This window comes from Vanacampus margaritifer, chromosome 2, assembly GCF_051991255.1.
Source record: "Vanacampus margaritifer isolate UIUO_Vmar chromosome 2, RoL_Vmar_1.0, whole genome shotgun sequence".
Taxonomy (NCBI): Eukaryota; Metazoa; Chordata; class Actinopteri; order Syngnathiformes; family Syngnathidae; genus Vanacampus; species Vanacampus margaritifer.
In genome coordinates, this window is record NC_135433.1 from 53595120 (window position 1) to 53666910 (window position 71791).

A 71791-nucleotide genomic window follows, 5' to 3' on the forward strand; every position below is an offset into this window, starting at 1 on the left:
GTAATGCCATTTTCTGTGTGGGTTTGTTTGTTTGCTTTCCTCCAAGCTCAAGGAGGAGGTAATGTTTTCATTGATTTGTCGAATTAGCATTTAGTTTATGCACCACTTCCTGTATTTTTCTTTATATTCAGATAACACAAGAATAGTATTTTATGTCGGCTATCTATATTTTCTGTCTGTCCATCAGTCAGTCTGTCTGTCTAGCCATCTCATCCATGAATACATCTCTGCATTCTCCATTTTAGCACTGGGTTGCAGCAGTACCAATGAAAACGACGATGACCATTGTTTTTTGTAATTTTTATTGTTATTAATGAGGAATTCCATTGGCCACCAGACAGGCCTATTAAACAGGTACTTCCGCTACAAACTGTATCTCCTTCATTGACTTTCAATGTAAAATATCAATCCTGTATGACCTTTGGGTAATCATGGGTCATGATCTGGCTTACATTGAGTACTGTATGGGAACAAAATGAAAAACAAGCTGCTTGTGTTTCGTGTGTCAACAGAAACGGATGTTATGTCATTTCAAACATTCAGCCTAAATATTTTCTTAGTTTGAATAGTGTGATTGATTATGCTATAAAAACAATAATAACTGAATTTGTTACTGATACTGTTACTGGCCTGGGATAGTGCCTCGCACCACGTGGCCCGAAATTGAAAAATTTTCAATTTGGGTAGCAACGAGCTTTGATGACATCTCATCCAATCTCATCCAATAGGCAAGATGGTGGCAGAGTAATTTCGGATTGATAGTAGTAAGATATTTTGGAAGAGTTGTACATTGAAAAGACAATGGAGAAAGTGGAGGAAAAAGTTATCAATGCGGTGTCCCAGGGTCCTAACCTCATGTAACACGAGACAAATATAGTACAATACAAGACATGGTAACCCCCCCTTTTATTTTTTTTAGCTGCTGTTCATCTTCTCCTCCTTACAACAAGCAATGTCAGGGCTTTCCATTGTAACAATGACAAATCCATATTGACAAGATGTGGGATAAAGACACAAGGCTACTTCCTGTTCAGTTGCTTAGCAACCAGCACCAAATATGGGCAAGCTTCTTTCGTGTCACCATGGTCCCTGCGCCATCCTGTGGCGCACACTGAGAAAACCAAGTGCTTTTAACGCTGTATGTACAATTCATTATATATTTACTTGATTTTGTTTCTTGCCATTTGTTCTGGTCGAAAACAGTATGTTTTCATAAACACCATGGTGGTTTAGTGGTTAACTTATCTGCCTCGGAGTTCTAAGTTTTGGTGTTGAAGATCAGCTCTGGCCTCTCAACACAAGTTTGTACGGATTTTCTCCTATGTACTATGTATTGAAGACTCTAAAATGTGTTTGTATATGTTTCCTGGTAGAATGTAACACCCTCACACCCAAAGTCAGCTGGGATAAGCTCCAGCTCACCCACTACCCTGTACTGAGGACAAGCACCAGACCATTCCACAATGTAAACAATAGGCACCCGGGTACTTCTGGGTGGCAGAAAAGTGAGTGGTGACATCTGACCTGAACTGAAATGATGACAAAATGTTGTGTTTTAGATAGCATTGCCAGATATAGCCCAAAGTTTTTGTTGTTGATTGCCTCAGTTGCTGAATTGTGGGCCGGTAAAAAGGAAGAAAATAATTAAATAGCACCGAATCAGCGCCAAAAGACACCAGCCCACCAGGCACCTGCCCTGTGTGCCAGATGGTCATGCAGTATAGCCCGGGTGCTCTCCATTTCAGTGTCAACACTGAAAAACTGAATTCTTAAGTAAGATATAATTTCTTAAAATTAACCTAAATTTACTTATTTTGCTTTGACAAGTTACTTTTACTTAAAGTACAATTGCCAACAAGATCATTGTGCTTATTTTAAGATACTTAATACTTAATTGTCTCAAGCAGTCTTGGCATTGACTGTTAATAGCCAGTTTTCAGTACTGTGAGGCTTAAAACAAACATTTCCTACATTTTAAGATGACTAACCAACATCAAAGGCCCTGAATTGGGGTTTCATAAGTTTAATTTTCTTATTTTAAGACTTTGCATAATCTAGTAATAAGATGAATGGAAAAAATACAAGCCTGAAAACAATCAGACAAAAGTGCAATATAGCTCTTGATTGTTAGCATTTTTTTCTTGTGTAAAAATCCGTTTTGTTCTGTTTACTAAGCTCATTTTTCCTCTTTCCAATCAATTCACTACCAGCTCAATGGTTTAGTGTTAGAGTGTCTGACCTCAGACCGAGAGGTTGTGGGTGCAATTCCTGGCTGGGTCATACCAAAGACAATAAAATGGGACCTGTTACTACCTCCCTGCTTGACACTCAGGCCAACTGTAAGTAAATATGTATGTGTTTTAAGAAAAATATTTAATATTGCTTGTTTTTAGTCTCAAAATACTATTTTCAAGACTTCTGTGGTTGATATGGGCCTAGTATTATTTTCTTATTTTTCTAAATCTTACAGGTCAATTTAAATTCAATTTTCGTGTTCTGTTGACAGATACATTTGCTTATTTTAATTAATAATGTTCTTATTTTAATGTTCTTATTTTACTATATATTTTTTCCTTTTTGCAGGGAAAATAATGTATCTGTGCTATTAATCTGAGAAACAGAAACGTTAATTAATTAGCCAGTTCCTTAACTTCTGTTTGTCTGAATATTCACCACGTCCATTTTTGAACCAACTTACCACGGCCGTAATTTTGTCTCTCTTCCAAGTGAGAACATATTTTTGTCTGACACTTCACACATTCAAACTATGACAGAAGAGAAGAAGGCTGAAATCAGAATTCAAGCTATTTAGCTTGTTTTGTTAATCTCCCTGCCTTGGTCAAATGACAGAAAATGTTTGTTTCCCTGTTGTGGATGTATGTAAATGGATGGACATTTTTATGAAACACTTTACTGTGAAATAAAAAAAATAGTAGTCTCATCATTATGTTACTAGTAGTGTTTGATGATTATATGACATCAGGGAATATAAATAAATGTCAATTCCTTTAAGAGGGTTCCACTTCAGACGCATGCATAACCCCTGTCTGCCCCCATAGTGTCTGCACCCACAGGTTGTCATTGTGCAGTGCAGTCCCCTCGGCCACGGTCACAAGGTTTGCACGTTAGCGCTTACCTGTGTTTCACAGGAAGCGAGCGTGTGTCTGTATAACCTACTAGTCTATAGCCATCGCCAGAAGCTGCTGCTCGGGTTACATAAGAAGCAGGAGAGGAAGAGGCTCTGGGCACAGCTGCCCCATCCTATCTCTTTAAATGACACGGAGCTGTGCAGCTCTGCGCGTGTGCGTGCATGTGCATGCGTGCGTGTGTTTGGGGGAGAAATTACGCGAGCGCTGCCGTGTTGTGCCGGAGGACGATCGAAAACACAACGCAGACGCCCCTTCGCTCACCTTTTATCGCGTAGAAGAAGAGGCTGTTCATCGCTTCTCCACCTGAGTGTGAATAGTTCTCACTTTTGGACCCAGCTGCTCCTCCGTCGTGTCTATGGGCTCCGCCGGTGCATCGCTGGCCTCTCCATAGAGGAAATAGCGGGCAGGGCGGCCTCCCGATTCTAAATTGTTTCGCCCATTTGCCAGGAGAAACGTGATTAAGAGACAGCGTGCGGATCATGGATTAAAAGACGAGTGAATATCCATCTGAGAGGTAAGAGGAGAAGTGGCGGGCATAGTGTGCGTGGATGTACAGCGATAAGTGGCGTGTGTGTACGTGTGGCGTTGATGGGTGAAGCTGTGCTTGGTTATGGCAGCAGCAGCAGCAGCAGCATCCACGCTCCACACTGCGGTCCTTCCTCCGCTCCCACGAGGCGGAGGAGAGCACGCAGGGGTATCCGAGACAGGGACGTGTGGGGGGGCACGGTGATGGGTGGTCCAGCCTCTTTGTGTGCATCCAGCCTCTGGGAGACGAAGCTGATCAACCGCATCGAGCTGCAGATTATTAACTAACACAATGACGTCACCGTCTTTGAGTGACGTAACTGCTTTGGTTCTCATTTTGTGCAATGTGATTTTCAACCTTAGTTCACTATTTGTGTTTGGTGTGAGCGTCCACATTCAGTGGATGATTCTGTTGTCGTTCTCCAGTATCTGGGGGACAACAGGTTTGTTTTAGTTTACGGTTATTTATTTGACACTGTTTAGAACTATCCATCAGGTAGGAACTCATGCATATAGGCCATGCCCTTTTATTGGATTCTACTGGATGGTTTAAACTAGAATTGTGTGTCACAATTGTGTCACCGCCACAGATAACGGGTCATTCCAGAATTAGAGAACATTTTCTGTTTTCCTTCCATGAAATTTCAAATAATCTAGCACAAAATACACAAAACATGCACTTGTTGTGTAAATTATAATTGTCTTGAGTAGGGATATTCAATACCACTTTTTTTTCAGACTGATAGTGTACAGTAAGTACTCCACTCTTGAATAGTCACCGATACGATACCAAATGATACCATTAGTACATAAACCCCCCCCCCCCCAAAAAAAACAAAACAAAAAACAAAACAATGACATGTAATTTTAGAGAAAGGCCTATTTACTGTATCCCAATATAGCACATGTCAATGTAAATTTTCTATTCTTCTAATTTCTAATTTCTAGTTCCTGATCGTAAAACCCAAGAGGGCAGTCAATACTGGTATCGCCCACCATCGCAAGTACCGATACCGATAAATATGGCTGATATCGGCACAGATACCTGATATCGTTATTCGCCCGTCCTTAGTATTGAGACAATAAGTGGCTAGTAAAAATGATTCGCTTACTAAATATTGCTCTTGAGCACCACTACTTTCCCCCTGATGACCAACTTACAGGGGTGGGGAGCCTTTGGGCACCTCATGATTCAATCACGATTCAAGGGCTACGATTCGAGTATCAAACAATTATTGATGAATTTTTAATTTGTGTATATTGATGCACTTTTTCACAAAACAGTTTTTTGATTTGTCTTACTAAGCATTAATCACTTGCAATCCCACCTTAAATGGTATCAGCAACTCAACAGTAGCAAAATAAAAAAAAAGTCTGCCTTGAAATTACATTATGACTCATTTGCATTTTCAAACTGCAACAAAAAAACCGTGTCCCTATACTTGCTAAAATATTAACTTAACTGCAGACTAAAACTAAATGCTTTGCACAAAATCTCTTCAAATGGAAACCATAAATTCCTCATAAAAATGATTACAAGAGGCCATTGCTATGGGATGGCTTGGTGTGCCTGGGTTCCAACGTGGTTTGCAGCAGTGCTCGAAATCCTCATATTTCACGACGGCACGAGGGCCTTCGTATTTCACTTCGCCTTTTCTGATAAGGGTGGCAGCATTGGAATCGTTTCCTCGATTGTTCTGTGGCCATACCCGCAGTAACAACAGCCATCTCCCTGTCTCCTCCGTGGTATAATTGAGTTACATGACTTGTCATGTTTGTTGTGTTACAAAGAATTTTAGTTTAGTGCAACACATGTTACATATGATGGCATATAACGTGGCTTTTATCCAGTTCACTTCCGCTCTTGACATTGTAGAAGCCAAAACTGTTTCAACACATCTGCTTTTAAATTAGAAGCAGTTTTTAATCTTACGGCAGCGGTCATCCATGTTTGTTTTCGTCTGTGCGCTTCCCAAAGTGTCCCGGAGATGATGGGTACTGCACTTCTTAGTTCCATTATTTTCAACGTTCTGTACCCTAATAATCGAAATGTGGACGTTTGTGAATTGATTCAGATTCATCCATGTCTGAATCGCGATACATCTAAGAAATGGAAAGTGGGACATTTTTGGGAACGAATCATCCAAGTGGTGACCCCTCGTGGGATAAGCTGAAAGTAACAACAACAACAACAACAACAACAACATAAGCAACAACAATGTGGAAGGTTCCAAAGTTATGTTTTTCCCTCCCTGGCAGGGCCCTTTGGCTATAGAATAATCCATTGAAAATTTGGCGATAATCTGTATAACAAAAACAATAATAATGCATCGGATTAATATAGTGTTTTTCTAGACACTCAAAGACGCTTTACAATAGAATGGATACATTATTCATGCACTCACACATTCACACTGTGGTGGCGGTAAGATACTTAAGTTGCCACAGTTTCCCTGGGGCAGGCTGACGCAAGCATGGCTGCCAGTGTGCGTCTACGGCCCCTCCAACTACCACCAAACATTTGCACCTTCCATACAACAGTGTGAGTAGCACTGGAGGCAATGTGTGTGAAGTGCCTTGCCCATATGGACACAATGACACATGACTTGGGGAGAGCGGGGATAAAAAAAAATAAATATTTTTTTGTAATTCAATTGTAAAAAAAAAAAAAAATAATTTAAAAAACAATACTTGCAGTCTTGAAAATGTACCCCTGGCAAGAAAATAATAATATCTGGTCGTCCAAGTGAACAATTTTGTCAGTTTGATTATAACAGTTTACTGTAATATTAAGTAACATGAAGTAATATGTGGGGGCAACTATGCCCCATAGACACATCCATTGTGGTATATAAAGAACAACTCCAGTATTTGTATTTTTTTGCTCTGTTTGTCAACATACTTTGTATGTTAAGTCGTATGTGTGTTAACATGTGAGGGAAAAATAATAATAAACACAAAGTAGCAACCTGTCGAGGGATGCACTTTAATGGCATTATCAGCATTAGATCCACTTATCAAGTCTAAATCCTTCTAAATCCCCCATTAAACCCTGGATGACTAGTCAACAAGAGTAAGTAACTTTGCATTAAAGGCTGTCTGCAGTCAAAAGGTCTAATCAGCTTTTGTTGACATAAACAAAGTAGTGTTTAGCCACTACCTAATTAATGCCCATCTCTTGTGAAAGATGCCCAACTGAAATGCAAATTCCCTGTAGCCAACTCCACCAAACAGGCTGCTATATATTTTCCATGCAATTTATTTTACGTTTTTGCAAGCAGTCACTTCAAATTATTTTGCAGTTCTAGTTTTACCAACAGAACTCTATATTTGCTCCTTCCTGTGAATGATCAACAAGTGAAGATCCAATATGCACTGTTGTTCATACTGTAGTAGGATGAAGTAATATTAGGTATGTGGAATATAGGGTACTTGTAACTTTATTTTCAACCAATGGTTTCTACAAGCATGTGTTGCTTCATGTCCAGCATTCCCTAAGGCGTTCGTTCCTGCTGCAGGAAGGAAGTCATCTTTTTTAGGAGCAAAGCTGAACGTGAGGGTCTCGGAGACCGTCAAGGAGCTAAGATCCAACTCTTGAGAATTGGTTTAAGATGTCAAGACAGGGAGAGATTAAGTCTTTGGGCAATATTGCATACATTGTCAAGAATGGTATTCTGTATCAGACAAAGAAAGTTGAGGCGTTTGCGTTGTCTCGTCAGTTTAGACTGCGAGTAATGGAACTGTGTCACTCCATTCCCTGGGCGGGTCACATGGGTCTTCAGAGACCGATGCACCGAATTTGTAGTCATTTTGTGTGGCCTTGCATGTACACAGACATTTCCAAATTTTGCAGGTCATGTTAATGTCAACTGACAGCTGGGAAAAGGGTTGCTCAGGCCCAGTTGCAACCGTTGCCTATTATTGGTACCCCATTTGAAAGGATTGGTATGGACATAGTTGGTCCACTTGAGAAAAGTTCCAAAAGAAATAGTTTCATTTTGGTTATTTGCGATTATGCTACGAGATATCCAGAAGCTTCTATCATCTATAGCGATCAATTAAAGCAGAACAAATCGCAAATTGTCTATTGCAACTATTCTCCAGAGTGGGGGTTGCGGAAGAAATTCTGACAGGTTGTGGTACCAATTTTATGTCAAAATTGTTAAAGCAAGTCTATCAGCTGTTGGGGCTTAAGGGGATCAGGACCACACCTTATCACCCCCAAACGGATGGGCTGGTAGAACGCTATAATCAGACATTGAAGCATATGCTGCGCAAGTTTGTTTCCAGCACTGGCGCTGACTGAGACCAGTGGCTACCATATCTTCTGTTCGCTTACCGGGAGGTCCCACAGTCATCTACCAGCTTCTCCCCCTTCGAACTGCTGTATGGACGCCATGTGCTTGAACTGGGGGTCATTGAGGTGTCCAACAGCGAGTGGTGTAGTCCCATTGTACTGGCAACCAATAAGGATGGCTCTTTGCGATTCTGCATTGATTTCAGGTACCTGAATGCCATTTCCAACTTTGACCCCTATCCAATGCCAAGAGTAAACGACTTGTTGGCGAGAGTGGAACGAGCCTCCTATATCACCACCCTAGACCTCAATAAAGGTTACTGGCAGCTGGCATTGGACCCCGGAAGCAAAAGAAGCTCACGGCGTTCAGGACACCATTTGGTATGTACCAGTTTAAAGTGATGCCATTTGGTCAGGGGGGCACCAGCAACCTTCCAGTGCCTGATGGATCACATACTGTGGGACGTGTCCGACTTTGCTGCTGCCTACTTGGATGACGTGGTGGTGTATAGTAGCTCCTGGGAACATCTACACCACCTGGAGAAGGTGTTGCACAAGATTAGAGTGGCGGGCCTGACTATCAATCCCCGGAAGTGCTCGGTTGCCCAACACGAGGTGCAGTACCTGGGATTCACCATTGGATTTGGGAGGATCAAGCCACAGATTGGAAAGATGGAGGCCATTGGCTCGTTTGCAGTCCCCATCACAAAAAAGCAGGTGAGAGGATTTCTTGGACTTGTTGGTTGGCATAGCAAATTTGTGCCGAATTTTATGAAAGAACTGCCATTCTAAAGAGTTTGACTAAGAAAGCAGCACCGAATAAAGTGCACTGGACTGAGGAGTGCGGGCGGGCGTTCCAAGATCTGAAGGAGGCCATCTGTACAGGGCCGGTCCTTCACAGCCCTGACTTCAGTCAGCCCTTCATCATCCAGACTGATGCCTTGCAAAGTGGGCTGGGGACTGTCCTGCTCCAGGAGAAGGACGGGGAGAGGAGACCAGTCATTTTTCTCAGTCGGAGGACGATGGATCGGGAAACGAGGTACTCAACAGTGGAAAAAGAATGCTTGGCTGTGAAATGCGCTGTTGACTCTCTGATACTACCTGCCGGACGTCACTTTGTGCTAGAGACAGACCATCGCGCCCTTCAATGGCTGTATAGAATGAAGGACTCAAACAATTGCATCACCGGATGGTATCTCTTCCTGCAACCATATGACTTCATAGATCGGTACCATCATGGGAAGTCAAATGTGGTAGCGGCCTTTCTCTCTAGAAGCAAGGAGGATGGCTTCGCCTTGGAGAGGGAGGGGGAAGTGTAACGGACAGCGTGTTCGTCTAGTTTGGTGGTGTCAGGTCAAAAGAGTCCCAAGTCGACCAGACATTGCTAAAAGGGTGCGGCCTGGACCAAGTGGAAGAGTGTGTATGGGGTGGCCACATGGTTTTACTAAATTTAAGTATTTAGTTTATTGTCTAGATGGGTTAAGTTGGGGAACTAGTTATTCGTTTGTAAGTATTTCTTTAGTTTTGGGTTATATTTTCACATTGAAGGATTTTAAGTTAGTCTAATGATTTACACCTGTGGAGTTTATTGATTTGTTCCAATTATAGTGTCCCCATTTAAGAAACCTGTAACATCACTGTGGAAGAAACTGCTGCTGGAGAAGCCATGCTCCGAGCCTTTCTGCCAATTCACTTTTTTGCACAATGCATTTTTTGCATTTTTGCACATGTGGAGAATAAAACAAAAGAAAAGAAGTGCCACCTGGAGCCATCTGCCTCTGCTCATTTGTACTCACTATCCACCGTTCGTGCCTGTCCTGATCACACTAGGGTCAAGCCTCTTCTTTGGCATTGATGTCTGATACCGGAGTTAAATCCTTCCTAATATAATTTCAAGCTATCATGATATCTCTTTGTTGCCATTGATAAGTTCATTGGGTAAGTCACTGGCTTTGTTTGTCATAAATGATTAATTACATCATTAGACAGATTGATAAAACCTTGTAAGCCATGTTGATCTGCCTCTTGCAGTATGTGCTGCACTCTGCTTGCACACCATAATACACACTGCTTAAGAGCCATGCAATCTGCTCCACTCCTCTCCCATAATGTAACTGTGGCTCAATGTTGGCAATGACAGCTTGTTAGGAGGCCTAGGATAGGCATAGGATACCTGTTTCAAATAGTTCGGATTTAGGCTTTGCAGTAGTCCACAGTGGGAAGCATTTAAATAAGAAACAGGAAGATGATCATGATATAAACGTATTTGTGGTTGCAATGTAAACTATCCTCAGTGCCTCAGACTCAAACCAAATTCTGTTTTGTTAGCAATGGCTGAATAGGTTAGCTTGACAAGCAGTTTGTGTATCCTGTCATGGTCAGTCAGGAGAAGCCTTCAGTGCTGTTCTTTGCTTTTTAATTTTTATTATTATTTTTTATAGTGGAAATGTAATCTGACTCTGCGATGGGCTGGTGATCAGTCTGGCGAAACCCATTATTTACCTAAAGTCAGGCAAGTGCTATAGAAAATAATCAGATGGAAGCAGAATATAATTTAGTGCCGATAAAACTACTGGTGTGTTGGGGCCAACACTGTATACAAGCAGTTTCATTTGCCATAATGTGCCCTTAGATACCATGATCATCTTAAAGAACACTGATTGGTTGGCTCACTTTTCAAAAAACTGTTCAAACAAAGCAAGATTTCGGACATATCACATATCGCTATATAATGGCTAAAAGAAGAGGGCGTGTGGGAGATTTAGGATGTGAACTTTTGCCGATCATTTGATTCAGGTGTGTTAGAGGAGGGAGACAATTAAAACGGGCTGAATGGGTGCTCTCGAGGACCGGACTTGGACACCCCTTATCTAGAATCACTATCAGTGTTGTGGTACATTTGCCTGAAAACTGTGTTGTCAGCATGATGTCAGTTCCCACATAATGACAAGTTCAAACGCAAGCCTGAAAAAAAAATGCCTGTCTCTGTACGTGCACCGTGATTGACAGTCAGCCAGGCCGGATGTAGTCTTCAGGGTGTAGTTTTAGCCGTGTAGAGAATAGATAAATGGATGTACAGCTATAAGCATAGTTGTGTAAACAGCCCGAGTTGGCTGCAGTACAGAATGAGTTTGGAATATAAATAGACAGAACCCATTCCTGTTAACCGCTACAAACATAGTTTTGTCATTTTAGTAAATACTTTTTATCAACATTGCTCAAGGTTGATTCTCTTGCCTTAAAAAGTGGACTAAGGCTTTTACTATAGTTGCTGTCAAAAACATTAATTGCCATCATGAACGCATTGCCAGCGTCTGTTAGCATCTTGTTTTGTCATGATCGGTGTTTTTGCGTATTTGGTTTTGATTCAATTAAAATTTAGCATGTTCTCCCTATGCCCCTTTTGATGTTTTCTCGTTTTTTGTGTCCACCTGTTCTCGTCAGCCACCCCGGTCCCTTTTGTCTCCCAATCAGCTCCCTCAGCCACTCGTGTTTTGTCCAGTTGTTCGGCATTGTCTCGTACGTTTGTACTTGGTTCCCTGGTTCTGTCTTTTTTAGGTTCATTATGTTTGCTATCTTTGTCCTTTTTCTTGTCCAAGTCATGTCATGTTGTCTTGTCCTAATATTTGTTCATTACTTTCAAATTAGTTTTTTGACTTTCTTAATTTCGTCTTTTGATTCCCCATCCTAGTTGTAGTTTTGTTCTTTTATTTATTTATTTATTTTTACGCACTTCTGCAACCCATAACATCTAATACTGACAAGAGGGAAAGGAAATGAAAGAGAATGTGTTAACAACAACAAAAATAAGTTGTTTACTCGGGTCTCATTGAAACAATGCTGGGCAGGATAGCGTTTACCACATGTGAGGTTCCAGTCTCGGCTCTGGGCCTCCTGTGTGGAATTTCCATGTTCTTACTTCACTTTACTTTACTTCACGTACTGTACTTCGGCGTTCTTCCACACTTCAAAAACATGCATGTTAGGTTTACTGAAAACGCTAAATCAGTGGTTACCAACATGGTCGCCCATAAGGACCACATGAGATACCTGTGGTCGTGTTCTAAAAATAGTTAGTCAGTGGTATTAGCTTGTGAAAAGAGACATTATGATTCCCTAGGAATGTTGTACAAGTGATCATTTGAAAATGTAAAAACTTACAGATATGTATAGAATTTTTTTTTTTAAATAATTGTTTCCTAGCTTGCTAAATTATTGTTGATAATTATTGCAAATGTCATCACGTCACCAGCGAACCTCAAGAGGACAAGCTGCATAGAATGGATGGATGAAAGAATGCTGTTGTACTCTAGTGGTATGAAATATATAAAAACATATGAAATAAAATTAGAGCATACACTTACATTCCATCAAAAATACACATTGTCCTATGCACATACAATACATTGTATGTTGTGGAATGATACAAACTTGAAAATAATACAATTATATAAAGTTATTTTTTAGGATTCCCAAAATTATTTTTCAAAAATAATTATGAAACTGTTTTACTTTTAAACTCTTTTGCGAATGCAGTGCATCAAGGTTCCTTTACTGTTGACAGTATTTTTTATGTGATTATGCAAGGAGCGAGGCTGCTGTGAGAGTGACAGTATTGACTTTGTATAACTACACGAGTTTAGCACATATTCTTCAGCTCGGTTCATTACTGCGCATCACACATTTTTACACATTTAACATTATCACTTTACACGCATGAATGGCCCAACGAGCTCATTAGCACAGCAGGAATACAAATATATATCACATGCCAGAATGGCTGAGAATTAATTCATGTGTTTTCAATGTGCCAAGACAGGCTACTGAACAATCTTGAGGAGACTGACAATTGGAGATTTTAAATTGTTGATGCTTAAGGCAATTTCTGGAGTCCCAAACATTGAAGAGTCACCTTTTATGGTAATTAGATGCACATACTGGTCGTCTAAAACTGTGAGGCCAGACCAACAGGCACAATGTTCTTCTTCTATCCCCAGTTTACAAAATATGATCCAAGTTTCTGTTTTAGGAATCTCTGGCTCTGTATGAGGTGGAAAATAAAAAAATCCAAGACATTCATGTGAAGTGAGCTCATGATTTTTAAGATCCTGGCGCTCGATGAATAACACAGACAGAAATGTTGATCGTAGAGTTGCTGAATTTGTCTCTATGAATCATGGACGCAAGATGGAAAATGACTTATTCAAACAGCTCCACTTCACAGCCTGGGCTGACTTTTCCTCTTAACAGACTGAGGCCCTTTGCAGCAAACCAAGCACACATCACTGGCAGTGCCACTGAGCTGGAAAGGAGGAGTTGTTTAGGTAACTCCAGACTCGGTGGGATAAACACGGTGATAGTGCTCCTCTGCAGTTACAGTGTGTCGAGCCCAGTGAGAGTGATTCATCAGGAGAGACAAACCTGTTGCCTCCTTCAACATAGCGCGTCAATGTGTATGCAGCTTCTAGAACAGTGGCGGCCATTTTTTCCCCCCAGAGGCCTGCATACAGAAAAATGGAAGGATGCCAGGACCACTTTGACATTCTTAGGCTTAATTTACTAAGCATACTAAAACCAATCCATTAAGCGATTGTATGTTGTTTTGGTGTACACTGAATTCCAGCTATTTTGAAAAACTGCAAAGTCACAGCTTACTGTTAAAAGTGACAGTAAAAATAGTTTAGGACCTTTCAGAATTTTGGGGTGGCTCGCGGCTCTGTAATCCACAAGAATAAATCTGCCCCTTCACTGAATAGCAGCCAAATCACAATTTTTTTGTTTTTGATATTTAATTATCTTTAGCCACCGTGATTTGATGAAGATCACTTTTTCATTAACATTTCCCACAGTAATCAAATTATCTAAAGTTAAGTTAAATCAAAGGTCGGCTCGCCGTCATGCTTGTCACATTTCCGTGTTGAGGCTTTCAAGGTCCACTTTGCCTTCCGTCAACAATAAACGTCCGCGCAGAAACACAAAATATTAGTTTTCGGCAACTTCTGGGTGCCGCAAATATGTTTTTTTTGTTTTTAATTACTGCACATTTTGACATCAATTTTGACTTTAACGATGAAATCTGACTTATGCGGAAATTCGGGCTACGTCGCCAGCGTAGGAACGGAACTTGTTTGTAACTTGGGAATGGTTTCTTTACATAGCTAGAAGAGATGTCTATTTAAATGTATTATTAGTTGTGGTAATAGTTGTAGTAGTTGTCAGTTATGATGTGTGTCTAGGTGTAATTCAATGCCTTGGTGATGAAATGCTGATTTGTGCTATAGCTTTTTTAGACTTGTGGCATAACAAGTGGCCACCTACTTGTTCTGTCCCTAGTTGTCATGGTAACGGCAGCCTTACTCAGCATTGGCCCCACAGAATAGCGGGTGGAATGAACAGTGACTCTTTTACATTAGGCAGGACCACCCCCTGAAAAAAAGGCTAATTTTAGCATGGTAGAATACAAGGTATGTAAAATACACTATAATTAATCATCTTTGGAGTATTTGGTGAAAGCTTGTCACAGACACAAAACACTAAATAGTCCACAGCTTTGTTCGTAAGTGTAAATTTATTTTTATTTTTTTGTCTATATGTGCTCAGTAATTGACTGACTGACGGTCAGTCCAGTGTGTCCTGCCTCTCACCCAAAGTCAGCTTGGATAGCCTCCAGCTCCACCATGACCCTAATGAGTGCAGGCTGTATACACCCTAAAAACGGATTGGTGAAATTAACCCCCCCAAAAAAGGGTTACATTTGACCAATCAAGCTGGTAGTTATGTGTCCAACAGACCCTTTGGTTAAAACAACCCTTCTAGAATGGTAGGTGTTTTCAACCAATATATATTGGGGATTGGGCAAACCGATACAAATTGGTCATTCTGACCAAGATATTGTTTAATCTGTGTAAGAGGCTGACAAAAAGAGTACCACTGATTGCCACACGCATCTAAGTGGGGCGAAAGTCGTTCTTCGCATTTGGCCCATTACCTTGCAGTGAGCAGCCACGCTCGGAAATCATTTGGTGATGTAACCCCCCAATTCCAACCCATAATGCGGAGTGCCAAGTAGGAAGGCAAAATTTGTCCCGTTTTTATAATCTATGGAATGACCCGACCAGGGATTGAACTCCCAACCTCCCAGACTCAGAGCAGACACTCTACCACTAGTCCACTCTGCTGGTCATACCTATATTTATTAGGGGTGTTAGAAAAAATCGATTCGGCAATATATCGCAGTATTACAGCGCGCAATTCTCGAATCGATTCGATATGCGTCCGAATCGATTTTTAAACATCAATTTTTTATGGGAATATTCAACAATAACGTCTTCCTTAGGGTTAGGATTTACACATTAAGCATGGAAGAATGTTATATTAATGGAACATTAAGCCATAATATTTTATTTCAGTGCTGTTCAAACATGAAACAGACTGCAACCTGTTTGTTGAATGCAGTGGCTCAGTTACAACCCTGAATTTTCAGGTAAATAAATACATTTTCATACAAATCTTACAGTGTACATGTAGAAGTTTACTGATTAGTATTTTCTAAATTTGAGTAAAAAAAAAATTGCAATAATAAATTTATAGATTTGTATCGGGATTAATCGGTATCAAATCGAATCGTGATTTATGAATCGAATCGAATCGCCAGGTACTAGGCAATTAACCCCCCCCCCCCCTAACGTTAATATAGTCTAATATATTGTAATCTCGTATAACAATTAATAAATACATTTAGAAGACAATAAATTGATACAATAAATATATTTCCAAGTGATCTATCTAGATTTACTTCATATTGTCACCAATTTAATTGGTTGTTTGGCTAACCAATAAAATTGGCATGCCCGTAACCACCCGGAATGGTCAATTTCTGACCAATCTATTGGATAATCAAGCCAATATGAGCTTAACCTACTAGATTGTTTTTTAATTTTTTAACCAATCCATTTTTAGAGTGTATAAAATGTAGAAATGGCTGAATCAGGAAGGCTTCCGCAATTTGCAGCTGAGTAGTGCTCTGAAAAATGTCCACAATTGCTTTACGATGTGATTAGTTAACAAATGACATCTCAATTATTATGAACTTGTGACTTTTGGACCTGGGCCTTGTAGGTATAAGTGACCTAATCTACCATCACGTCATAAAATACAAAAATGCTATATAACTTCAGTATGTGTGACATTAAATATGAGACAGGCCGTTGGTGACTTGACCCAGACAAAGTACCATGTACAATAAGTCGTTTACTCCAATCCAAACCTTTATTATGCAACAGGTGGCCGATTCAACTCATTACATTACACAGTATCCGCTCACCATACAGACACCGGAGGGGTAGACTAATATACCTGCAATCAGCTCTGGGAAAAGGTTCAGTTGAAGAAACTACGATATTATCTCCCCAAATAAAAATTAAGCAAAGGGCCTTTGTTTAAAAACAAACCCAGCACTACTTACTTATTCATATTGACATGATCTGACATGGACTCGTTGCCAGCCAACCTCTAACTATACAATATACTGTAGGAGTTCACAATTAATATTTCTCAATATCAAAGGTTGAAATAAAATGCATTGTTCTCACCAGAGATGCTGATGCAGCAAACATCATTTCTTTGCTAGGCCTGTCTGTGTAAGCTAACTCTTCCATGTTTGCATTTTGTAGTGCTCTGAAAGTGCCCCAAAAAATCTATTTCGGGGTTGAAACAAACCAGCCAGCAACAGTGTTGGCTGACCTAGCCTCAAAAACTTCAGTTTTTCTTAAAAATGCACCTTGAAAAGTGCATTTTTACCCACGTCCGACATCATCCTACCCTGTAAATCAATCTTTGGTGCGCGTTTAAAGCTCAACCAATGAGAGGTATTAAACATAGCTGAACCAATCAAAGGACTGAAAAGTGCCCTAGCTTACTCGCAAGATTCGTGAAGGTGCAGAATGGTGAATCTGAAATCTGATTGGTTAAAAAAAAGAAGGGAGTGTTTATGTGTGTGCATGGTGAGCGCTAGCACTCTGGAAGGTGTTGGGCAACAAATATTTGCATGGCAACACGTCGAATCTGAAAAACACATAAAAATCAACCCACAAAAAACTGGAAGCTGCACAGCCATGACACACTCTATGAAATGAAAACAAAAGATAGTTGTCATTTCATGTAAGTTGTAAATGTTGGTCCATACTTCTAAATTTGATGGTGTTTGTGTCCCGATTAGTTGTTAAATTTGACATTACAAAACCTTCCATTATAATGTATGTGTATGTTGGTTTGTGTGTTACTGTTAAATAAGTAAATAAATGTTACATTGTACATTTTTTCTTATGTGTTTTCTTCATTTAGGTTTATAGATAAACTGTAATAGACAATGTGCCACATGAACCAGCTATTACAAAACAACTATTTTCTTGCTGTTTGCCTTGTATAATTGTTTTGGATCTTATTATAGTCGTGTGCCTAAAGAAGTATTGGGTGAGTACTGTGGCATTCATTAGGATAAGGGAGGCATCTTTTTACATCTCATTTCATAATGTGAAATTTGCGATAGCACGTCTTTGCTCTGAAATATGTCGGCCTTTTTTGAAACGCTTCACAGTGCTGGCTGTAGCCAGTCAAGCTGAAAGAATTGTATTATGTAATGGAGGAACCTGGTGATGCTGCAGATGAGGCAGAGCAAGGCTCCATCTGCTAAGGGTCCGGCAGAAAATTCTGCAAAGGTCCAACAGGGCTCGTGCTAATGAATGGATTGCATGAACAGATACATGTAAGTGTACACGGATGTAGCATGTGTTGATGTTGTTTTGGCAGAATAGGGCTGAATGATGCTGTTGTGTGTGAAGCCCTAAAGTCAGGGTGTTACATAACTGATCAGTTGGAGCCTGTGAGCCTCCTCCTGCTGCTGACACAGTGAGATCAGAGAGAACAGGCAAGATGAGGCCATGGTCCACGGATCATTTACACTCTCAGCCGTTCTCATGTGGACATGGGATCCAGATTATGTACAGAAACGTATTTAAATGGTGTGAAAATAGATTGAGCTATTCTCATCTACTGTAAATCGGTGAACAAATACAGTATGATGATGTAACATTAATACAGTTCTGTGCAAATCTATCTGTCTGTCTCCTAGGGATGTAACGATATCCAAATGTCACAATACCATATTATCACGATATGAACCTATAATAATTATCACAATATTGTGGTGTGTTGTTGGCAATAAAAAAAAAGAAGAAAAAACGAAGAAGCTCATAATACTATATCTATGTCAACCTTTGAGTTTTCTGCTATATCCATGCCACTATGCCAGTATGGTCGCTGCCCTCCACCATCTTGAATTACTTTGTAAACAATGCACAGCGTATGTCACTATTGGCTCAGCAGCATAAAGTAGGGCTATGCAGATTGATCCAAGTATCGATAGAAAAGATACCTACGTGAGTATCGGTTCGGGTCGATACCAGAGCGCTAGTATCGATATTTTACATTTATTTATTTATTTTAGTTTCTCATGGGGCCCTCGCGCTATCCCTTTGTAGCACATGCGCATGTGCCGGCCTGCCAATGACAGCGGTGGGCGGCACTGGCTGTAACAAATAATTCTTTTTGCAGTGAAAGACATAATGTGACAATGAGTCATGTTATGCTTTGTTTGAACTACTATCCATTGAGCTAGGTATTAGTGTAGCACAACATGTAAGTATCGTTTATGTAATGTGACTAGACTAGAGGAACTTGGGTGGCTGACATTTCTTTAAATACAGAAGAGTGACAGGGACTCAGAATATGAACATTATTACTACATTTCAATAACAGCCCAGGTATGTTTCAGTTGAGGATACTTTATTATGAAATGTTTAAGAACTAAACAAGAAAGTCTAATTTGCATGACAACAACAAAAAAGTTATTTAATAGGACAAATGATTTTAAAACCATAATATTTTATGAACCTAAAAGTACTTGGTATCGATATTCGCACCAGTACCAGTATCGATCGATACCAAAATCTCAAGTATCGCCCAGCTCTAGCAAAAAGAGTATCATAGTCTATGTAGTTAATAATGCTGTGCTGGCTGAAGCAGGTGAAAAAGTAAAAAAAATTGATAGAGATGTGCTTTAAATATCGTAGCATGACGACAATGATATTTTGGCAATTTTAATATCACGATATCACGTTATGACGATATTGCGGTTATTGTTACGTCCCTACTGTCTACTGGCTTGCCAGTCCATTCATCCATTGAAAAATGTGAGCTGTAAAGTAAAAAAAAGTGTAGTTGGTTACTTGGTTAGTATGCTTGTAATATATTTTGGAATATAGAAAGTCCTATCCGACTTTTGTCTGAATCATCCATCCATTTTCTTAAACGCTTGTCCTCACAAGGGGCGCTGGAGCCTATCCCAGCTGGCATCTGGCAGTAGGCGGGGTATACCCTAAACTGGTTGCCAGCCAATTGCAGGGCACACAGAGACAAACAACCAGCCAATCAAAATCACACCTATGGACAATCTGGAGTGTTCAATTAACCTGACATGCATGTCTTTGGAATGTGGGAGGAAACTGGAGTACCTGTAGAAAACCCACACAAGCACGGGAAGAACATGCAAACTCCAACCAGGAAGGCCGAAGCCTAGACTCGATCTCACGTCCTCTGCATTGGGAGGCAGACGTGCTAACCAGTCACCACCGTGCCGCCCTTTGTCTGAATCAGATCAGTCAAATATTTTAAACATATAAATGTTGTTTTTTTCTGCTATTTTCATTTTTTCAATATAATTTGGTTTGTTAATAGTGCTTGAGATTGAAACATAAGGAAAAAAATATCTGTCTTTAGTTTTGATGAATTATGCAATTTCTGATTCAAGCTCAGTTAAAAAACAGTTTTATTTGAGTGTGTTTTGGTCAATGACTTGGGTATGGTAAAAGAGTTGGGAGTTTCTCTGGTGATATCTCACGGTAGTCTGCTGCCATGCTTTTTTAGTTTTAAAAGAGTCATTGATGGTAGCTAAAAGTTTCTTGGTGTTGGTATTATGAAAGTAATAAACTCAAATGCTGTGGGGAAGTCGGAACATTTCACTTGGTTTCATAGCATACGGGGGTTTGGAAAATATATTCAGATGAAAGAATAAGTTCTGGTACAACAACCTTCCTTGATGCATACCGTTTATATACAGGAATTGTATTCAAGGGTCGTAAGAAGAATGTTGGGAATGAAACCGCCAGGGAGGAGGCAAAGAGGAAGACCAAAGAGGAGATTTGTGAATGTGGTGTGGGAACGCTTGTGGATAGATGGATTAGCAAAGAAAATGCAGAGGACAGTGAGAAATGGAGCAATTGAGTCATGACCACTGAATAAGGTGACGCCAAAGAGAAAAGAATAAGATTTAGTGTGTTCAACATAATACAGAGTAAAACATTGTAAATAATAGAATATCCATGTGGTTTCATCATTTCACAACACAAATTTTCCATTTTCCTTCCGTTTCAAGCTAGAAAAATGTTATTTTTACTGTGCGTTCATCAGATTTAATTTATAAAAACATTTTCTATTCAGTATATAATAAATCAATTAAATGCTAATATTGAAAGCAAGCTTTTTGTCACTGTTTGATACCAAGGGCAATGCAATTGTTGAGTGTTTTTGCAAGATGGCGTGGGTTTGATGAGGTCAAGCAAGATAGAAAATGGTTGGACGGTTATTTAGAAGAAAACATATGTTCAATGTCCGCATTCTAGATGACCAAAATCTTAGTTTTTAAGTGTTAAATATAAAAACTCAAATCAAATAGTTTCTGCAAACCTCAACATCAACTGAACAATAAACATTTTACTCACAAGAAACAAGTTTCTTCGGTTAATTACTCAGTAAAAATAGGCACATTAATTGTTTGGTTTTGTAGCTTGGGAGCAGGACTACATAAATGCTAAAGAGTAGTTTGGTTTCCACAAAACTTTGCAGGAGTGTGGTCAGGTGGAACAGTTGCAATTGTGGCGAATAGAGATGCAAGAAACTTGTTTTTACCATTACAGTCCACTTTCACTGGGGTCACAGTGTTTCCCATAGATTTGAAATCTACTTGGGTGGATGGACTCCGGCGGTGGGGATGGGAGGCAGGTTAGACGGGAGGTGGGTCTCAGTCCTTTTACTACGTCTCCTCTAGTCTCAGGATCCACAAGTGAGTGACGGCGAACTAACGTTACTTGTGGTTGTCCTGTTGCCACATGTTTTTTTTTCTTCTAAAATATATTTTTCATAAATTTTCTTGAAAACTTCTTGGGTGGTGGCCAATTTACTTGGGTGGCCCGCCCAAGTATTAAAATGGTGTGGGAAACACTGGGTCAGGTTGGTCCATAAGCCACAAGATCCTGAGATGTGTTGAAAAAACTTGCTATGTGAAACTGTTGGGGCCAACTTTGCAATGTACATTAGCACTACCTGTAAGAGTGGAGTGCAACAGTATCATTCATGATTTTTCAGACAGAATTTTTCTATTGATGACTGTTCATGCCCAGCGGCTGTCCCACAGCGGTTTAGGTTTACTTGGACCGAAGTGCATTTTGTCCGATTTTAATTTTGGATATGTGCTTTTTCCCCCCCTTCCCCCCAGGTTCCCAATGTTGAACATGTCCACCCCCAGTGAGCTGAAGTCTCCCTGCGTGACTCGCAACGGCATGGTGAAGCTTCCCCCCAGCCAAGCCAATGGTCTTGGTAGTGCCAGCATCACCAAGGGCACCCCTGCTGCCAAAAACCGCCTGTGCCAGTCCTCCTCAGTTCCCTCCATTCTGCCTCCGCCACCATCCTCCCTTCCCTACCACCACCACCACCACCTGGACAACACGGTCATGCCACATTCAGCAGCCTCCATCCTAGGTTGTGACCTCGAACCTGGGAAGCAGCTCGTAGGTCTGAAGTCGTCGCTACGCCAACTACCTCCACTCACACTACCCAAACCCATTCTACTGGAGCGCCAGCTTGTCCTGGATGAGAAGCTGCTAAACCGACTGCTCTGGTACTTCACCACAGCTGAAAAGTGTGTGCTGGCACAGGTATGCAAGACATGGCGAAAGGTGCTCTACCAGCCCAAGTTCTGGGAGGGTGTGACACCCATATTGCACGCCAAGGAGCTTTATACCCTGTTGCCCAATGGAGACAAGGAGTTTGTCAGTCTTCAGGCCTTCGCACTGCGTGGCTTCCAGTCTTTTTGCTTAGTGGGCGTGTCAGACCTGGACATTTGCGAGTTCATTGACAACTACCCGCTCTCCAAGAAGGGCGTACGCTCAGTGAGCCTCAAGAGGTCTACTATCACGGATGCCGGACTAGAGGTGAGTCACTCTCCCGAAAATCCTTGACAATTCCCCTAACTTTCATGCACAAATTATGATAACCTACATCGGGATTTTTTTCTCAACTGTTTTTATTACTCTTTAGGCATGAAAAAAATCGCAAATAAGTGCTTCATAAATGAAATTCAAAAGAAAACGTTTAAGCACATCAACAAACCAATTAGACCATACATTATTTTAAAAGATAATCTAAACTTTAATTTTGTTTAAAAAAAAACTGTAATAAAAACTTCCACAAGCTGTGGTCGGTGTATGGATGTCATGAGATGAACTGATAATAAATAGCTGTGGTGGTTTTGAGCTAAACTAACAAACTGGTAATCAGGAAAAGTTAGAGGTTAGAAGGAGATGTTCTAAATCTAAAGCTACAATATAACACAAACCTAAAAGAGGAACTGAGGCTACACTACCAACTCCTCAAATCATAAACCCACCCCAAGATAGGTTACAGGATCTGACAACAGACAACTAACGCTAGGTGTCCTTGAGCCAGTTGCTCAAACAAGCTTGTTTACATTGAGAGTCTTAAATGATAAGTCAGGCTTGGAGCTGCTTTTTTCTTTTTTACAAAAGGTACAAATCACTGCCTTCTTGTTAATAGCTTTGTTCTTTTTATAAATAAACTTGCGTTTAACCACTAGCACTACCAGAGTTTTAAGACAACTAGATCTCCCCGAGACGTCATTTTGAGCCCACTATAGTTATTACCCGCGGTTTTAAGTAGCAAATAAAATCTCTTTCTTGCTTTTCTGAGGCGGACGGATGGTGAACCTTTATTGATTTCGATTATCAGGCTTGTACTGCCAAAAACGTCATGACTTCATTATTGCGTTCTGAAGATAGAGAGAAACCCATGATTTTACCCGGGATAGCAACCATCGCATGCGGGGTAAGTGTTTGAAAATCATCGGTCTCCTGGAGGTCTTTGTGCGACCGTATCTCCCGAACCGTACGTCCTACCGGGGACATAAGGGCATAAGGGTAGCTTTCCAACTATGTCAGTGCCATCGCTCCACGACATTGCATTCCACCATGTTGATCTAGCTTGTAGCCTCCATGATGAATGGCAGTTGCGGCAGACCCCGTGAGTCCCAGCAAGGTGAAAGATGTACAATGAAAAGAACAGAACTGTCAAAATAACGGCTCTGGGAAATATAGGTCCAAATAAGTTTGCCTCACTCTCCTGGCTGTGCTGCACTCACGTCCATGTCCGCATTTGTAAATGCTCGTAGTGGCTAGTAGTGCTACGTTTTAGTGGCGTGCCTCTATTGCCTATGGGTACCTCCATGGGCCATATTGCGCATTGAATTGCCACTCGCAATCAATTGCGTTATTTTTTTAATGCACTAATTTGCGTGTAATTAATTAATGTAGATTAACGAGTTAAAGTGACAGTCTTGATAAAATTTTTGCACTATAGAAAATGTCTGTTTGATTTTTAACATTTTGTTAATATATTTTTAACATTATTCAAAACTACTACATGTACTGCAAAAACATTAACCTAAAGAAAAAAATACTTTTTATCAAGTACAGATAGTAATTATCTTTTTTCTGGCAACCATTCATCATCATTGCCGCTGTCATCATCTCCACCTGAGTCAGATGGTATATGGTCGACTTTCCTGTAGGTTTTGCTAGCATGTTCTGCACCTGACCACTACAAAACATAAGGACCTGGGGCCTCATGTACTAAGACTTGCGTGGCTTTGATACTAAAACACTCCGTAGGTCCATATCCAGAAAACGTCGCACGCATAAAAAAAATCCAGATGTACTAATTTGTGCGTACGTACATATCCAAGCACATTTCTTTCATACATCTCAATCAATGCGAAAATGTTAGAATAGCAGACTCCTCCCTCTCCACACCCGTACATAAATATGAAAATTTGTATAAACAGGGCTTGCGGGTGGGAATGATTACGATGCATGATAAGATAATCACATTATAAAGCTATGAGGGACAAATGAAAAAAAAACGAGGTGAGCTGGAGACCCTTGTAAACAAAGTAGAGGACCGAAAAACTATGACTTTTGGCAGGCTGTCTTGATCAGAAGTCAATTACAACCTCTGTGATGAAAGTGCCGTCAGAGTATCTCGGTCCGTCGCCGTTAGTGGCTGAATACTGAAGAGTCATCAATCGTGATCATGGAGGCTTTAAGTTAAAATACAATAATATAAGACAACCCTCCGCCGCCGCTGATACCGGATGAATGACATGTTTAAGGAGCATCGATCTGATTGTGATCGTGGGGATTTAAACTTAGAAGACGCGCACGACGCACACAACCCCCCCACGCCCCACAGTGGCAATATTTCGTGGCATGTCCGCCGCTTGTTTAAGGGGCATCATTTTGCCATTGATCAACTTGTGATCGAAAAACCTACCCCCCCTTTCCATGCCACCTAGGCACATGTGGTCCGCCGTACACCCCCATGCAGGACGACAATTACGTCTTCGGCGCATAGATGCAGCCATCCACCGCCCCCTCCAGTGGTGTAAAGTGAATATGATATCAAAATATATGACATATATTTTTACAGCGACCACCTGGTGAAAAGTCCACCTCTTGCAACTGCCCAGCATCACCTCTACGACTCGCCAACGGCTCCAAAGCAAGAAAAACAGCCAATGAGTTGCTTTGAAGCACCGCACGTTCCCACGCTCATTTCACTCTTGATAGATCTAAACGTGAGAGTGGAAAGGTGCATACGCCACCCTTCATACATGAGACTCCAGGATCCTTACTCTCGTATGAGGACAAAAAAAAACATAAAATATTCCTATATTAAAAATTAAATGATGATTTAAAGCAAAAAAATACTGTAGATGGAGTATTTTCAAAAGCAACAAAATTACAGCAACACTAAGTTGTAGTCACAATGCAGCTAATGATGTCCAAAGTCCACTTTAGTGGACTCATACAATACTTGGATATTTTAACAATTATATTACTCCTTAGTTGTTGCTTGATGTCCTAATATATATTTTTACTTGCAAGGGCAACCTGTAATAGAAGGAATAGACACTTATTCCTTCCTTGCACGTCACTTCTGAACGTCTGTCTGCCATCTTGTTGTCGGTCTTCTTATTTTTTGCCATCACAAACGTTAACCACTGGATGGCACTGTATGTCAAGACAACACTAGTGTCCACTGGAGTGGCTAATGGCCAACTGTGGCAAAAAGATTCATTTATATGGAGAAAACCTTTTAATAGCTGTCCACTGTAATAACCACTCTCCGAGAAAGGGTTAAAATGTTTAAATTAAGCCTATAAATGCCGCAATATCGAGGCATTATTTTTGTCTAAATCAAACTCTTCAACTCACTTCCACATTGTTACTTGACACTAAAATGTTAGAAGAAGGCACCAAAGTAATACTTTTATTGGTTTGTGCTGAACAAATACAGTAGGTACATTTCTCAGCAAATAAAAAATCTTTTTTTGTCTTTTTTTCTTTTTCATTACTTTGTGACTTTTTTGGACTTATCTTGTTTGCCTTTTTGTTGGCATTGTTGATGGCAGTCGTAGTAGAGAAGTGTTATTTCTTCTCATTATATTGATTGTATTGTGTTATCGTATATTCCATTGCTATGAACAGAAGCTGGCGAGTGTTTCTCAGATGGCTTTTCATACCTGCTAGGCAAGGATGCTATTCTGGGATGAGTGCAAGGTTGCCATGGTGAAAGCTGGAACTGTTGACTGTATGATCTACAGTATATGTTGACTTTCCTGTTGTGGGTGCTGAAATGTGCATTACCAATTGATTGCACCGAAAACAGAAGAACTACGCGGGTCATCGTCACAGTAAAACCAACTTAGAACATTTACAGCATCTTTGAAATGTTGATGCTACCGGCAGAACATAAGCAATCGTATGAGACAAACTCATTCATATTCCATACTACACTTACTTCACACACATAGTACACACACACACACACTCACACACACATGCATTAATACATATATGTTTCAGATACCAGCTTGAGTTGTGCGGTGCACGTTAGTAAAAACTCACATCCTGTGCTTTCAAACTGGCTGCTGACGACCCGGGCTCTTATCTCAGAGGTCAACGTTGTATGCGCCCAAGCTGCAGACATGGTGGCGGCGGATATGTATAAAAGGGTGATTCTTGATTGGACACGTGTTGTATAAACCTTCAAGTTTTTATTTCATGTTTTACAAGTGCCACCATCAGCAGCATGGACAACATCAAGACAATATGATAATTCCTCTCAAACGCGCCTCAGCATGCCACGCTGTTGATTGCAACTGTTATTCGATTTTTCAGTCTTGTACCCTATATCCGCGTTGGTATATTCATGAGCTTTTAACCACCGAATTCAGAATTAATTTGAATGGGTTACTATTGACTCCACCCCACAGGCTGTTGAATTGAATAAGGAAGCAGAATTGAATTAATTGCAGTTAGGAGAAATTCATTCTCATCGCCTATTAGTGAGAATGCGACTTTTAAATTACATTTTTCTTCCAAATGTAACTACGGAGACTAACATTAAGTATAAATTCAGTTAATGCTGGAAAGCTTAGCAATATATCTTAGTTAATGAAAGTAATTAATGAAATGAAATAATGTTTTTGTGTAGGGGCGGTGTGGCCATTTGGAAATTTGGGTGTTTATAGAATGGCCAGTACATTTCCGGGCCTGGTTGCATGCACCCCACAATATTCTACCTTAACAAAGACAATAATGTTTAGTTTTGATTGACAGTCAGAGAGGTATTAGTTGATTAAACCAGTTTATTATTGTGGCTTGATTAGCTCATCTTACAGATTAATGGTGCAAATTTTTAATAGCTACCCTCTTAATGTAGTGCAACCGTGTCACTCTCAGCAACAGGGCTGCAGGTAGCAGGGTTGCGAATCCAGACGAATGTTAGCTTTCTCTCAGAAGCAGAGGCTAGCTGTTGAGCCAGCCGAGGACAAACTTACTTATGTAAATAAGTAAAGGGGAAAAAAGTGTCTTATTCTGATCATGTACATAACAGGGTTGCATGAGGTAGAGTGAGACATTCAATCTAGGCTAATAACTTTGCTCTACCCATTGTTTTGGAAAAGTGTTTGATGATGTCAAGTTTTTCTTCTGCCGTGCTAATAAGGTAACAGGGTTACCAAAATATTTTAAATTTGATGGGTGGGACATGAAATGTCCTAAACCATTCGATCCCACTCAGTCAACAAAAATATCTTATCAGCTATATGAGTGAACGTGGCCAAATGTATCCTTTGTTTTGCAGGTGATGTTGGAGCAGATGCAGGGTCTGATGCATCTGGAACTGTCAGGGTGCAACGACTTCACAGAGGCCGGCCTGTGGTCCAGTCTAAACGCCCGCCTAACGTCACTCAGTGTCAGCGATTGCATCAACGTAGCGGATGATGCCATCGCTGCCATCTCACAGCTCCTGCCCAACCTATCGGAGCTGAGCCTGCAGGCCTACCATGTGACTGACACGGCCATGGCCTACTTCACAGCCAAACAGGTAGGATTGGAAACAAGACCAGCATCCATGGAACCAATTTCACAACTAAGTACAACAGCAGAGGAGAAGGCAGAGTAGTGTGCATTTCATCAGTCACCATTAACAATTTCGTGCTATAAAATATAGTTATCGTGTCCTAACACAACACTTGTACATTCCCGTGTTTACCTGTGCTGCAACGTCACAGAGAAGCTCCTATCAACATTCAAGATGTTCAACAACACTAATTTAGTCACACATTCAGGTACTTCCCAAAGTTGACACAACAATTCACCAGCTAATAGTCATCACGATTCAGTGAGCACTCAGTAAACAGCAATGGCTAACATACTGTACCACTAGCAAGCAGCATGTTCTTGGCAGCAATAGAATAAAACAGTAAGTGTGTTTGTGTGAAGGCACTTTAGACAGAAAGAGGGAGGAGAAATTCAAAGAAATATATGAGTGTCCGAAAGCAAAAGAAAAAGCGCCATATAAATCAGATTTTATTATAATTATTATTATTAGTATTAGTAGTAGTAGTAGTAGTAGTATAACTTTGGGTTATGTTCCTCAGTAATATTATTTAGTGCATTAAAAAACAAATTGTTGTCGTCTATTTACGTCAATGGTGTCCAAACTTTTTCATTTGAGGGCCACATACAGAATAATCGAAGGATGCCAGGGCCACTTTGACATTGAACACGCTAAAACGAATAAGTCGATCAACTATGTACAATAGTTATTTTAGCAGTTTTATTTTTTTTAACAAGACAAACAATTTGGGATTTTTCATGATTTTGGGTTGGCCCGCCCCAGCCCTGAGCCAATCTCCACATTCAGAATTAAAGGAAGAATAATTGGTAATAAAATGAATTTTTTAAAGCAGTGTTTACTTGTGGATCTTAGTTAATCATTAATGTGATATGTTCACAAATTAGACCTTGACACAGACAGCGGAGGAAAACATTTTTGTTTCTGAAACTGAAATATCTGACTTCATTAACTAAGCTACAAATAGAAATATTTCTGTTTTAGTTTTAAATAGTTTCTGTGCATATCTTGAAAAGCAGACTGTCAAAAGTTATTTTTTTGTATATGCTGAGGGCCGCTAGAAAATGGATGGCGGGTTGCAAATGGGCACGGGCCCATAGTTTGGACACCACTGATTTACATAATTAATTTGATATTTGATGATGACAAATTTAACAGAGAATGATGACCACATCTACTGTACTGCAACTATGACTATTTGTTCCAAGCACTATACAGTTATGTTAGTAATAACACAGTGTTGCCACTTACGCAGTCCAAGACAGTGGTGGGCCTGGTAGTTGTATTAAGAAGCATGGTTATCCACACACCAATAGTACAATTACAACGTTTTAAAATGTACAAAGTAGTTTTAGTTTTGGAGGCTCATCCCAACTGGACTTACAGGTTTAGCTACTTTTGTTGTTTTTATTGTAGCTTAGCTAGCTAGATTTCTCTGGAAGGTAGCTTCTGTGAAGTGAAGCCACTTTAAGAATGGCTTGTATCCAAGTGCCCAACACTGCCTACAGGTATAAACAGAAGTTGGACAATAGATAAAACAAAAATAAAGTAAACCTACTCAACCTTTGAAGACGCTTGACATGATTGTCAGTGGAAACGGGAAGTTGTGTTTCAAGCTTCTCTGCTCATTTTCATACTAGCCATTATACTTTCAGCTAACATGCTATTTACAGTGCATCTGCTTTGTTCAATTAATTTGTGTATTTCATGAATATTTAGTTAATTGTATTAGTCATAGTGCCCTTTCCTAAAGTAAGTAAGTAACTAACTAACTATCTTAGTAAGAAAATAAGTAAGTTATTTTTGCCTTTTGCACTTGATTAGTTGATTCTCCCTTCATCATCCCCCCCCCCCCCTATGCAGGGCTACACCACCCACACTCTGCGGCTTCACTCGTGCTGGGAGATAACCAATCACGGCGTGGTAAATATGGTGCACAGCCTTCCCAACCTGACGGCACTCAGCCTCTCCGGCTGCTCCAAAATTACTGATGACGGTGTGGAGCTGGTGGCGGAGAACCTGCGGAAGCTCCGCAGCTTGGACTTGTCATGGTGCCCCCGAATCACTGACATGGCCCTGGAGTACATTGCCTGTGACCTGCATAAATTGGAGGAACTCGTCCTTGATAGGTCAGTGTTTGTGTGTGTGTAATTTGTAATGAAAGTTACTTTAATGTGGCTATGTAAAGCCACATTTCCACCAAGTAAAGTTTAGTTCAATCTAACACTGTCTAATTTGCTGAGATTCAATGATAAACATAAACTGCAAATACACTTAATCCTCCCTCTGTGATAATCAGCATTTTTTTTAATAATACTTTTTTCGCTTCTTTCCATCCACACGGAAGTAGGTGGACATTTTACTGAACAAAGAACGGCAATCTTTGTCAGACTGACGGTGCTGGAAATGATTGCTTCAAAGAAACAACACAACGCTTTGCACATTGCATCAACTTCTGTATTTAACAAATATTAAATCAATTATATTGGTCATATATTTGGTCAAGTAAGTAGCTATGTAAATAACTAAACTACGTAACTACTAGTAACTCGCCAGAAAATTCCAACATAGAGCAACACCTAATTTGCTCATCATCATAAAAATGAGTAAAATTAAAATTTTACTTTTAAAAGAAATACTGTCCTATTCACTTGACGCTGCATTGAAAATGCACCTAATCCATTGTTAGCTTCCAAGAGAACCATTTTATGACATCATAGATTTTGGCTGTCTGAATTGGGAATGGGCACATTGTGCAGGAATATACTATTATATCATATATCCCCCCAAATTGTTGTCAGATTCCATACAACACAACTTTTGAAGGTTCCACGGTATTTTCTAAAATATAAAAACAATACAGTCCTCAGAAAGTGCTCCTAGACCATACTGTATTCAATGTATGCATTCTGAGCTCACATCATTCCAGTTTGACATCATCTTTGCAAGAATGGAAGCACAGCATGTTAGTCAGAAGTGATGAATAATCAGATTTTCTTTTGCTCCTGGTGGCCCAGTGTGGTTGGCATGTCTGCCTCGCAGTCACGAGATCTGTGTTTGAATCTCGTTTAGTTAATGAGGAGATATCTGATATGTATTCTCGACTGAAGCGCACCAGAAAAGATGCATTGTGAATGATTGGATCTAACCTGGCATGTGTAAAGACACTCTGAATAGAAGGCACAGCGTTTTATATTGCACATTAGTTATGCAAATAGCAGCCAAACAGCATTATAGTAGAAGTCGACCATTTTTAGACCCATTTATCGCAATTGTCATGGCAGCAATAGGCCTACACCCTCAGACAAGAGATTACTTATGTAATGACATTATTTTACTTCTTATACAGCATTTTAGTCACAATACACGGTAGAACTGAAATAGTATCAGCACATGAGTTTACATGGGTGACTAATGTACGTGGAAGCTATAATGCATTATGTCCAGCCCAATGGCCTTTTATAATTGAGTGACTAACTCATACTTCCAGTAGATATAGTGGACACACACACAAAAAGGACAATATAACGCCACAATAGTCCCTCCAGATTCTTGTCATCATAACACTCAGTGCTGTAGCCGGGAAGTGGTTTAGGGGCAAAATATCGCGGTGAGAGCAGAGCTTTGTAACGGTGGTGTCGGTATTCTGCTGAGTCGCGCTTAAAAACAGCCGACTCATCAAATGTACTTTCATATGTTTTCCTTACACATGCACTGAAATAAAACATTCATGGAACATCAGCTGTGTTATATCACAAATCCAGTTTGGAGCTTGATGTGACCAAATGGAAAGCAAAAGTGCGAGATGGTAAACATGCAACCATCCATCCCATTTCTATACAGCTTTGTCCTCATTAGGGTCACGGGTGAGCTGAAGCCGATCCAAGCTGACTTTGGGCGAGAGGCCTCGTACACGCTGGATTGCTTACCAGCCAATTGCAGGCCACATGGAGACAAACAGCTATTCACACTCACATTCACACCCGTGGATGATTTGGAGTCTTCGCACACAAAAATGTTGTGTTGTTTTCCTAACCCACTCGCTGGGTAGCTTGGATTTGGAGCAGATTGGGATGCTTTTGCCCAAGGTTGGGTTCATTATTTTGACCCACTAGTTGGGGTTTATTAGTGGACGTTATGAGATATTTTAATTACACCACCACGAAAACCACAAAGAAATTTGACAGATCAATGTCATGCTACACAATATTTATCAGAATGTAAAATATCAATTGATGTTATTTATATTCTTGGGCTTCAATACACATAAAAATCTATGTTGTTGACATGGCTAAGTTTATTGTGCTTGCTTATAGGTGTGTACGAATCACAGACACAGGCTTGGGCTATTTGTCCACAATGTCATCATTGCGGAGCCTCTATCTGCGCTGGTGTTGTCAGGTAACAAAATATACATAACATGTTTAGAAAAAAAAAGTGTTTAAATTATGTTGCTGGAGCAAACTGGTGGTTATTTTTCATTATTCCACGTGATTGTTTGTGTGTGACATGCTCAGGTGCAGGATTTTGGGCTACAGCATTTGTTTGGAATGAGGAGCCTCCGTCTACTCTCTCTAGCAGGTACTGTACAGGTGATTGCTTTGTGCTATGCTGAGATATATGGGAGAATGTGCAAATCGTGAATTAATTGATGGTTTTGATGCTAGATACAAATAAAAGTGGGGTCACAAGTTTTACAGCAGTCCCATATAATGTTTGAATTTATGACTGGTGTGCAATGATCCAGTTTGTGTTACACTTCACCACTAATAGAATGCACCCCTGCCAAATAATATACTGTAATACCATAGGTGCAAAGATACTGTATTTGTGCTGATGTTTATCTCACACCGCCATCTAGTGGTTACTCTTGAGAAATTGAAAACCCCCCAAAATTTCGCTGCACATTCATTTTTACTCACACGTTATTAATTTTTAATTATGTAAACGTAATAATTGCTTGCTAATTATTATATAAATGTTACCCAACCTGTACTCACTCATATCAGCTGTGTTTCCAAACCTTTATTGAGCTAAGGTGCATACAGTATTTTACATGGCACAACACCACCTAACAATAAATGTCACAAAAAGTGTATACACATAACAATTATGTACCTTATGCTATAGATTGAAAACGTACGTACCGGTACTTCCTTATAAATTGCTGGCATAGACAGATAATGATTTGTGAGAAAAAAAAAAAAACTTATGCTTAAAATTTGTTACAGTACGATGTACATCAGCCTGGAAAAGTGGCCTATAAGATTAAAAGTATTTATAGAATACAGAATACAATATTTATAACATCAATAATGTGATTTGTTTGTTTTCACGATAGAATCTTGTCTCCAATCCTGAGTTTTGATTTGACTTTTGAGGTCTGCACAATAAATCTTTTCAAAATTACGTTACAGTAGATCTCTTGTTTAAAAAAACAAATCAACTTAACTTTGCATTAAATTTAGTATAAGACTTATATAAACTGTCTCTTACATTTGTGTTTGATATTTCCCCACTGAAAACGTTTCACAGTTTTGCTGCTATGTGCAATGTGAATTTAAGAAATAAAAACTGTTGATGATATGAAAAAAAATAAATTGTTTATTATTTATATTGTTGTATTTTAATTTTTTAATCAAACCATTGCTTCAGGGATGCAAAAAAAATCTTCCTCAAGATTAGAAAGTTGCTCCTCAAATCAAGTCATTGCTTAGCAAAACTGCTCCAAAAAGAAGTTTTTCTGAGCCTTTATTTTTAACCACGCAATAATCAAAATAAGGTAAATATAATATTGCTCTGCAGCTTGAATGGTTTAATTTGTATTTGCGTTTATTTCAATGGGCAACATTACCCTGGTTTGCGAACATTTTGGGTAAGAACGGGCTTAAGGAACACATTAGATTTGTAACCTGAAGTTCCACTGCAGTGTATTAATTGTTTCCATCATATAAAAAATATTGCTGCTGACTATAGTGTGGACCTCGATTAGCAGTTGCCATAGACGGAAAGAGCCCCCGAAAAAAGTGATGCCACTAGATGGCGCCAAAGCATTGCTTTTTCCTACTGTAATTTTTATCCACCAAATAGGTGAATTGGCAAATGTTGAAGCCGGGATATATGTGAATGAACTAAGCATTTCATTTAAAATGGCAATCGGAGACATGCGTAAACAGATGATTCCCCCTCCTCTAGGTTGCCCTATGCTGACTACCACCGGCCTATCAGGCCTGATCCAGCTGCAGGATCTGGAGGAACTGGAGCTGACCAACTGCCCGGGAGCCACCGCCGAGCTCTTCAAATACTACTCGCAACACCTGCCGCGCTGCATGGTTATCGAATAAGACCGCTATCCCACCCACGGCAACCAACCGCAATACTTCCACCTTCTTCCTCGTTTTTCTTTCACACTCTCGTCAAATGCCGGCCAGGATGTAGAACACCATTCCTCATCCCCCCACCCCAAACCCCCGCCCGTCTTTCTCCAACACTCCATTGAGTAGGCTGACCAGCAGGAGGACTGAGAAAAGAGGGACGACGAGTGCCTCGCGACTGGATGGCGTTGCAGCGAAAGGCCTGGTATGACGTCTTGTCACATTTCTTTTTGGAAAGGCGCAGGAGGTTTCAGACAATAAACTTGGATGATTTCCCACAGCAGATTGGATCCACACTCAAAGGCGTGCGTGCGGATCCAGCTGCAACAAAGTGGTATTGAAAAACACAAATAGGGACTTTTGTGTTGCTGTTCTGGTGGAACTCACACTTGTGCTTAATCACTTTAAATGCACTCACACACATAGTGTACGTGGTCAGTGAAACGAGACCATAAATACTAACAAGTTTTTTTTCATCACTATGTAATATACGCGTCTCTTTTTCCTTAAAGCTTCAGTGTTCTCTTGTTCAGACACAAACCAGCCGGTGATGAAATCCGACAATTTCTCGGATGGAACTTCTCTTTCTCTTTTTCTCCCTCTTCGTGCGTGTGACGTGTGAACTCATGAACTCATAGGCTCCGCAATTCTTGGGGGATACCACCACTACCCCCCACCCCCCTCCGCCCCAACCCCCATGTCCGTATGTTATCAGAAGTCAAAAAACATGGCAAGACATTTGCAAAACAACTGTTTACATTGTTTGTCCTCTTTTGTTGGACTTGCACGCTTGACTAACTTTTTGTTTTACATTTACCCACTTCTCTTTTTCTGTTTTGTAAGGCGGTGAAATTCTAGCTCTAGATAAGACGCTGTTGTACACTATCGCTTTTGTGTCTTTAAAGATTAGTCGGAGAAGCAATGGAAGAGTGTGAAGACAGAGTTCTACTTTTTTTGCTGGAGAAGTGTTGCTGACGGTTAAGTGCTTTTGCCTTGAAAGGTTTCATGCTTGCAAGGCTGTACCCTGCCTTGAAATGTTCAAGTCTGATGACAAAGTGTCCATTTGAAGTATTCCTACAGTGAAGGGATGTTGAATTTTGGAACTTCACTTCAAATTGTGGTCGAAACACATGGATGGTTTAGTGTTTCTATTTGCAATTGTGTGTTTCTAGTGAACATGAATTGTGGACCCCATGGGGTCAAATTACTTTATGAAAAGTCGGGGGATTTCACTACAGTATTTATTAACTCCGCCTAGGAGTTTTTTTTGTTTGTCTTTTTTTGGCTGCTGTTCTGTTAGCTGGCTCATTCACAAATTAGCCGGCAAACATGCTTTTCAGGCACATCCATGAAAATATCAATTGATATATCACATTATAGTCCACGGAAACCTGTACTCTCCCAGTAGCACAGTAATGGTAATAACCATGCCATGTCCACGAAAGGTCAAGAACTCCTAAAATGTAGTAGACATGCTGGTAAACTATAGCTTATCTCAGAGTTAGAAACAAATTGACGGATGCCTTTTATGTTATCTTTTGGAGTGATGCATTGCTGAGTTCAGATAAACCAGACAAAGACCCAAATTGTCAAAATCTTGACTAGCATTTTATTTTACTTAACGGGACTGGAAATAACAGAAAGGCACAAGATTGTAATTTGTAGGAAGTCTACAGGATTCTGCAAACCTTTTGAGAAGAGCTTTTCAAGTGTGAGGTGCACTTCACAGGAGGTGCAGTAGCTTGTAGGGAAAAAAAGAAGAAATAATTTAAACATGCTACGATTTCATAAATGTGATTGACAGACGGGCAGATTTCGAGTCAAGGCGTGGTAGGCAGTCTTTACAGCTTGTTAGTTTGTTGTTGAAATGTTACGCGCAAACTGAAATGGATTGTTTTTAGTTCCTACGACGAGAGAAGAGACGACAGAAAACAGTCAGATCGGCTTCCAAAATATCAGCTAGGTTGATAATCAAAGGCTTTACATTCTTGACAATGTTGATTCAGTAATATGAAAATTTAAAAGCAGCACGTGAGGTCTTAAAACATTTACGGGATATTAGGAAGGCGTTTTGGTAATGGAACTTTTTTGTTCGAATGTTAAGAAAAGCAACGTGTCAAGAAAAAGGAAGATGGAAATACTGCTTCTGTTCCAAATACAATTTCTTTGTCTCTATGCTACTTCATGTCATTTTCAGTTCAATGATACCCATTCACCAAATAAAAATTCACTTTTTGCTGCCTCAAAGTGAAATCAGGGTATATGAATTATCATATTAACCTTATACAGTGGTGCCTTGAGATATGAGTTTAATTTGTTCATCATCTTTTTGAATGGAAAGGTCATTAATTGCTTTCAGCCTGACCCCCCCCCCCCCAAAAAAAAAAACGAAAATGCGAAAAAATTTATATTTTACTCGATTATATTTTACAATAATAGTGTAATATAGTATAGTATAGTAATAGTGATAATTTTTTCAGAGGATAACGAATATATTTATGTGAGAACTGTTTTATTGGCTCTGTACATGTTTTGCTGTACCATTTGTGTTTAAATATCTGTTGCGTAAAGTGTTAGCCACATCGATGCTATTCGTTAGCCCGTCTATGACATTTCCCATTATGTGCGGATTTATGTGCTTGCTTTTAATATGGTGTAATTCACTTTGCTTCGTGTCCAGTTTGACAGTAATCTTGAACTGGTAGTGGCATTAAACAGCTTGTAACCTCTTTTGAAGAATTTTACTGTATATCTGCCCCCCAAAAAAGCCAAACATTTTGGTTCCCAATTCAAAGCAAACAATCAGCTAAAAGACAGCGCATAGCTCGAAAAACTTGTTCATTGGATCACTCATATCTCAAGGCACCAAAAATGAGTGCAAGTGTTCAAAAATGTAAGCTGAATATTGGTGGAGGATTTTAAGTCAAATCTAAATGTTATAATTACAAAGAAAAGCCACGCTGAGCTAAAATGCAACAGGTTAGCAATACAGAACAAACATAAAAAGGCATCTGTTCATTTGTCTGGCTCATTTCAAAGAAAATATTTATTTTGATAGAATTGGTTTGATATTAATTGGGAGATTAAGTTGCTTGACAATGAGCCACACTGCCATTTTATCTTCTTTTTTTTCTGCCTCTAGTGTGTCGTCAGACGTGCTAACTGCCAACTGAAAGGTCTGGCTGAGTGACAGCCAGCGTTAGGTTGTGCCAAATAAATATGCAGCGCCACACGTTGCTGCTTTGCCTCGTACGTGGACTGTATCTGATGCATGTTTTTAGTTGCTCTGTATTTCATGAAGGCTGTCCTTCAAATGTTCATTGTACATATTTATTTATCTATTTATTTAAATTAATTTGGGTCTCACCTATATGGTTTTATTTATTGAGAGACATTGCTTCACATTTGCAACGATTGCTGTTTTAGATACCCCCCCCCCACCCCCACCCACCCACATCCCCCAACATTTCAACACCTAAAATCAATATTTGACCTAGTGCTAACATGATACATTCACTGTCATTGTCTTGAATGTGGCAGAAAAATATGAAGTCTGACATATAACTTTGTCGTGGCTAACAAATGTTTACACTATACTACTACTAAAATGTTTAAGGGCAGGATTTATGATTGGATCATGCAAAATGAAATCTATGGAAGCTGATTAATGACAATAACAACAACAAAAATCTTGACCAGAACTAGGCTGTGGTGTATGTTTATCATGCCATCATAACTATGACAGAATATGTATTAAAGGATTTTATTAACTATTATTTATTTGGTGTTTTGGTTTTGATTTAATGCTATTGTGTCCATCATCCTCAATACATACAAACAAAAAGTTCTGATCATCAGGTTGACAGCAGTCAATTTTCTATGTCTTGAAATTTTAAACAAGTGACAGCTGGGGCGAAAAGTATATAAATATAAATAAAATATAGAAAATAAATTCAGTGGTTTAATGGTTGTGGATATATATATATATATATATATATATATATATATATATATATATATATATATATATATATATATATATAGTATATAGTATATATATGTATATATATATATATATATATATAGTATATAGTATATAGTATATATATATATATATATATATATATATATATATATATATATATATATATATATATATATATATATAGCAATTGTTGTAAGTCGTTCATATAGTATCATTCCATAAGTATTTATTATTGGAGAAATAAAAATCCTGAGTTTCATTATTTCTAAATTTGATGACTGAACATAACATTGTCTGTAATGAGCTTCCATAGGTTCAGGTGCAAGTTTACATATCATAAATGGACATGTACAGTCAGGCATTTAAAATCTTAGTCCACGGTACATTAGCGAAGGAACATTTTCAAAGAGAAAATTGTACCTGTCACTTCTACTGCTGTCTACAGTCTTTGTATACATCTATCACCATTTTGTTACAACCCTTGTACAGCACAACTTTCAACTGTCAAATAAATATAGACCGTTTACTGATATGAAATTATGACGCAGTGTGTGTACTTTCCACTTACGTTGCCTTTGTTGTTGTGTGTGTTTTGTTGTTGTCTCTTAGCAATGATAGACAAGCATCTTAAGCAGCTTGCCTTGAAATGGGATGGGAGAGAAAGGAAGGAAAGAAAATATTTTAGTTATTTAATTCCCTACAACAGATCAGGTATGGTAATACTGTGATGACCCACTAGTAGCATTTTAGAATGAATTTCTTTCTTCAAAGTTTAGTCTGGCTACCATTAATAATTCCAATGGGTTTAAACGGCAAAGAAAGAAACTAATAATTTGCACAAATCCACTACTTCCTGAACTCAGCACCACTCCTTCATTTCCTGTCTTTCATGATTGGACAAACTGATTAATCCAGGTGTGCCTGACCTCACTAACCAGACACACCTGGATTAATCAGTTGGGGTTGGTGAAAGACTCTGGTTGGTAACCCGGTGGGTAGTAGGTAATGTCTGGTCGGTGCTGGATTTCACGTTCCTTTATTTTCTTTGATCCTTCCTCGGGTCTCCTGACAACCTCACAACTCTAGCTGGATTCTGAAGTATTCGGTTTAGGTGAACGGTCTGGGATTTTTAACAGGTTTTAGGTGAACTAATGAGTACACACTCACATGCACGCACACATGCACACGCACGCGCACACACACACACACGCACATGCACATGCACATGCACATACTCACCCACATACAAAACAAAAATTGGATTAATCAGTTTGTCCAATCATGAAAGACAGGAAATGAAGGAGTGGTATCGAGTTCAGGAAGTAGTGGATTTGTGCAATGAGCCCAATGAGTTACTCAAGTGGCTACACATTTTTACTTTTATTTTCAGATGGAAACTGCCTTTCTGTTAAATATGAAGGAAGCATATCTTAATGTCTCTTGATAGGTTTTTATCCAAATGAAACTCCTCAACTCACTTTCACATAGTTTCTTCGCACCAAGATACCACATGATGGTCTCAAATGACTACTTTTGATTAAATGAAGCTCTTCAACTCACTTTCACATAGTTTCTCAGCATCCAAATGCCGCAACACAAAGTTACCTAGGAACGTGTGCATATATAAGGAAAACGTGTCTGAACAACCAGGTTTATTCAGTCTGAGCAGCGCTATTACAGATATTGAAGCCCAAATGTGAGGTGCTGTACACCCCCAGAAAAAAAGTTCACAATTGAAACCCTGATTGGGTGTGGTAGGAAATCGTTTTTCAAATGTTGCCTGTCCGAAGTCTAGACAGTACTGTACACCTTTGTAAGCAAATCTGTAACCTTAGATAATTTGTCCATAAAGGGGTGGGCAATTTCAGTCCTCGAGGGCTGCAGGTTTGAGAGGTTTCCCTCCTCCAACACAGCTGATTCTAATGAACAGAATCATTATCAGGCTTATGAGCTGATCATATGCATCAGGTGTGGTGGAGAAGGGAAACATGCCCTTGAGGGTACTGCCCCAGTGGCAAGCCATTGAACCGTTAAACGTACAAATTTAGCACATTTTTTTCTGACAGTGTATGAACTTGAACAATGTCTAAAATGCCATTGTACACAAAGGATATATCGGTCTCTCCGTCCACTTTCTACACCAGTCACCAACCTTTTTGAAATTGAGAATTACTTGTTGAGTAGTGATGAATGCAAAGGCCTACCAGTTACATACACACTTCTGAAAGACCAAATTTGCTTCAATTATTTGGAGGTAAATTATCTCCTCATCCTCTTGATGCCTGCTAGCTTGTCTCCACAAACGCTATAGTGCGACAACGCACTATAATAAGAATGTTGTGTTTTTAAATAAGAAGAAATTAATAGCGTTTTTTCACCAACGTAATTGTCATTTAAAAAAAACTGTTAAAATAAAAAGAAAAATAAAGAAAACACACAGCAACAGTAAGAAAATTAGATTTCATGTCACTGGTGAGCTATTTTTAGACCAGGTTGGTGGGCTACTCATGTGGTTCTTGCACCCTACCTGACTTGTTCAGTGTCTGTCTTGTTGAGGGTTACGGGCAAACATTAGTCTAGATTTCATACAGAGGCTGGTGGAAGATGACCATCTTATACCTCTTTGAAAGTGAGAATTTTGTGAAAAATTTTAAGATTAAACTTTGGTCGCCTCTTTGATAAAAGATTTAGAGATAATCCTAAATCCTTGAGGTCAAAGTTAAATCAATTCATACATGACTAATATTTACAGAAAGTAATCCAAAGTTTACAACTGTTACTCATCTACATGCACTGGTAAAAAAGGAAGATAGTGTGAGTGAGGAAATGCCCACACACATGAAACACATTCACAACAACATTATAGAATGGCAAACATAACATGTCATCTTCTGTTACAAAAGAAGACGCCTAGGCGGGTTCTGGAAAAAAACTTTTTTTTTCTTTGTTATCTTTGGGGGTCTTCTGGAGGATCCTGCATTCCAGAGATGGGGGATGGTCATCTGTGCAGTTGAAACGGTCTCTGAAGGATGGCAAGACTAAAATGGAGTTATTTTGTCCTTAATGAGTTTGCAAAAATTAGCAACCAGACAATGTTCACTACAACTTTGTGTCAATGGGAGCCATAAATCCCTAATAAATTCATTTTTCATCTGTTGAAAGTAATATTGCTAGGTTTTGTTGAATTCATATTTGAATAAATGTCTTCCAGAATACACCAGAACCCGTCATAATGCTAGCCCTTTATTTATATAGTAAGTATCCCCCTTTCCAGAAACCTAGCAACGGACATGTTGATGCAAATAAAATATGATGATGGACACTTTCTGCAAGCACTCACTGGCCTGCTTTCTCAAGTTTAAGTTTTAAAAGATATGTAGCATTGACATGGATTGAAAGTCAATGAAAGTGAACATATGTGTTCTATAAATGATTGTGTTTACATTTTTAGTTTAAGCTTTATTACTGTATTCTTCCACAGAAATAAAAGTGTTTGAACAGCAGTGACACAAATATACACGTTTCATTCTCACACACAATTTACAACCCTCTGAAGTGGAATAGAACATTGGAGCCTCTTTATTGGCTCACACCATCTTTATGAGTTCATAAAAATGTGGCTTTCTAAAATGTCCTAATTCAAGGGAAACTTCCATTTAGTGTTAAGAATACAACGCTCATGTGACCACAGCAGTACAGAGGTGTGATCAATAGGGGGCATCAGAGGACAGTTTTAATATGGCCAAACGATATGTTTAAATAGTCACGTGTGTATATGCCCTCTGGTACTGCTTTAACTGTCACTATTATGATGCACTCGTGTCATAACTGGCTAAATGTTTACACTGGGTTACTTAAGGAGTTTTCTGGTTTATGCACCTGTGGCACACAAACAGTGTTGATGCTCCAAACATAATTTTGTTGTTTGATAATAAATCTTGAATCCGAATTTCAATATATATATTGGTACTAATTTCCTCATTTGTCAGATATGTTCACCAGCTCATCAAAGCTAGCATTTAGCTGCTAGCGTGCATGTGTGTGTGCATGCGCGTGTTCGTGAGTGAGACAAGTTAAGTCAAATGAAGTTTCTTGACCAGAACCGTTTAGTGAGCAGGCGTCCCAAACCATATGGCTTTTCCTTTTCAAAAAGAGGACTGCCAGGATTGAAACTCTCACCAAGAGACACTCGCTTGTCTGCACACAGTGATCGTGACAGCTCAGTGAGCCTCATAGCGTGAGAAGGTTGAGGAAGTGGCTGGTGTGAGAACCCTGCCACCGCAGCCCTGTGGCAATGCTTACACTCCAGTCTGCGGTGTCGGCCTCCTTCGCCTCTCATTTACGACCTGCTGTCAACTTCCACTGCACTTTCGTCACACTGGGGCACCTGTTTTAAGCACTATTCAGAAATGATGCATCCCGATCACAAATCAGGCAAAGAAATCTGGATTATTAGTTCAATTTATTAGATGAAGGATGTCAAATTTGCTTTAATTGGAGGCCACATTACAGTTAAGGTTGCCCTAACGATGACACCATATACAGTAAAGAGTTCACGGTTATACATACCTCAGTCTTTGGTACAATAAAGGAACAAAATGGAAGAATCCCCGATTATCTATTGAAAACATTTCACATTTAAAAATGAAAACAACAGCTGTTCAGGAAAGTGCAACATCAATACCTCGTATTTTCAGGTAAAAAACACTGCAGACAAGTACAACAGTACTGGAGCAAAATAAAAAATAAATTGTGCTATAAAACCCCAATGGTGTCATTTGTTATTGCTTTGCCTAGATAGGAAGAGCGTGAGAAATGCATTGAAATGCTGCTGGAAGCACCACACTGGTATACATATGCACAAGACAGAAGCTGAGCTGCTCTGTGTTTGTTTACGAATTAGGCATGTGGCTTAAGCGTGAAAATATAAATGCATTTGTTGCCGTCATTCATGCTCAATAGTTGTTTCATGTTCCTCCATGTCGCTACGGTCCCTGTTTTTTACGCCATATAAGACCACAAGAAGGATAACAATCAAGATCTCAACTGCAGTTGATTTCATTTCTCTGTACTTTCGGGTTTGCAATGTGTAATAACCCATTTTGACAAAATGAGAAGAAAATACAGACATATCTTTTTAAATGTGGAGATTAGAAGTAGAACGTTGACAGAACAATACAACAAAACATTAACCTTGTTCTGAGGTTCCCACCACTGATTATTATTGCTGTCTATTATTGTAGTTGCAGTTTTGAGGATGTAGGCTGGCACTGCATCAAAATTATATGTTTTTTGGGGGGGGTTGTCTAATATTTGGACTCAAGATTCAGTCTGATGCAGCCCAGTCCTGTTTCACCTTAAATTTAAAACTGACTTTTTTTGCTGAGCAGCTGGGTGTTTGTTTGTTTGTTTGTTTGTTTGTTTGTTTGTTTTTTTAAAGCAGGCAACACAAGTCTGAGAACAAGTCAAGCAACATGCTAGTGGGCTGTGGAATGATGTGCTACTTTGCTCACCACTTTCAACAGCTTGTTGTTTGTTAAGCTGCCATTAGGATTTGGCATCTGAAAAATATGGAAAATTAAGTATCAATGAACCATTTTTTTAATTGTATTTTTTAATGGAATGAGTGACTGTGTGCCTGTTACCATCCTATGTCCAATTGAGCAGAATAATGCTACAAAGAGGAGATAGGACATTGTACTATAATGAACTTATAGTAAATTACCCATAGCTGACATTGTGTACACTAGTTGAGAGTGAACCAACATCCATTTAATACACTCAACCAGCATTCCTACATTAAATTGGTTAAATTACTTTCTTGCTTATTTATGCACAAGTGCATTTACAATAAGATAGATCCCCCTGTTATTTGTCAAAGTTTATTTGCCTTTTCATCTGATTTTCATCTGTATCCTACCAGGAATGGTCGTAATTTTCATTTGGCCTTATGTTGAACGTCTTGCTACCAGAACAATATTGCATTTAGTCTTCTCAATTCAATTTATTTTGTCCTCTTGCCTTTAAAGATTGTATTGTCCATCTAGAAATATTTTAATTTGATATTATCTTTTGAGGGTGGAGTGGAATTTTGTACAAGTCATTTCGGCTTCATTCCCTCCTTACACAAATTGTGCTAAATAACCAAACCAAACTAAAAAGGCACAAGTCTTCTTTAAACTGCTTTCTATTTTGATACACTCGCAATTTAGCCAAATGTAACTGCAGTTCTTGTGAGAGTGGCACTTGATTTGCATGTGCAGCTGTCAACACACAAATCATTTAAGATGCAATGCCACAGTGGCTTTAATATCAATTACACATGAAAGTCTGTCTGCATTTTTTTTAAAACCCCAAAATCCATTAAAAGTGGCCTCTGAAGACCGAAAGGGAGGCTATAGGCCAACAAGATATTCGCATAGATGTGAGATACACTCCTCCTGGAAAGGTTATTGTGAGTCATGTGTGAGCAGCGGAACTGCAAAACAAGAACAAGTTAAAGTGTGAGGATGGCAGCAACATGTGTGCAGTGTGTGTGTGTGTGTGTGCGTGTGTGTGTGTGTGTGCGTGTCTGTGGTCCAAAGCGAGTGAAGCGTGACTGCAAAGCGGCTGTTTAAACACACATTTTAAAGTCTTGCAAGGTGCGTACATCTCTATGGCACACGTAATTAACACAGAAACAGTGAGATTAATGAAAGACGCTAGTTCTTTAATCTGTTCATATACAGGCATGGAGGCCGTGTTCCACGACACACACACCGTGCCCAGCAAGTGAACGTAATCCGGGCCGACAGTTAGCCTTCACGCTTGAACACACCTCGCCTCTCAAAATGGATGCAGAAGGAGCGTTTTACATGCACACATGTCCGCACACACCAAATAAATGGACTCTCTGTCTAGTGCAGCTGAGAGGGCCGAATTTGAAGCAGGGAATTAAGAGGTGGGTGCGTAGTTGCATGCGGATTAGGAGGACAGATGGACAAACAGACGCACAAGCAGAGTAAGACGGACAAAACCAAAAGGTGGTGCAGAGAAAATGTCTGTCTTAGGCCCCGTCTACACAAAAGCTTCAATGTATCCTCACAAGTTTCTTACCGTTCAGGCCGTTCGTCCACAAGATGGCTCGGTTTCGGAGCGTGAAACCGATCACTTTTGAAAGCGGGCTCCAGAGTGGAAAGATTTGAAAACGCACCCCGTACGTGTCCGTCTGGATACCATATGCAGGATATTCCTCCAGCGATGACGTAATGGTCGCAGCTCGATAACGACGCATTGTCGCAGATTGATGACGTATGCGCCAATTCTTGCGTTATTGCGCGCGAACCGTCAGTCTGTCAACAACAATGGCGGATAGCCGTGTCGTAGTCGTTTTGCGCAAAATATTTTGCTTCTTTATTCCCACGTTTACGAAATGGTGTTGTACTTGAATCGTCCGCCATTGTCACTTCTCCTGTGTTCGTCTTTTTCATGTTGTTTTGATACACGCAAAGCCATGTTTGTTCTGTAGATTGCAATAAAGTTAGGGGGGGAAAAGTGAGGAACGAAGCCGGCTTTGCTTCCGTCTTGGGGCCTTAGTTGAGTTAGTCCATGGTATGAAGTGTGAAGTGTGGTGTAGTCTGCTGAACATGCCCTCAGCAACTGGTGGTCACATGCCAGCAATGTGATGCATACCATTACGACATTCTGAGAGAAGGACTGGGCTTTAGCTTCTAATGATACTATTTTAAAGCAGGCGGCACAGTAGCCTCTTTGCTGGCAGAGGTTATGCTTTTAAGTTACGCCCGGTGGAATGACAATTCAGTGACACGAAGTTGATCTGAAGTTACGTCTACTTTGGCCACAACTAAATACTGGCGCAGCTGGTGTAACGGGGGTGTTTAATAGCACAGACCACCCTTTTTGCCCGCATCTGTTAAATTACTAACACCCGGTCTAACAAGCCTCCGCATTGATTTGCACTATGTGCCTTGCCAGATTTGTGCCGTTAATAAAAATAGAGGACAAAATGTTGTTGGTTTGAATTTTTACTTTTTAGAATGTATAATCACAACTTTGCCAGCAAGCTGAATTCTTGCGGTATTTGTGAGTTCACAAACTGCGGAGAATACATCTTATACCGCTCCCGCTGATACATTTGCAACTGACCTTTTTTAGGTCGGACCAATCAGGCGTTGTTTAGGGCGGGACGAAACCAAGAAGCACCAATGGCGGGGGGAAACAAACAAACCTAACAGACGAATGGACGCTGCAATTAATTCTGTTCTTGCAGAATCATTCAGCATTTCCTTGTTGAATGTTGAACAGCAGTTTTGTGCATTCTTATCTGGTAAAGATGTTTGTGCTCCTCCCAAGACGAGACTGAAAAAGACATTTTCATCTGTTGCCTTGATTGGTCAAAACATACGTGCAAAGATGCCGCATCGTCCAATCAGCTCGAAGTATTGTACAGCACGTCCCTCTTTTCCCAAACGGATCTGCCGAGTGAAGTTCCAGATGGATAATGTGAAAAACTCCCTTGAGTGAATCACAATTATCAATCTGGCTTGCGAGGTTAATATAATCAATGAAAAATCAAAAAGCAGTAAATGCATTTACTTGTTGAGTAGAAATGTTGCTAATTCCGTGACACTTCTGAATCAGCCTCTGAAGTAAAAAAAGAAAAGAAAAGTTCATCCTTGTTTTTCTTTGCATCTATACAATTGCATCTTTTTGTATGTTTTTTCCTAGTCATTTGTCCAGTTGTTGGCAAAAATGGGCTTTTTTTCCCCGGAGGTGACCAATCCACAATAGTTTCAGCAAAGGTCCTGAAGCTCAAGGCAACCTCTCAGCCACAGAGGCATGCCTGCAATTGACATGGTCAGTCATGCCCTCCGTCTATATCAGAGGTGGGCAATCTCGGTCCTCGAGGGCCGGAGTCCTGCAGGTTTTAGAGGTTTCTCACTTCCAACACAAGCTGATTCCAATCAGCAGGATCGTTATCAGGCTTATGCAGAGCTTGCTGATGAGCTGATCATATATCAGCTGTGTTGAAGAAGGGCAACATGCAAAACCTGCAGGACTCCGGCCCTCGATGCCCACCTCTGGTCTATATCATTGGTGCCCAAGTCCGGTCCTCGAAAGCCCCTAAGCAGCCTGTTTTCCATGTCTCCCTCCTTCAACGCAGCTGAATCTAATGATCAGCTCATCAGCAAGCTTTGCGGAAGCCTGATAACGGTCTTGATCATGAATCAGGTGTGTTGATGGAGAAAAACACGGAAAACAGGCTGGATAGCGGCTCTTGAGGACCGAACTTAGGCACCACTGGTCTATATGATTGGTTGCTTTTTTTTTTTTCTTTTCCTGGGTATGGTGGGTTCCTAAAACTCAAATTAAAGATACAAGGTGGAGCTAGAGATAGCTGATTTTTTTTTTCTCAGATCATACAACTGACAGAACATAATGATAGTTTTAACAAATATGTCAAATACTGACTTTTTGGGGGGGAAATTGCAAACTCTCAAAGTAACACAACATACACTAAGTGAACATATAAAACACAAATTATTACGTGTTGTACACAGAGGATGGTGCGAGATTAACTGCACCATTTTTCCCCATATCTGAATGTTTACAACCTACAGCAAAATGTTTCAAATCTTCCCCTTGCTTTATTGTTGTTATTTTTGAACACGGAGTACGGCATGACAAAATAAGATGCAGCCGAGCGGGGGAGATCAGATAAGACAGAGGCAGAAATGATTTAGAGTGCAGTTGAGTTATGATCAGCGGCGCTGAGGTGTGATGTAGTGTTCAGGGGAAATGGAAGAATCGGGGTGCCTTCTTAGCAAAGATTGAGTGCCGTTTAATGCAGGAGTGAGTGGAGAAATTATGGCATGGCTGCTACATGGCTGACTATATATGTGATGCATAGCTTATAAGGTTGCTCTCCCTGCTGAATGACAAGTATCACATTAATGCGAGCTGAATACTAACGGCCACTGGCAGCAAAGAGCTGAGCTGGCTAATGACTGTATGTCACTGTAATGGTGTGTCTCTATCTAGCTGCTCTGCCTCTGCGGGACACTTAACTCTTCATCGTTCCAGCTCTTCTTCCTCCTGCCACTGTGTGACCCTCCTACTGAAGCTCTTTTCTCCAATAGTGCTCTTCTCTTCGGCTTTTAATGTAACCTTGGAACTATGTCATATGTTGACAGATTGTGTCACTTTTAAAGCCAAAAAAGATGCTGATTATCTCGATTACAAGAGATGGATGCAAGTCGCTCAACTGATTAAGGTGCTTAACATTTAAGGCAATGATCCTTGACTGGGATTTGCAATGGGCTGTGGCTGAATAGAACAAATAGAAGTTCATATGCTTTGGCGCATTGGTCGATAAATCTCTTCCTTCCAAGACTACAGAATTTTAGTTTTTTCAATTTGAGACAAGACAGCATCGGCTCTATTGGTCAAGCCTGGGAGTTACAGAGTAAACAATAGTCAAATGTTTTGTTAACAAAAATGATAGTGTCACAACATTATGGTTGATTACAGTACAATTGATAGAAGGTCAACATTTTAATACACAATTTGAATCCCAATTTTACACCACAATATCCATCCAATTTATTTTCTATGGCGCTTGTCATCATTAAGGCCTAGATGCACCAATCCGACGTTGCACGTAGAAAAATGACGTAAATACACACTGCATCGACCCCGGCTATTACGTACCTTCAGCGCATGCGCGGGAAGTAATTCCCCTCCATACCATCGGCGGTGGCAGTCATTATTCCTAAAGGCAACTGAAAACCTCTTTACTTTTTCTCTCACAAAGTCCTCCCATGTGGATGAAACCCTCCGGCTTTTTGCACAGTATTGTATATAAGAGTAAATCCTACCTGCTATATCCAGTGCCGTCGCCATGTCATGCCATAGTTTGGCTTTTTAACCTTTGTCGGCAAACATTTTAACGGTAATTTCATACAATGTCGGTCTCTGTTAAACCAAAGAGACAAAGCCATCTTCATCCCCTGCTCGTTCCCGAACGTATGGATATACTCTGTTGTGGCGTATCCTGGACCCTGTCGACTCCTGGCAGCTACCGATCGTCGGTTCACCCAAAAAGCTTCGGCTGTGCTGCCCTCCGCGTTCTGGATGCGGTGCCGACCTCCAGCTTCTGAAGGAGCCGAACGGAAGGGCCATGCACCCCCTGCTCCTCCCACATAGATCGCGCTGTTAAATGTGCGGTCATTGACAAACAAAGTATTTATTTTGAGGGAGTTTTTCCTTTCCAATAACTTGGATTTCGTCTGCCTAACAGAGACCTGGACTGCCGCTAGTGAGTCCACCGCTATGATTGAATTACTACCGTCTGGCTGTGCTTACTTGGACTTGGAAAATTTCAGATATTTGCACTCATATACAAGCAGTCCATTCCTCCGCCGCTCCTGCTTTTCCATCCTGCGTCTGCATCGAGCATGCAGAGCCCACGTAATCAAACAAGCATACACGAGAACCAACTCTTAGCTAATGGAGGAAGAGAGAATTTCGGCAGTGTGGGAGTATTTTTCATTGAAAACGGAAAAAGATATTACAGTGGAGTGCAACATTTGTCAAGCACAAGAAATGAGAAAGTTTAATACTATCACAAACAACATGAGGATTTTGAGAAGAGCACCGAGGCGAATAAACAACTCTCCGGCTCCAATCAACGCTGTCCGATTCTCACAGCGTGAGAAACTCCCACGGGACAGTAAAAAGGCTTCAAGTATCACTGAAAACATCGCTGAGTTTAGTGTTTATTGATTGATTGATCAATTGTTAATTGAGCACCTCGAGCCTCACTACGTTATGCCGAGCCGCCACTACTTCGTAGCTTCACCACAGACATCTGGAGCTCAGACCATCATCCGCTGTCCTGAAAGGGATAGTTCGGCTTTTTGGACATGAATCTGTATAGCGTCATCACCTACAGTGGTTTGCAATCAGCAATGACTTACCGCTGACAGCGTCCTGTGCCCTGAGATCTGGTCTGGTCTTGGTCGAGACGAAAATAGTCTGGCAAGTTGGCTGGGGTCACGGGAATAAAGCGATTTCTTCAAAAAAAAAAAAATAATGTGTGGTCAAAAGAGTGATAAATTTGCATCACAAAACTCTAGAAAAAAGTCAGCAACTCCAAAAAACAGAGCTATCAATTTAATTTATTTTGTATTTATTTTAATTAAAATGCAGTACATACTTATATTTGCAGTTGAATTTAAGTAACCCAAATTTTGGAATCAATGGGTCATATTTTCTCATACCTACTGGTACTGATTATTCCTTATTTAAATAGTATCACTTGATCAAGTTTCTTCTAACGTTTCATACTAAAACAAACAAACTAACGTATCATTCCTGCTGATATGGTATCGGACTGATATCGGTATTGGACAGCACTCGATGCTAAACTATCGGTATCGGATCGGAAGTGGAAAAAGTAGTATTGGGACACCTCTATTTAATATTCATGTGTGCTGTCCTGAAAAACCATAAAGTTGAGTACTGTTTATACGCGTTCGTCCCTTCCTCTATTTCGTCCCTTCCTCTTATTGCCTTGTGCGCTGATTCGCTAACTAACAGCCAATCACAGTGATCAAATGCCCTGAGGCTGATTCAACATGTCGAATTTGCTGGAAAAAGCCCCCAAGCCGTTGCTATGCAAAACTGTATTCTGGGTGGATCCTGCTCTAAAATTGTGAACTATTGTGGAAAGTTTTATGCTTGTATCACTTTGTGAGTAATTATTGTGTAATTTAGCACCGATTACTTAAAGTAATGTAGTAGTCTAGGTCCTATTCAGGTACCATGTTTGTCCCGCACGTTTGTCCTAAAAAATTACCAGGCCTAGTACTCATGTTGTAGTATTGGGCAATGTAAGACCCAGTGTAAGTGCGACTAAACCACTTCAGCCATCTAGTGTTTTAAAAAAAATAGATATATACATAATTAATCGAGGGCCCACTCATAGTGTTACCGTGGGACGCCCACAATTTGTCCTTCCTCAGTTTTGAGTAAATTATATTTTTCCCCCAAAATCAACACAAATAATGCCATGAACATGGTTGTGTTCAAATATGCACATCGTCATCCAAAGGTTTTGTTTTAAGTTACTACGGATTTCCCAGTGATGTTGAATGATGACTACGTGTATTGCTTGCTCTAATCTTTTCCTGGACACCGCAGTGAAAAAAAACAATACATTTAAAGGGGGAATAATCTTATTAAAAAGGTAACTAAAAAATTTAACTCAAGGAGGCTCTAGGAGACTAAGAAGCAACATCGGCTTGAGACAAAGTTGGCTTTCTCAAGACTTTTCCTGTGCTGCTGTTCTTGTGTGAACTGCACTGCAATGGAATGCAGAACAAAGTCGACCTGGCAATTTCCTTGCTTCTTAGGTAGTAGCCTGTGTAAACACCCTAGACTTTTCCTGCCCTATTGTGTATTTTGCTAAAAGTATTTTATATGCCTTCATTTGCCTGACTTCCGTGTCGGCAACGTGAGTGTGTTTTGGGATTTACTTAGAACCATTCCACGGCGTATTCTGCCTTTCGTCTAAAGTCAGCTGGGATAGGCTCCAGCCCCCCATGACTTTGGACAGGCAAAGTGGTGTAGAAAATGGATGGATGGATGGATGAGGCTGACATCACATATCAAATGGTCTCGATTGAAGATTCCAAGTGGCTGTGTGAAAGTGCACACCTCTGCAGCAATATCCACTTTTGCTGCCTTCTATATAAAAGGCTCAGGCAAGCGTTTCGACTGTGATGCACCAATTTTCAGGGATGTCTGTGTGATTGAAACAATTTCTCTTTTTAGAGACCACATATGTGTCCCCTATAGATTCTAGTTTGAGTTTAGTCGATGTCATCCTTAACAATGTTGATCACAGTAAAAAAAATGTTTATAACTGCCTAAGCCACAGGTGTCAAATTCAAGGCCCAGGTCTCCACACCATTCTGTGTCCCAAATAAACATTAGATAGGGACAAGAAATCCAATTTGAATTGCACTTCTTCCTTTTTCTTTTTTTCCTTTTTTTCTGGAGAGCTCAGTATTGTTCATTCGGTAATTTTACCGATTTGACATGTCATCATCATTGCTCTCCTTTTTTTTTCTTTTTTTTTTATATATATATATATATTTTTTTGTATTTTTATTTTTATTTTTTATTTTTGTATGTGGGTGAAAATGTGTATGTGCGTGCGTGCGTGCGTGCGTGCATTCATTAGTTCACCTAAAACCTATAAAAAAAAAAAAATCCCATACCGTTTCCCTAAACCGAACACTTCCAGCCAGAGTCGTGAGGCCGTCAGGAAACCCGAGAAAGGACCAAAGAAAAGAAAGGAAAGTGAAATCCAGCACCGACCAGACACCACCCAACAGGCCACCAACCAGAGTCCTTCACAAAATTTCAACAAATCAGGGAGACCTCAAGAGACCAAAGGAGAGACTGAGGAAAGGAAGGAAGGGCAGACGAAGCGGAGTGAGATCCACAGACACCAGCCTCCACCGATTCAATGACCTGAGGAAGATTGTATCTGAGTTTCGATAGATGCTGGTGTGGTGGATCTGGCGTGCATGAAAATCTCCACCAAAGATGGGAGCCGTCGAACCCCGCCAGGACAGAGCAAGCGCAACACCTCAGGGCCCCCCAGGCCGCGGCAGCGCCAAAGGACGACCCCCGGGCCCCGCAGGGGCCACCGGCCGGAGAGCAAACCCAGGAGCAGGAGCGCCCCCCACCCCAACGCGGCCCGCGCCCCCAACCCAACGCAGCAGGACGGGGCACTGCAGGCCCGCCAGGAACCCCACCGGCCCACAGCCCCCGCTCCCCCCACCCCCGCCCCCCATCCACCCCAACCCAGCCCCAGCCGCCCCCAAACCCCCAGCACCCTCCCACCCCCAGCACCCCCCACCCAGCCACCCCCACCAACCCCCAAACAAGTCGCCCGACCCCACCCCCACCAACCGGCAGCCCCCCAGCCCCAGATCCCGGGGATCCCCCGCACCCAGGCACCGGCGCCGAAGAGTGGCCGGGCACCGGAGCGGAGAGGGCATCCGAGCCCACCCCATCCCCCACCGAGTGGAGGGACGGAACACCGGGGGAAGAAGGGGAAATGGGGGCACCATTAAAGTGTATTGTGCAAAACTAGTGCAGTGAGTTAAGAGTAGCCACCACCGGGCGGGGACGGGAGGCGCACCCGCCCACCAAACCCCCGGGGACCCCGGTGGGCATGTGGGACCAGCCCGGTGGGGCGATAGGGCTCGCCCCCCGCATACTGGGCCCGCCCGAGGTGCCAGGAGGTCCACCGGAGCGGGGCGGGCACAACACCAATGGCCCCCGGATGGAGCCCCCGGCCCAGGGGAGGGGGAGGAAGGCGTTCAGGAGAGGGGGAAGGGACCGGGGAAGGAGACGACAAGAAGGGCAGGAGGCAGCGGCAGGGCCGCAGAGAGAGGGGGAGAGGAGGAGGAAGGGTGACGAGGGAGAAGGGACAGGGAGGCGGAGGACGGGCAGGAAGAGGCAAGGAGGGAGAGACAGCAAGGGGGAGGGGAGAGGGGACCACGGGGATTTCCCGGCGGCCCACAAGCCCCAAACCGCGTTGCCGGCCCCAGAGTGACGGACCACGCCGGGGCGGCACCGCCCCGGACACCAGGGAGAGCCCCGCAACGCAGCACCCCCCAAGAGACCCAGGGAACGGCCAAGACGCAGCCGCCATCCAGCAGCCAACAGAGGGGCAGACCCGCCCACGCCCAGCCAGGGGGGGACAGCACCTATAGAATTAACCCCCTGGCATGCAGTGAATCCGAATATTAACCCTTAGTGCCCATTGGAGGTGAATCTGCTCGATCCTTTTGGCAGCAACTGGTTTTCTGACTATAAAAACACAACCATTAGTTACAAATTGCCAAATACAGAAACATCAATGTAAGTTATCACGATGTGGTGGCTCTCGCTAACAGGCAAAATTAAGTAACCAGAATTAGGTTAAAATATTCTATATACGTAGACCATGTTTGTATAAATTTTGATATTTGTTTTTTATTTGAGGCAGACATTTTTTCCATTAAAATGTGATTTATGAGGAGGTTAGACCATTGGTCGATATTCAGAGTTTGTTTATTTTTCCAGTTAACAAGAATTGTTTTTTTAGCGATAGTAAGGGCTACAAGTGTAGATTGAAATTGTTCATGTGGTAAGTCAGTTGTTGTTAGGTCACCTAGCAAACACAAGTTTGGAGATAAAGGTATCCTACAGTCCAAAATAGCGGAAAGTTTTTCTAAGACTTTAGTCCAGAAATACATAACCGGAGTACATAACCACAAAGCATGAACATAAGTGTCTGTAGTGTTTTGTCTGAGAGTCCCATTTTCTTCATCATATATTGAGTAATGTATGTTCTGTGAATAATTTTATATTGGATAAGTTGTAAATTTGTGTGTTTTGTCATTTAAAATGCGTTTTCACAAACTTGAATCCAAAAGTCAGATTCCGGTGCTATAGACAAGTCTGTCTCCCATTTCGAGATGGGTAAAGACATTTTATCAGTATATGAAAGTAACTTATATATTTTTGAAAGTTTTTTTGTTGTTGTCGGAGAAAGCTTGTTAATATCTTTAGCTAAAACAGGCGGTTGGAGCGTACCCTGAAGTGTTGGAATTTGTTTCTTTATCATATTTTTAACTTGTAGATAATGTAAAAAATTTCCGTTTTTTATTTTGTACAACAAAGTAAAATATCATCGGCATATAGATTAATTTTATGTTCTGTTACCCCAGAGTGAATTCCTTGAATCCTTCTTTCCTGGCGTATGGCTAATGCAAGTGGCTCAATAAATATTGCAAATAATAAAGGGGACAGTGGGCATCCCTCTCTTGTGCCTCTCTGTAAAGTAAAGCTCTGAGATATAATCCCATTAGTAGTAACTGTAGCTTTAGGAGAATCATATAATACTGATACCCAGTGGATAAATGATTTCCCAAAGCCAAATTTATTTAAAACAGCAAAGAGGAAGGACCAGTTAACTTTGTCGAAAGCTTTTTCTGTATCCAATGATATAATAACTGCCTTTTTATCATGCCGCTGTGACATGCTAATAAGGTTAAAGAGTCTCCTAATATTATTAGTAGAGTGACGATCTTTAATAAAGCCTGTTTGGTCGCTATGAATAATTGTCGAGATTACTGTTTCTAGTCTAGATGTGAAAGCCTTAGTGATAATTTTAATATCAGTGTTAATTAGTGAAATCGGACGGTAACTTGATGGAAGGGTGGGGTCTTCTTCTGGCTTTAATAAAAGTTTAATTGCTGCTGTATTCATGTGTGGGCGTATGTAACCCTTAGTTTTAATTTCTGTTACTACTCTTAAGAATAGTGGAGCAAGCATTAACCAGAAGTGCTTAAAAAATATAGCCGGATAACCATCCGGGCCAGGTGCTTTGCCATTAGGCATACTATCTAGAGCACTGTAAAACTCGTTTATAGTAAGTGGCGCATCTAACATGTCTTTATATTCAGTAGTTAACTGAGGTATATTTAAGCTACTGAGGAATGCCTCAATATGCTCAGGGTTAGGCTTGTTAGTTTCTAAGTATAGGTTACGATAATAGTTATAAAAAATGTGATTAATTTCTTCTGGTGATTGTGTGCATTCACCAGTTGTCCCTTTAATAGCCGTTATAAGAGACTTTTCCCGATTGCATTGAAGTTGGTTTGCAAGAAATTTACCTGATTTGTTATTATATTCAAAGTTGTTATATCTCAATTGTTGTATTATAAATTCTGTCTTTTTAGTTAGCATATCGTCTAACTGTATTTTTGTATTTTGACGAGTAAGTAAATATAACAGTGAAAAAACAGGTAGGGAGGTAAAAGTAAAGGAAGTTAACGGGGGATTAAACATAAAAATACACCAATAACTGGTAACCTAAGCGAGATTTTTTGTTTAAATAAACTTTAGATATAGTTATGTATTTAATAATATATTTATAATATCGCCTAAACATAATGAGTATTCATATTTAAGGTTTTATAACCACATATACAGTATATGTATACATCTAATAATCAAACAAAGTTTAGTTCCACCAATGCCATTTAGAACAGTCAGGGAGTGGAGTTGGGGTTCCGGAATAGTTGGCCATCGATGTATAGTTTATCGACGACCATCGGAGTCCGTTTACCCTCCTGCCTATTTTGTTTCATTATAGGAAACAGTACCTTTCGCCGCTCATTAATCTCTCTCGGGAATTGGTCGTTCATTCCAAATGAGGTCCCTTTAAGCTCCCGTCCTTTACTTTTAACAAATTCTTTCTGTTTAAAATGCTCAAACTTGGCGATAATAGGACGGGGTCTGTTGCCCCTAGGGGCTCCAAGCCGATGTACCCGGTGAAAAGAGATGTTATTTACCGACTCCTGAGGAATTTTTAACGACGTCGTCATAATTTTTTTTATCTCAACCTCTGGATTGTCAGAGGTATTCTCGGATATTCCTGAGAATATTAAATTCACCCGCATGCTACGGGATTGAATATCCAGAACAGTTTCTTTTAGCGTTTTATTTTCCTTTTTAACGGTTTCTAACTCGGCTGAAACAGTCACGAGTGTAGAGTGTAACTCGGCATTGTCTCGTTGGAGATCACTTACTTGTTGGCTGAAGAATTCCATACTTACCTTTAATTCTTTGACGTCCTCGCTGATTAGGGAGAGGACCTCTAATTTTTTATTTATGGACTCCAGCATACTGACCGAAACCGCCGTAGTGGCTAGGTTCTCCGTGTCCGTCGCTGAATCATTTTTCCTCTTTTTCGAAGGTTTTCTCGACAGTTTCTCGACGGAAGGATTCTCCATCGCGCAGCTGTAAAAATATGCGTCGTTGAAGCGTTCGAGGTCCTCCACGTTGGGTGGTATTCCAAATCTGTCGGATGAAAAAGAGAAGAAAAAAAAGAAAGGCAAGATATATGTTGGTTAAGTTCGAATTAGTTTAGTATAATAGAGCTAATTCTATCTTAGCAGCAGGGCGCCGCTATGTTGGGGTTTCCCGGTCTCGCTGTAGGTCTCGCGATAGTCACAGCATCTCGCGCATGCGTTCAAGCTTCAGAATCCCCTAAAGTCCTTCTAAGGGTCTGCATGAAGCCTGATAACAATCCTCAGCTGTGCTGGCTAAGGGAGAGATGGAAAATAGGCTGGATAGGGGTACTCGAGGACCAGGGTTGAGAACCAGTAGCTTAAAGCAATGGTAGGTATTACAAAAAACAGCCGGCAGGTGGCATCAGAGTAGAGAGATCAGCCAGGGCCATGTAACAACAAGCTCTTTTTGACAGTTTTTGAATGGAGGAATGTGAATATTGATGATACTTAGCTATATTCTAATGCCAAGTGCTGCAAAACGGAAACAGATGCAAATATACTTTTTTTCCTTAAGAAAGAAGAGACTCTTATCTTTCTTTTAGTAGGTTCCACGTTTTTATAGCAAATAGAACACAATATTCTGTAGGCCTTGCAAAATCAGTCAAAATCCAGTAAAAGAGCCGGGAGCGAAGGGGGTTGCTTCAGTGACAAGGGCTGGTAGTCAATGAGTGTTTAAGTACATAACAGTGATTTTTGGTGTACTTTATGTGATTTCCCCGTTACAGCCGACCCCCTGATGAAAGCCATAGCTGAGATGCGGCCCACGTTGAAAACAAGTTTGACATCCTTGTCGAGGCCTGGGTGTCTATTGTACATTTACTATAGTTGCAATCATTTCTCGGCCTTTAAGATGCACTCATATTGAATACTTTGGTGTCATTCTGAAGCACTTGCTGCACTCGACCATGCCTAAGCATGTTTACGTACACATTTAGTTTACATTATTATTTACTGCGGCTTTACTAACTTTGAAGCTTATTTTAAGTCATTCTGGGGTATTTTTTTCCAATCATAAGTCATAATTATAATTGTTATTTGTTATCCATCATGATACATGAATAAAAGAGCTTGAGAGAGCTCAATAGTCTCCTTATGCCAAAAGTGCTAAGGCCAGAGAAAGCTTAAATTTAAGGTCTCACGCCTGCTTCAGCATGGCGCAGATTTTGTGAGTGCACCTTTAGATGCCATCAACCTTTTTTAGTCAGAACATTTCCTTTGTTTATATTGCGATCACGTTTAAATCTAACCACAATAGAGATGGACTTTTCAGGTGGACTGGATTTGGTTTATCTTCTCCTAAGATCTTTTCTTGATCCACAACACAAGAGTAAAAGCAGTAAGCTATCTGTCACGTATGTCGTTTATTTCATGCTTATCATCAGCAGCGGCTAAAGCCATTAGCCCAAAGACATTAGCTGCAGCCATCATCAAAGCTATTAACTTCTCTTGCTACTAAAAGGCTACTGTCCCTCACAAAGACTCATTAAGGTGAGGTATGGCGAGATGCAGCGACAGCCGGGAAATGAAGAAAGAGGGTGGGGAGCAGAGATGGTTGAGAGAAATACAGAAAAACCCAAAGCGGGCATGCAGTAAAGACGGGAAAGGAGGCGTTCCATCATTCTAATTGCTCATGGTGTCGTTTTCCTCCGCTTGCAATCCAAAGTGGGAAGTAGGACATATAAGACCCTCTATGGGAAGCACCTCTTAATGTTAATTACATGACAATTCAATGCATCTCCTGCAGGTAGGAATGATGTCTTCTTGAATGGAACTAGATCCTTAAAATGAATGATACCTTGCCGAGCTTTGCATTTGATAATTCTCATTCACAAAGTCATTTTTGAATTTGATTTAGACTATACATAGTATTCACATGGCGTCACCGACCCTCACCTATCGACCCAGAACGCCTTTGGTGTGGCAAACGGTCAGCAATACAACGCAAGCAAATGCTGAGGAGCGCTCGTGTTTACGCTTACTGCAAGTTACTTTGATTAATTTATTTTGTTCATTCAGTCAGGATTTTCACAAACCGCTTCACAATGGTGCACACGTGTGCCGTTCACGGGTGCAAAATTGGGCGAACAAAGATGTGAAATGAAACTTCTAGATAGTATTCACATGCTGTCATTTGCCCCACATTGTGTGCCGGTCGATGGATTGTCGAATGGGAATGACAAAGTGTCCGGAATTACAAAGATACATCGAAAGGATTTCCAACCGCAAAGTTGACCAAAGTGTGTTCTGACCATTTTGATTAAGGTAAGTGTTATTGTAAGATGGTAAAAATGCTTTTACCATCATGCGATTGTGATATATTTGAGCCACTAGCCGTGGCTAGCTCTGGCTGAAAATAGATTTGTGGTCAAGATATAAAATAACCTCCTTAAGGTCTCTTATTTTCTTTGCCCAAAAGTTGAAATTTTTGTTAAAGTGTACGAAAATAAGTGATGAATCAACAATGTTGTTGTTTTTGTTGTAACATACTAGCGCTAGTAGCTAGCACGGTCAGGGAACTAGATAACTTGGTTTAAAAATAACCCGAGATTCTTCACCTCAAATTCAAAAATGATTAATGCACATAGCAACCAATAAAAGCCAAAAGTACAGAAGACGCAAGCTTGAGCTAAATCTTCCGCATACGTCTTGCTTACACAAGTAACGTTAGAGGAAGCTGGGGGTGATATTCATCAATAACAAAATAACATTTGGTGTAAACTCAATAGAAGCAAAGCTGACTTTACTGTAAAGTTGCCTCAACATGAGGGGCGGACTCGCGATCCCGTGACGTCAGTGAATACTATGTATAATTAAATAAAATGAGGATAAAACAAGTCCATCTTATTTGTTAAAGAGCATTGAAAATTGACTTTTTATGTGTCGTTGTATAAAAATAGTTGGACTGCCTCCCAAAACTCTTTATGTTCACGTATTTTGATGGAAGAATGTTAGATTTTTTTTTTTTTTACGTTTTCAGTGGAGAGTACATTAAACGAATGACTTTGAGGCAATCGTTTTACAGGTGGCAGAATAATTCGCTCTTCCAAATATTGCTGAAAACGTTGCAAAAATACTAAAGTATAAGAATAGACTCGAACTGCATAAATCCTCAAACTAGGAAGGACAAGGTGAATGTTTTATTGTCTGTTAAGATTAATATTGCTCAAATACTGTGCATTTAATGTGTAGATTTAATAATATAGATTATATTTTTCTCTCTTATCTGTACGTGTGTGACAGAATGGCAATCCAACATAAACTCCCACAAAAAGCAGACACACTGAGCTGGATGTCAACAGGATTATTTGGGAGTCTGCATCGGGTGCTCGCTATGTAGGCCAGGGGAAGGGGGAAAAAAAGGGAGTGAGCAAAGCATGTGCCTGTATTGTTAATAATTCATCGACGTTTTTTTCTTTCTCTGCCTCCATCTTGCATGGATGACACAGATTTGAACATAAAGAGAGAAGAAAACAGCATAGCCCCGGCCCTCATGTATGTTTTTCTCACCTGGGATAACCCCTTGCTTCTATGTGGCAAATTGACTGCAGACTGCAGGGCAAAGAGTATTTTCAGTGACACAATTACGTTTGAGGAACAACGTGAAAAGAGGAACCGTCAATGATATTTTGGAGAAGGATGGTCATTTTTAATGACTGCCACCGATACACATGGGAAACACTTGCACAACGTCACATGTGTATGTGTGTATGTGTCATTAGTTCTCCTTCCAATTGTGTGTTTTTCTCGCTCCCAAATACACACACACACACACACACACACAGGCTGGTGACACAGGATTTCCTGCTGTAGGCGTCAAAAAAGGGAAGAAGAGGAAGTATACAACCTGCAGAAGCTCATAGGAACATTCAGTTTGGATTTCTTCACTTGTAGCAAAAATATAACCTAGACATTCCATTCTTCACAACGAATAACTGAAAATCTGGGCAGTAAATGCATTTATCACATTTAACCATGTATACCATCCACATTTTTGGAATGAATGGTCACTAATGAATTATTCTTAATATTTGAGACAATGCATTGTTCAAACTGCATGCTGTTCAGAATAAAGAAGTGACACATATAATGTACTGCAAATCATCCATCGGTCCAGTTTTTATACCGTTTATTCTGTTCAAGGTCACAGACATGCACTCTGGACTGATCTACAGGTCACGTGCAGTATAGACAGACCATTCGCACTCATATCGTCACTGAGAGGGAACTGAACCCAGACTGTCTTGCACTGGAGTCAACGGAGTGAATGATGTCACAGCCAGTGATGAATGTAAACCATATGAGAATGTAAACCATTTGTGATCGTGGCAAACTAACTGATGACTAAGCCAAGGCAAGGGCAGCCTATGTATTCTATTCCATACAAGGCATACTAGTAGTGACTCAATGGTGCAATTCATCTATATATATAAATTGAAAATTATGTGAGTGGGCAGTTGGTATGACTTCAGCCTACCGCAAAATCCCATGAATAAGACACTTTTTTTTTCTCATTTAAAATGATCCAAAATCAACCCACCCTACTATACACGGAATCATGAAATAATTGTTTTAAATGTAATGTTTTATAGACGTTTATCGGTACCTATATGTTTTTTAAAAGGAGTACTTACATTCGATATGATATTTACTATAATTTCTAATGTTACAAATTTATGTAATTAAGTACCTCGTTTCCAAAAATTGGTTGTGTATAGAGTCCGTCAGCAAAACTAGTCGAGCTAAAAATCATCAACAATTGTTCATGCTATCTATGATGGAACACACAGCCAGTGGTGAGGCCAACTTCAAAATAAAATCTTTGTGAATGCAGTAATACGCTGACATTCGTGCCTTGGTCGCTTTTATTTGTTGCAGAGTGTCGTGACATGAAGATTGACTTGACTCGTTTCTTGAGTCACTCTGGTCTGGTTGTGGTGTCTTGCAAACTTTTGCCACCGACGTCAACAACACAATGCCGTCCTGAAATCAAATTCAATCGCAAGCTAATTAAGGATGCTAAAAAAAAGGAGTTAATTACACTGACATTGTTTTGTAAGGCGCCTGCAGCATTCGGCGCCGGCACCAGCATTAGCCGCAAGTTGCTAGCTAGGCCTGCAGCAAGCAAGACGGTGAAAGGCATCCGGACCCAGCGGCATAGTCAGGGATTAAGGGGCCGTACCCGCCCTAGCTGGCAGTCAGATGTGCCCGCCCTGGGTTGGAAGCTGTTTTGAGAGGCCTCGCCAAGACGCCAATCTGATCTTCCGATCAATCACGTAGACTTGCGTTGCTTCTGTTTCACGTAAAGCATGGCTTGCCAACCAACCACATACTTCCTTTCAAATTTGGCTTTTATTGACAGTTAAGCTAGCAACTGACAATCGGGATTTGGTCGGTCAGACACGCATCCTTTGACAGACAAATCTACTTCTGGATCGCCCGCCGACTGAATGACTGCCCACGTCATATTTATGTAGCAACCTGCGTCTTCTGCTGCCTTTTTGTGGATTAAAAAAAGTGATGCAAAGCAACGTATTGTAATGGGAGCCTCCAAACGTCGATCGAGGCTGACAGAGTTGACACCGTTGGAATTCCTGTGAGTCCTCATGTTACAACGTTCACTTGTGGGTGGCAAACTTTTCTTTTAATTAGTCACATGGACAAAATTGTAGAACACACACAGTGATGCGGTTAAACAGACCCACACACGCACGCAGGCACACAAGCACAACAACAATTTACGTTGAAGGATGAAATTATCACATTGCAGTACAATGTGAGTTAAATTCAGTTTTTTATTGCCAAGTTTGCTAATGTTGATGACTGTCACCAAGTTCTAATAAACAATGCACTTTACACATGATCCTTTCAGATTGATATTTTGCTTAGTTTTCACTGAACACATATAATATCGTTCTTATATCATTATCAGTCTTGCAGTAGAGGCCAGTGAAATTAAATAACACAAAATAAAATTAATTAATATCATAAATAGGTAAGTATACAAGTAAATAAAAATAATATTTTTTACATTAAAGTTTTTTACGATTGCTTAGGCACAAAATCCAAAACAGGGCTCGGATTTTAAAAACACTACACACAATTAGCACAACCATGCACATGAGATGCAGAAACATCTCAGATCCTGTGCAAAAGGATCACTCTTGTCAAAACTGTAAACACATGTATAAAACCCATCTTATGTTACCATTTGACATACACACGTGTCATGAGGTTAAACTCGGTTTGAACCAGTTACACACTGCAATGTTTTACTTAATCAACTTTTAGCAGTTACAGTAAGCAAAGTACACAAACAAAGTGCAAATACTGTTATGGTTTGGGTTTGGTTAGTTTTGTTGCTCTGGCTATTGTCATGATCTGTGTTTTGTTTGGTTTGGTTTTGGTTTTGGTTTGGTTTTCATTGTCGTGCTTCCTTGTTGTCATTGTGCTCGCTCTACCGGTCCGCTTGTGTCTTTCAATCAGCACCCACTGCCCCATGTGTCATGTCCAGGTGTTTGTCATTGTCTCGTTAGTTTGCTCCTATTTAGGCCCCATCCACGCGAATGCCAGTTTCAATGTATCCTCACAAGTTTCTTACCTTTCAGGCCATTCGTCCACATGATGCCGTGGTTTCGGAGCTTGAAACTGATCACTTTTAAAACAGGGATCCAGAGTGGAAAGATTTCAAAACGCGCCCCATATGTGTCCGTCTGGACACCATATGCAGGATACTCCTCCAGTGATGACGTAATGGTCGCAGCTCGATGACGATGCATTGTCGCAGATTGATGACGTATGCGCCAATTCTCGAGTGACTGCGCTCGAACCGTCAGTCTGTCAACAACAATGGCGGATTGCCGTGTCGTAGTAATTTTGTGCAGCCTCCTTAGCTTGCTCGTGCTTTTGCAGAAAAATATTTTGCTTCTTTATTCCCATGTTCAACAAGCGGTGTTGTACTTTAATCACCCGCCATTGTCACTTCTCCTGTGTCCGTCTTTTCCATGTTGTTGAGCGCCACTCCTGACTTGGAATATACATTACAGCTGTTAAACATCCTCAGCGTCTTCTTTTGGACACACGCAAGTCTTGAAATGCTTCTGTGTGTACGAGATTTGTTTGAGAAACGGAGCCGGCTTTGCTTCCGTCTGGACGGGGCCTTAGTTTTGTCGTTCTTTGCATTCTTTGTTAGATCATTCGTTTGTGCCACAGTCGATGTCAGTCGTCCTGTCCTTGCCCATGTGTTTTGTTTTTTTTGCATCTACTTTTTGGTCTTTTGTCAATTGAGAAGTTTTTCCACATTCCTTGTTTGCCTTTTTGTTTTGGAAATAAATCCCTTTTTGTTGAACTCCTGCAAGCCGGCCTCGCCTCCCTGAATCCTGCATTTGGCTTCCTCACCCCTCAAACAAACAATTACACAATATGGTAAATGAATCCAACACAAGATCAATGCTACACACTATTGAAAAATGTGTTCATTTGTCTTCATATAACCAAAATAAGTCTAGATAGACAATCACAACAAAATGTGTCCCAACACTGTAAGCCCAGAAAATAGACACACACAAACAGCATCAGAATAGACACATATGAACCATCTGAACACTGATGTGCACAGTGTAACACACTTGACCCCAAACTCTGTGATGAATGGAAAACACATTTCTTCATTCATAATATTGGACTTGGGCCTTTTTTGTTCCGTGTCACTCTTAGTGTTGAATATTTTTAAATATTGTTTTCATACTCAGAACACAAATATGTGGCAACGGAAGTATTTAATTTCCCCCCCCCCACAGCAACATATACACATGCACTACATCCAGACAAATGCAAAGTTTCACATGCAAAAAATTTACTGTAGTTACACACACAAAACACAAACACACACAACACACCCCAAAAGAAAACTATGCTGCATCCTGTCTTCTGTTTTGGTCTGGCCACAGCAACTCATCCACATCACAGGCAATGTTTTCCCTGGCCAAGCAGCGGGGAAAATATCGCCTTGCATGGAGAGTCCAGCCATGAAAAGCATCACCTGCTATATCTCCACATGCATCTTCCATAGCTTGGAGGAGGGGCACATGCGTTTCGTTCATATACCTTCCATCTCCAGGCAGAACAAAATTATTCAATAGGATTGAGGAATGGAGAATATGGAGGGAGATAATTGGTTGAATCCAACCTCATCGATGAAGATGAACTGGTGCGCCACCACAGCTACCTCTGGCTCAAGAATTCTCTGGAACACAACAAATTTCAGACAGAGATGGCGTGGTTGCTAATGAAGTATAATTATGATTACGATGCTGAAATATGTATAATTCATACATAATTGTGTAGTAGGCTGTGTGGCAAGATTCACTACAAAGGGCCTGGATGGGATTTGATCCCATGATTCCCAGGTGAGGGTCTTACACGCTTACCAGTAAGCCAAAGGGTCAAGTAGCCAGGATGCATGATCAATCGGAGGCATAGTGACAGGACCATCAATTGTCGTGCAACTGTGGGATTGTAGGCTATAGTACTTACTTGAACATAGTTGTACCACAGTTATTTGAGTCTTATCAAATTGCGTTAAAAAAGGCACAGGTAGACCTGCTTCATGCTCACATTATTTCTGCGCAATACTCGGTCCAGTGTTGACAAGCTTACCCTGACAATGTTTTGAAATATTTCATTGTTTTCTCTTCTACTTTGCATTTGCCTCAATGTTATGGCATTATTTTCTAGAACCATGTTTATAATTTCCCTTTCCTGTTCAGGAGATAGAAAACGTTCCTGGCCACCTTGTGCTGGTAATCTTTCAGTTCTAAAATACAAATATGGAAATACTGCAAAGACTATGTAGGAAAACAAGTAGGAATGAATTTCCTAGACACATGAAACACTTTATAGTCCTGCATAACACTCAACATGCAATACTGTACTTGAGTATTACCGTGTGCATTGGTATCCAATACTGCACTTTTCGTAAAGTCTGGATGATGGCAGCTACAGTGTGCCTGCTCAAATTTGGCTGTACCCTTTGGCCATTGTTAGACCATGGTTGACCACATAGCCAACCAAAGTGGCTCGGATCTCATTGGAGATTATAGTCCTTGTTCGTGGCCGTCCTTGTTCGTGGCCTTCCTCGCCCTTGTCTTCCTCGTCCTCCTCTGACTCACTCTCACTCGCATGCCTCTGGCTCTGCCTCGGTTTTCAATGTAGTCCTCCATTTCTCCAACCCAGAGCACTCACCTGTTGCTATTTTATGCTGAAGCTCTGATTACTAATTGTAAAACTGTGGTACAGGTGTTAAACCATGTGATGACTCAGTGAGTATAGCAAGGCAAGTAAATTTAGAATTCTGACTGGCAGTGTGTTCTTTGTGAAAACAAGTGTTTTTCTTCATGAAAGGTTAATGCAGAAAATTGTGTGTAGTGTTTTGAAAAAAGTGTGTTTTAGAACGTCGAACTGAGTCTAAAGCAGGAATTGCATTTATGGTTTAGTGGAACTGGTTAAGGGATTTAGTACACGAGTTACATGTTGTGGTAACTTTTTCTGAGGTACCAGAAATTGTGTGTTAACAATCGAGGAAAAACTGTAATAAAAAATACTGTACTACTATGGTGCAATGTTTTTTGTGTTTTAGGCTTAACAATGCTGCCCTTTGGGAGCATGGCTTGAGCCTTGTCTGTTTTTTCCTCCCCCTTCCTCTGATCGTCCCTTCTTATCTAAGACCTCGGGGCACTTTTTTGCGAGTACCAACAGGCCTTTCCATCCTGTCTCCCTCTGTTGGTCATCGTTTTTCATGTTGCTTAGATGAGTTGACCATTTTAAGGGAAATTTCATTGCTCCGTACTTGTGCATGTTCAACGGCAATGAAGATATTCCACTCCGTTAAAAATGCTAGGTCAAAACAATTTGGGTCAAAAACAGACTATTGTTCAACAATGCAGAAAGATGGATCAAATTTACCAAAGTAGCAGGTCAGTCCATTTTGACCCAAATTGGATAGTGTTTGACTGAGTGGTTTAAGAGTGTATCCAGTTATTTAACAGTCATCCCTATCGGCTGCATCAAAAACAAAAAACAAAAAAATGGTTTGCACAACGCATAATGGTTGTAATTGAAGTGAGTACATGTGTTTTGAATGATGGTACATAAGTGCATAAAGTATTATCAACAGTTGGAGGATGCCAACAATCATGCAAGATACACTTGAAAATTCCTATAAATTCTAATCTAAAGCAAAACCACTAAACATTGTCTGGATCATGAAATTACTACAGTAAATATTATTCAAATTTGCCAATTATATTTTTTGTCTACTTTAGGCCTGGGCAATAGATCGATTTCCTTAGACTAATTTGAGTTTATAGTTGTGGACGATTTTTAAAAAAATTTCAAAATGTATTTATTTTGTTATTTTATTTATATATTTTTCATTCCTGCTAGCAATGGCCAGATAAGCAACGTAACTTCAACATGGAATTGACCTGGATGTCCTTATTTTACCTACAATCTGAAGTCACAGTTTGTTGTTTTAAAAAATATATATATGTGACCCCTGAGCTAAAATGAGCTTGACACTCCCTAGTTTAGACAATTTAATATTAATCAAATTGCAAAATAGTGATGTTGGCGACAATTTGACAATGCAACTGACTATTTAAACTGCTAAAAACTCTTTGACCACCACCATTAAAACAATAGCTTTCATTTTGTATCTGAACAAATATTAAACGGAAGCTGTTGGAGAAATTGCACCAGGTAAGAGACAACAGGGGGTTGAGTGAACATGAAGGGAGGTGGAGATAAAGATAGGGAGGCAAAGCTGCATAGTTTTAAACAATGGGGGAGCTGTCACATGCCGAAATTCCCCTACATTTCAAAGTTCATTGAGTGAGGTCTGCAGTGACAAAAGCATACACAACATTGCTTGTTATGTAGGCACTCGTGCTTTTGGCTGTGGCTACAGGGTTTATTTATTCAAACTAACCATCAGTGGAAGGACGTGCAGAATAGAGGAAATAATCAGCGCATGTTCATGTTTTAACCCGCACAGGAGGATCAATATGCAAACAACCACGGATGAGACCATCGATTCTAGCGGTAGACACTTTGTAGTAAGTTATGCAGTGCGGGGTTGTCTGACCTTGCACAATAGGCCAAAGTGTTTCATCACACAGACACACATATGCGTGCACGGCGAAAACTGTGTCATGTTTTTACCCACATTATTGCCATTGCACATCACTGCCACTGCAATAATGGGGTCACAGACTGCTCGCTGGGAGCTTTGTCTTTTGGCCTGCAGACCCAAATTCTCTGCCCTCATTTTGTACAGCATAGCCTCGGTCTGCCAGCCATTGCCTTTTTCATACACCTCTCTTATTTTGGTATTATTTCTTTTGTATTTTAAGAAGAAAAGTTGTAGTTTCTAAACTAAAGCTGCAACTCTCTCAAATATACTTTTAAAAGTTCATTGTTCATTGCTAAAATGTACCAGTCTGTTTTTGAATGAATAGTTGACAATTTATGGAGAACTAAAAAAAAAAAAAAAAGTCAGCAACTCCTGATGTTTTATCAAGGTTAGAAAAAAATGAAGTCAGGTTACTGATTTAGCAATCCTAAATGTAGAGTTGATGGAAAGTATGACGTAATAATTATGAGAAGCAAATTTGTTACTTTATGTTATTGTGTAATGTTTCTTATGAAGTACCACACTTATCAGTTCTGCCACACTATCTGGTAATGGGGATGAAGTTAGAAAATGTACAATATAATAATTATGATCTCACAGGAGGTGAGATTAGAGTTCTAAATACATCTGAGACTACGGAGGGCAAATACCAGATCTTTGACTGCGCATTTCAAAATATTTTCAGATCAGTTGGAAGTTGCAGCAGTGAAGACCAAAATTTAGAGTGACAATGAGGCCAAAACAAAACAAAACTGATCAGTCAGGAATGCACCTCAAAATAAAACACAATATGTGAAAAGACTCATGAACAGTCCGGTTAAGCTTATGATACTCGGAATAACCGAATAATTTATTTTAAGAGCTATACCTGTAACAGGAAAGCTGAATCGAGTATATTTTTTTTAACAGTGTGCATCTGTGGCATAGCATAAAGAGAGGGTAAAGAATGAGGGCCAAAAATGTTAAGTACTTCAGGTGTCTCCAAGGGATGAATAAAGAAAATAAAGATAAACTGACAAGTGCCCAATTCCGATTTTATACTTATACTACTAATGAGTACTTATTATACTTACTTATTAGTAAATAATAAGTGACATTAAAAAAAGAGGTTAAGATACAAATTGGGAGCTGTCCTTCCGTCCAGACAAACCCTGTTCTGTATTATAAGTAAGCCTTTCTCTCGTCTATTTTAAATCAACATCAGAGACGGCCAAGGTTAAAGTAAAAAATGCAACTACAGTAAAACATCGTCATGCGTTTCCACTTCCCCAAGTGCTCTGTATGTTTAATTGCTCAATTAACCTGTTATTCTACCCTCCTTACACAAAGGAAGCAAACACGTACACATTAGAGTTTCCATCACTTCATCACTATTGCACTGACTTCGATTCATTTCCTGGAGGTTTAACCGACACTGAGCCTTCAAACCTTCCAAAAAAAATTTTTTTTTTATCATGATTGATGTTGCTATGCGTTTGTTTCTCTACAGGAGGTGAATTCCCACCATGTGACTCTTTAAAGAGATTTAGGCCAATGCAAGAGGGAATACTTTCAAGCAAACTGCACACACAAAATACACCTAGAGCCCTAATTTTGACAAATCGCAGTCTAACTGTGCTCATGGATAGAGTTTTCTCAAAAAGCTGAGCCGACACTTTTCAAGGATATTATCAGAGAGAGGAGCGGCCGTCCCGTGCCAATTCTTGTGACATCCAAATGATGAATGCAATACAACTACTTGTTCAGCGGAGACAGCTATGTGGAGATGTTGAAGAAAAACAAAATCTCTTTGCAAGACCAGAAGCCATGACACATGCCCATGCTTCAGACTGCCTCCGTGGTGGAAAGTTTCTCATGTCACTTAGATTCGCCAGGCTACAGAAACATGAAGCAACCTTGTCGACTGTGCTAAACATCACGGACATTGAGATGGAACCGTTGGCTAACTTCCTTCCTCCATCACGAGTTGTACCACCTTCACAACAAGATGAGACAACTGGACAAGATGAGCAAAGTTTTGGAAGGCACTCCACAGGCACAATTAGCTGAGTTTCAAGGTCAGAACTTGGATTATATTGAGATACATCCAGACAGTGAGGAATTTTATAAAAAAAAATAGAAATGTTTAAAATAATGATTGCTTGGTCATGTTAGTGAAGCTGGTATCTCACTGAGGGCCGAATATGTAGTGAATTATGGGGTTTCGTCAGGGTTCGTCAAAGGTTCACATTCGCCCTCAGTGAGATACTAGCATAGGCTGTATTCTGAGGTCATTATAATAGTGGCAGAGGGACAGAGGTGGATGACCCTGTTTGGCGCCTGCCAGGACCTTGGGGGCTTTTTATTTTATTATAAGCTACTACAATCAGATGAAGAGTTTCTGTACTAATCACCTCAAAGTGCCACACAAGAAAAACACAGTGAAGCCATCGAGAATTTCAGGCAGTGAAAAAGCACATTTCATCACTTCTTGCATTGTACCAGTAAAGCTTTACTGTGAGAAATGTTCTAGGGCTGAACCCAGAAGCAGCCGCTGCCAATCCCCATATTACGTTAACAGTTGTGTACGTGTGTGTGTAGTTGTGAAAAATATTTCGCAATTACATTAACTGTAGATTAAGAAATGTTGCAAGATATTCTGTTGTAAATGCATTGCAAATGCACGACCCTGAAATGAACTCTTATGTAATTCTGATCTTGTAATCACTTGTGTTTAGCAATTTAAATCCTGCATATGATTTGAACAATAAAATGATATGTTAGATGATCATGTTTGTATCACGGTGTGTGTTGCGACCCAAATGCAAAAAGTAATCCGGGAAGACAGGTGTGCTCACAAAAACGTTTAATGAACAAAAACATAGGGAGAAAACAAGGAAACATTCAGTCAAAAGCAAAACAGATTCAAAGAAACAAACACTCACTTACATAGACAGGACTAGAGGACAAACTAAACTAACCAGCACAATGAGCGAAAGCAAACAAATGATCTGACAAGGACTGAATAGAAACAAGGAAATAAATACAAACAAGTTAACGAGACAAATGCGAAACACCTGGACACAACACAAGTGGCTGAAGGATCTGATTGGTAGACACAAGACTTGACAAACAGGTGGACTCAAAACCATAACGACCAAAGATATGAACACCAAGTAACAGGACATAACATGAAGCAAAACCAAATAAAAAACTAAACAAACACGGATCATGAGAGTATGTCAATCAGCTGCCCAGTTGCAATGAACATTTGACCGCATGGCAAAGCGTAGGAGTAAAATTGATGGTGCAGACACTCCTACCAACAAATACCGATCGTACACAAACACATTGTATTTTGTGTGATTTTATATTTATATTAGTGTATTCTATATTTCTATACTGTGTATCCTTTCCAGGGTAACCCTAATCCGACACCCTATACTGGTCTGGTCGTTTATTAAAAATTGCATGGAAAATA

General features: G+C 40.3%; 1 protein-coding gene across 1 annotated transcript; it reads left to right on the top strand.

The window, feature by feature from the left end:
• Positions 1-3268: 3268 nt before the first annotated feature.
• fbxl16 (F-box and leucine-rich repeat protein 16) lies at positions 3269-38011 on the top strand. The gene is made up of 7 exons (XM_077559275.1): positions 3269-3663; positions 21581-22295; positions 27586-27828; positions 29725-29990; positions 32178-32262; positions 32379-32442; positions 34057-38011. Exons 2-7 carry the CDS (start codon positions 21588-21590, stop codon positions 34203-34205), a joined length of 1515 nt encoding a protein of 504 aa, XP_077415401.1. The 5' UTR covers positions 3269-3663; positions 21581-21587; the 3' UTR covers positions 34206-38011.
• The last annotated feature ends 33780 nt before the right edge of the window (positions 38012-71791 follow it).

Coding starts and splice junctions, on each gene's coding strand:
- fbxl16 (XM_077559275.1), top strand. CDS start 21,588: ATGTTGAACATGTCCACCCCCAGTGAGCTGAAGTCTCCCTGCGTGACT. Junction 22,296..27,585: donor TCACGGATGCCGGACTAGAG/GTGAGTCACTCT, acceptor TTTGTTTTGCAG/GTGATGTTGGAGCAGATGCA. Junction 27,829..29,724: donor CCTACTTCACAGCCAAACAG/GTAGGATTGGAA, acceptor CCCCCTATGCAG/GGCTACACCACCCACACTCT.